The 62,544-nt window shown below is 51.1% G+C and overlaps 4 protein-coding genes across 9 annotated transcripts; 2 read left to right on the plus strand and 2 right to left on the minus strand.

Moving 5' to 3' along the window:
• The first annotated feature begins 3,664 nt into the window (after positions 1 to 3,664).
• Positions 3,665 to 16,704, plus strand: LOC122379910 (presequence protease, mitochondrial-like). Of its 4 annotated transcripts, XM_043362576.1 has the most exons (4): positions 3,715 to 3,740; positions 4,129 to 4,147; positions 5,224 to 5,225; positions 13,215 to 16,704. In XM_043362576.1, the coding sequence occupies exon 4, from the start codon at positions 13,302 to 13,304 to the stop codon at positions 16,278 to 16,280; it is 2,979 nt and encodes a 992-aa protein (XP_043218511.1). In that variant the 5' UTR covers positions 3,715 to 3,740; positions 4,129 to 4,147; positions 5,224 to 5,225; positions 13,215 to 13,301; the 3' UTR covers positions 16,281 to 16,704. The 4 variants fall into 4 exon arrangements, with proteins under 4 accessions (XP_043218492.1, XP_043218501.1, XP_043218511.1 ...); XM_043362566.1 differs by lacking the exon at positions 5,224 to 5,225 and having other exon boundaries at positions 3,678 to 3,740; XM_043362551.1 differs by lacking the exons at positions 3,715 to 3,740; positions 4,129 to 4,147 and adding an exon at positions 3,804 to 3,970.
• On the minus strand, positions 11,045 to 12,636 carry LOC122379929. 2 transcript variants are annotated; one of them, XM_043362599.1, is made up of 3 exons: positions 12,479 to 12,636; positions 12,071 to 12,175; positions 11,045 to 11,713 (listed from the first exon to the last, which is right to left on the minus strand). In XM_043362599.1, the coding sequence occupies exons 1-3, from the start codon at positions 12,488 to 12,490 to the stop codon at positions 11,264 to 11,266; spliced, it is 567 nt and encodes a 188-aa protein (XP_043218534.1). In that variant the 5' UTR covers positions 12,491 to 12,636; the 3' UTR covers positions 11,045 to 11,263. The 2 variants fall into 2 exon arrangements, with proteins under 2 accessions (XP_043218534.1, XP_043218524.1); XM_043362589.1 differs by having other exon boundaries at positions 11,045 to 11,824.
• A 1,405-nt stretch (positions 16,705 to 18,109) lies between the features above and the next one.
• On the plus strand, positions 18,110 to 26,252 carry LOC122379937 (uncharacterized protein C1orf112 homolog). Its single transcript, XM_043362613.1, has 13 exons — positions 18,110 to 18,120; positions 18,711 to 18,853; positions 19,157 to 19,320; positions 20,292 to 20,497; positions 20,749 to 20,900; positions 21,943 to 22,069; positions 22,273 to 22,450; positions 22,621 to 22,725; positions 23,102 to 23,216; positions 23,463 to 23,742; positions 24,831 to 25,043; positions 25,243 to 25,381; positions 25,585 to 26,252. Exons 2-13 carry the CDS (start codon positions 18,723 to 18,725, stop codon positions 26,154 to 26,156), a joined length of 2,382 nt encoding a protein of 793 aa, XP_043218548.1. The 5' UTR covers positions 18,110 to 18,120; positions 18,711 to 18,722; the 3' UTR covers positions 26,157 to 26,252.
• A 240-nt stretch (positions 26,253 to 26,492) lies between these two features.
• On the minus strand, positions 26,493 to 33,213 carry LOC122379943 (muscle-specific protein 20-like). Of its 2 annotated transcripts, XM_043362627.1 has the most exons (6): positions 33,084 to 33,196; positions 28,484 to 28,587; positions 28,050 to 28,154; positions 27,694 to 27,814; positions 27,076 to 27,278; positions 26,535 to 26,914 (listed from the first exon to the last, which is right to left on the minus strand). In XM_043362627.1, the coding sequence occupies exons 1-5, from the start codon at positions 33,096 to 33,098 to the stop codon at positions 27,087 to 27,089; spliced, it is 537 nt and encodes a 178-aa protein (XP_043218562.1). In that variant the 5' UTR covers positions 33,099 to 33,196; the 3' UTR covers positions 26,535 to 26,914; positions 27,076 to 27,086. The 2 variants fall into 2 exon arrangements, with proteins under 2 accessions (XP_043218571.1, XP_043218562.1); XM_043362636.1 differs by lacking the exon at positions 27,076 to 27,278 and having other exon boundaries at positions 26,493 to 26,914; positions 33,084 to 33,213.
• Between the last annotated feature and the right edge of the window lie 29,331 nt (positions 33,214 to 62,544).

Below are 62,544 nucleotides of genomic sequence, written 5' to 3' on the forward strand. Positions count from 1 at the left end.
TACCTGATAGGTAGGTATAGGCACTGGAATAGAGCGACAGGCCGAAGAGCCTTTGTCTATGATAACATGTTTATTTTCGAAGTTTATCTTTGGGCAACCAAACCCAAACCTACTCAGTACATATCATCTCATGGAAAACAGTGGTATAGTGGCATTGCTCTCGGTTGGGGGTAAGCTCGCCCACTCGCCCGGGGTTACCCCAATGTGCTAATTTTATTTTAGAACAGCGATGTTTGGAAAAAATGTCATACTTAAGCCAGCTTGCCTCGTCACCCCTCACTACAAACACTTAAACGATCCTTTCATAACATTCGTATAAATATTAGGGTCTAAGCATGGGTGGAGAATGTTTGAAAAAGTTACCCCGGCCGGCGACCGATAGTCGCGGGAAGACGATATACTCACGTTGTTCTCAACGGTCATCATCAAACCCCTATTCTGACGCATGGAATAGGATGCTGTGTTTGCTCAAGGATGAGCGTTGTATCCGACACCGTATTATTCATAACATTTTTGGAATGATCGAAAAGGCAATTTCCTTTTAAATTATTATTTCTTTTTACTTAAACTTCCAATTTCACACCGAACCCAAACCAAACCATATGCCATTTTGAGTACCTAAATGTTGCGTTTTCAGCTTTTTATTGTGTCTCAAAATAGCTACAAAAAGACAACTCACCATAGTAGAAGCTTTACAGAGAAATTGACAGATCGAACCAAGCAAAGCACTAAAATAGGTCACTGAAATCCACGGGCGTAGCCTTTTTCAATGTTGGACGGCTCTTATAATACAAACAGGGAGTCGATCCAGGAATATCGACCGGTCCCGGTCTCGTAGCTCAGTTGCTAGAGCGTTGGATTCCGCGTGGCGAGAGCACGCGGCCCGGTTACAACAGTCCGAGTTCGAAGCATGATGGCCGCTCGGTGTTTATGAGCACCCTGACGGGTACGCTCATAAACGGGTGTGGTTGCGGTTGGTGGCAGGTCAGTTGAAGGCAAGGAGGTCAAACAGTAGTTTTGAAAAAGTGCGCCGAAGGCGCGCCAAAATTTCGAAACTGAACAGGATGTGAGAGCAATCTTGGCATTGGCGACCACACGCGGGTCTTAGGGTTGGAGATTATGGCAAGTTAAGTAAATGGTAAATACCTACCTGATTTGCAATATTACGCCCATGAAAGTCAACATTCGAAGAGCGTGAGTTTTCTTTTCTCGTATGGAGACAGCTTTTAGGAGTTAAAAGAGTAGAAAAGTTACCCCGGCCGCGCCGGGGTAGGCTGAAAGTTACCCCGGCCACGGCCGGGGTGGCCGGGGCAGGTTCTCCACCCATGGGTCTAAGGGTTGTATGGTATAACATTAGTCATTAACCCTCGCCGGCACAGGCCATTTTGCGTCCTTCGACGGCACAAGGGGGGGGGGGGTTGGTTCGACCCACCTCGCGTTTGGCCCCTGATCGAGCTAGAGCTTCGCGGAAAGAACGAGCGTGTTGCTCGTCACTAGAGGAAGCCGATGATACTCAATTTTAAGGTCCTAGGTCATCGGGTGACCTTCCAGGTCAGGTCAATGGCCCGAAAACCGGGAAAATCGGGACCTGTTAGAAAGTCGTTAAGCGTGGCTGCTAGGTGGTTTTCCGGGGTGCTGATCACGAATATCGTGTTAGTTTTGATCAGAGATGATGTCTTTAAGCATTTAGACCAGGTTGGGTCAGGTCAGGTCAGGTCAACCGGTAGGGGTCGTGACGGGTATTCGTAATACGTGTCAACCGCCTCTGACAGCTTCGTAACATGTTATGAAGGCACCAAAACTACTCCGTAAATGTACAAATGGTTGCTAAATTCGAATTCAGCTAAAAAAACTAGCCTAGAAACATGTAAAACTCGAAAAAGTGAACCGAGGTCATCCGAGGTCACCAAAGGTCAATGACCTGACCTGACCTTCAGGTGACCTTGACACCCACCGTAATGCATGGGAGCAACATCAAATCACATGTTTGAACGTTTGAAACCACGAAAAGCTTGCAAACGCGCGGCTAATGCGAGCCGACATGCGCCGAATCGCGATTTCGGCCAAACATGGTCACGGAAAAGAGGTCACAGGTCAAAGGTCATTCGGGTCAGGGTCATGAAATTTTGAGGGTAGGTGTAAAATTTATCAATGCGAGGGTCCTGAAAGTTTCGTCGCGATCGGCCGCTTTTTACGCGAGAAATTCGCGAAAAACCTTAGGGGGGCTGCATCAACCCCCCTTGTGCCGGCGAGGATTAACAGTGCAACATATCTCAGTTTTTAGCTAGAAACCCTTAAAATATCATTTTTGCTTTATAGCTGCTACGCTGAAGGGACAAAGCACTTTATAATGAATAATTTAGCCGGAAACGGAGTGGCCGGGCTTCCCCGCGCCCGGGGTTACCCCGGCTTCCCCTGTATGTACAGCCTTATGTACCTATTCTCCTAGCCCAATGTACCCCCCCCCCCCCGCCCTGTCCCCTCAGGCAGTCACGTTATGAAGTCAGGAGCGGGTTTAACATGTGATGCAGCGATTTTGAAAAGAAAGCGGAGAGCAGTGTTTATGTTTTTTTATAGATTTCACCTCTGTCGATCGTCCCCCCCCCAGTCAAAAATCCGTGGCGACGCCCCTGCCTGCAGCCTCAACAAATAACTTCTAGTAAAGTTATCAATCAAACCAAATACCATCGACCTCCTAACCTTTCGGTAATGCCACCAGGCGCCAACAGCTAACAGCTCTGTCCGCAATTCATTGCTTTGTTAAGTGCATCTGTACCGGCCGAGCAACGAGTTGCCACGCGGCGCGCAGCCGGCGCCAAGTGCAGCTGCACCTAGCGAGCGAAGAGCTAGCACGCGGCGCGCCGATTTGGCGCGCTTTTGGTTCCCGCGCTTTCCTGCTATTTGGCGGGAGACAGAGTGGCGGCGGCGGCGGCGGCGGGAGCACAGAGCAGCCACCGGCAGTCGGCTCTGGTTGTTAATAGATATAATGGGGATCCACTGTAGAATACCTAGTGGCGTCATATTACCTAGTGACGTCACATCGTGAAGATGTGCCGCTAAGCACGACACATTCGCCACCTGTCAAGCAAGCCTAAAACTAATAGTTTATAACACATATGCCAGGTGGCGCTACTGAGTCTCTTGAGTGGCTCCATCTTTTCTGTATTGTTTTGGATGATACGATTCTGGATGTTGCATGCTTGGATGTTTCGCTCTTGGATGAACCGTCCCTGGATGATACGATTCTCAGATATTCTCGTGCTGCCATTTTGGATGATACGGTTTTGGATTCTGCATCCCTGGGTGTTTCGCTCTTGGATGCTCTGAATGCTCCCAAAAGGGCCGATTTTGGATGTTATTTGGAGGTTTTGATCGCTGGATGCTGCGGTTTTGGTTGTTGCGTATTTTGGATGCTGCGCTCTTGGATGCTTTAATAGTCCCCCACTGCCAGACTGACGGACATCTTAGCACTGCCCTTTTTGTTTTCTATCAGCTGCTGGCAGCCCGCTGTTGCTGTTACTTGGCTTATCATTGGTCAAGCTCAAGTGCTGTGCTTGGCTGACCAATGAGAGGCCAAGATTTGCCCATATGGATCTTCCTTATATGGTGAAACTGGCAGTGTGCTGATAAAAAGCGACAACCGAACAGCATCTTTTCTGCAAATGTTGTTACATTTCCGACGCGCACATTGCACTTGTCGGCTGCTTCTTCTCATTCTCGGGGAGGAGAGTTGTTGGAAGGTGGGTGCCAATTTATGCTAATTTAATGCCCAAGACAGGTGATTGTATTGTAACTTAAGTGGGGACAGGCTTGCGTGATGAAAAATTGTTGGACTATGATAGGATCGTGATAAAGCAATCCAAATCACTTGCGGTAGAATCTGAAAACCATGAAAAAAATCGCCTGGGGCGCTTTGATCAATGCTATTGAAATTGTCACTCGACATTCCTTATATTCAAGGCATTTAAAGGTAAAGAATTTCGGTATTTATTTACTTCAGGTCCGCAAAACAGACGGATCAGGATAAATAAAAGCCATGCACAAGATATTCTAAGACCTGATTTCATTTCTGATACTTATTCGGTATTTGTTGGTAATCAAGTATGCCCTTCGGCCCTCTGTTTTCAGATTCCACCAAAAGCTACAGGTGAAATCTGCTTTTGTACCCTGGGCTGTGTTTCACCAATGCTGCCAACGTGCTGCCAGCATAGTTACGTGGCAATTTGGGTTTCCATAGAAGCATCAACAAGCCCATAACTCCAAGCTCCAACATTACCACAAGTATGATGTCAGCTCGCAAAATGTGCTGGCAGTGGCTGGCAGTGTTGCCATAAAACACTGCTGTGGGCTCAAAATTGAATAAAAATCACACTTTAATAGCAACAGTTTGGTAATCAGCCTAGAAAATTTGGTGGCGGCGCGCTTTCGTTTTTGCAACCAAGGAGAGATGCTGCCGCTAGATAGGTATACTCAGATGTAGGTTGTAGGTTTGTTGGTTGCTACTAAAATTACTAAATATACTTAGTAAATATTTTAGGTTGTAGGTTATAGGATATAAGTTAGGTTATGATTGGTTAGTTAATGTTTTTTTGTTTGGTTAGAAAGAAGCATCTCTGGGTATGGCACCTCTCCTTGGCTGCCAAAACAAGTGGGACACCTGCTTTATGACATGTGAAAATTGTTGATATAGTCCATTTACCCTGAAAATGGACAGGGTAACTCAGGGTAGGGCAGGGTAGTGGGACTCAAAACCGTGATCTCAATCTTGACAGCTCAAAATCCGCAGTGTCCCAAAATTGTGTTTGGGCTTAGGTGTCAGAGGGGAAGTTCCTCTCCAAAAATGGGGATAAGAGTGGAAAATTGCCAGTCAGATTACAGATAAGGCCCAAAAAGAGTGAAAAGGGATCAATGGCATAAATTTATGTACAAGTGTGGTAAAATGTAAGATGTAAAAAGAGATTCCATGCAAAAGTTTTTGTTGGTAAAATTGGGAGTGGAGAAGTGTTCTTAGAAATTAGAGATGAGAGTGAAAAATGATTTTTATTTGGATGTAGTTTGAAGTTTCCCACCCAAATCACCACATTTTGGGACACTGAAAATCTGTACCTACGTATCAGTTATCACTTATGATCCTCCTGCTCCAGCCTCCACTAGGCAGGTTCCTCTCATTGAAATCACTGTGTTGATGATACCTTTGTGCTTTGTGACATCATAATCTGGCAGCTGTCTCATGGCCACAGCCTATCACACTGCCTTCAGCACTTTACGGGGAAGTATGACACCTGCCTTCCTACTTCAAAGAATGTTTTTCTGTTCGAGCCTCAGGGAGTCAAATTATACTTAGATGGGAAGGACTGGGACCGAACTATGGTGTCAGGTGTAAAGTCAAAGGCATTTTTTATTTATTCAGAACCAACACAGAAATATTTTTTTAAAATATGTGAATATGATAAGTGTTAGGTTTTTCAACCTCTTGGCCAATTTTTGACCCATTCTAATACACCTGATTCCTGGGCTGATACTTGAGGCAGCTTTGACAACTCAGTGGGCTGTTCACGGGCCCTGTGTGAGGTAGGACCATACAGGCTCCAAGCTCCACCCACTGCGTCCCTACGTCATCATTCCGTCACCGCACGCACACAGCGACTGCTGTGGTCGGTCGGGACCGGTCGGGATGAATTGTGCCGTCGTACCGACCATCCATCCCCTACCCCCACGCCTGTTGCACACACCGCACTCAGCACCCAGCAGTTTGCGGTGCCGTTGAGCAGCGCCCAGATTTCACACTCTGCCACCACTCCAGGTGACTCCAGTCTCCAACTTTGACTCAAACTCCAAAACTCTGCTTGCATGCAGCTATGACAGTCAACTCATTCCAAGTGCGTAGGTGCCATCATGGATGAAGTATTTACTGGATTGGCAACTCTCCCTCGATTCGCGACCAAATATCGCAGTGCGCATGCGCCAACTCCAGATAGGACGCCGGTGTTTGGCGGCTATGCGTTCCAATGATGGGACGAGGTGGTTGGGTGGTTTTTGAGCAGTTTATCTTCGAAGTTCAACTGATAAAGGATAACGGCACTGTTTTTCATACTCTTTATGAGTTGAGAAGGATTTAACTTTAACACGGGGAGGGGCCGACGGGGAGGGGGGCGGGTCACTCAGGCGTCGCCCCACCCTGACGGTTTTTTCGCGATTGATCGTATGGCGCTGGGGATAAAGAGCTGAAACTTGGAACACCAGGCCTTTGATTCAAGCCGGATCTTGTGAAATCAACCACATTTTCAGGTCGGGTCAGATCACTGACCTATGACGTCATACGTAAACCTCTGCCGTTCTGCACGGTCCTAAAATAGTTCAATGCTGCAACTTCGCAACGCCCTCAGTGCCAGACGATTTTCACTGGAAGATGAAACTTAGCAGGGCCGCAGAGTCGATGAATTTTCGATGACTCCGACTCCCACTTCTACTCCCACTCCGGGCAGATCTGTCGACTCCGACCGACTTCAACTTCGACTCCGACTCTGCAGCCTTGCCAGGTCTGCGGAGTCGATGGATTTTCGGCGGCTAGACTCCGGTTCGCAAAATCGACTCCGACTCCGGCCCCGGTCAGAACTGTCGACTCCGGACTCCGCAGCCCTGCTCCCAAGACCTCTTTACTTGTATATATTGGATTTTTCTTAAAGGGCACCTGAGGCCAGGTCGCTAACATGACCTCACCATTATAAGCCACTATTGTCATTGCGTGGAACTATGGCAACTGTTATTTTGGCGCCGGAAATGATCTCATCAAATCGAGTTAGCGAGTCGCAAAAGCCATCAATGGACTCAGGAAGACCATTGAATCGAATAATAGGTATGCAATACAACCTCCTTCAACCAACTTCGTGACCTTAGTGACTTTGAGCTGACTGGCCTTGACCTGAGGTCCACACTCGAGTTGACCTTAGGTATCCATCCACCAAGCAAAGAATATAGCATTTGACGTGCTGAAGTAAGAAGAGCCCGTTAGTGCCGAAATCGCGGCTCCGAGATTATTTTATAGCGAAGTGATTTGTTTCTTTGTTTGTTTTGTTGGGTTAGGCCCTTTCGGTCTGACGAGACCATTTCAGAGCCGGAACGATGATAGGCAGTGGCGGTGGGACAACTTCAATTAAGGGGAACTGCCGACTTTTGATCCCATTCTTTCCATGCAACGCCCATGGGGCTAATGTTAAAATGCCAAAATCAAAGGGGGTACGGTACTCCCCCCCCCCGTTCCACCGCCTATGATGATTAGAATTAGGGGAGACATTGGTCTTGGCAGGCACTCTTAGGACTTAGTGAGTCGCCGCCCGCCGGGGCTGAGCCCGTCCGAATGGACGGGCCGACCAGCCTCCCAAGTAGGTACGGGGACCCGCAGTTGCTACTGTACACGAACCCCAACTCTAGCCGTCTGTCCTGTCCAGTAACAACCGATAATATTGATATCGACTGCCGGTCCCTATACAAGAGCAGCTGAGGTTTTCTGTGCGTGCCCTCTGACAGCTTATCTTTGTTCACTGTGAGGGTGCTGAGACAATTTACTCAGGGTCGCTGTACACTGTACAGTAGCAACTGCGGGTCCCCGTACTCTGCACCCGGTTACGGGTGTGCTCTGGCGGAGCTGCCCGCATGGGATAAAGTTGCCCGTCCAGCCCGGATCAGGGGGTTGAGGCGTGGAGGAAAAGGATTTGACTATCCTGAGGATGGAAAAGATTGAACAGTGTGTTATCAAAAGATGGTGATGCGTGCATTTTACGCCGGCATAAGAGCTTGGCGACTGGGCATGCACGTCCTCTGCCGAGACAAAATGTCTTACCCCAATGGTCCGATTACTTCGTTGAGGACAAATATGGACTTACTGGACGTTCCCGACACCATAACTTCGTTTTAACGCACCGCACCCAGCCGTTCAATCCCTAAATTCGATTGATCTTGGCCCGCAGTTTACCACAGGGATTAGCGCCCAACCCTCCGCCGTCCTATCTCACCAAGCTTCACCACTCCGCCGCTAGGTGGCCAGCCGTGGTCGCTTACATCAAAGGCGCCGACGGAGAGTTGCCGATCCAGGAAATCTCTAATCCATGGGTGCCATTGTTAATGATGTACTTATTTTCACTCAATATTACAAAAGCTATAGGGGAGACCCGGGAGTTATGGGCCCCTGGGAGGTAAGGGCCATCGCAGTTTTGAAGAAGTGTATATTTTTACTCATTTGACCAGGTAAACTGGTAGCAGCCATTCCGTCATACAACCCACGTGATTTCCAAAGTCTTCCTCAGTCTTCTTTGGCAATGAGCGGTAATAAAGCGTTTTTGCCCTCTTCGGGTAAAATACAGTACATACGTAAAATTTGTGATGAATTGAACCAGGCTCGTTTTTGATGTCAGACCATCTCTAAGATAGAGTTGCAATTGCAAGCATGCAAATTAATCCGCGACCCGTTGGGGGGCCAAGGCCCCCCCGGCCCCCCTGTAATTTTTCGGAGCTAACTCAGAAACGGCTGCGAATTTCGACTTGAAACATTCAGTACCTCTCCGGACATTAATTTTACACAATCCCTGAAAAGAATTAGGTCCCAGGTCATCTCAGGTCACGAGCTATAGAGGTCAAACTGAGGTGATATTCGGCGATTTTTCGTCGAAAAAGTTGTTCACGGAGAAAAATCGCAGAAAATCATGGTTTTAACTTAGCGACTCAAAAATTGGACCGTAGGTATAAAAAGTATGGCAAACAAATTGGCTACCTATCTCGAAATTTCCAAAATATAAAAATATCTAGATCTAGGGATTTTCTAACTCAAAATTTAGATTTCTTGATATTTTTTGAAATTTGGAGAAATTTTCCAATACCGGAATATTTGTTAGAGAACCCCTTACTGGCCTCACACATGCCAAAAATTAACAAAATATCTTTAAAACTGCCTGAGATATAGCCATTTGAATGACTGAAAAAGTAGCGACTGTTCTTATGACGTCACAACATTTTCGGTATTTGTGCTTGAAATCAGTCAGGAGTAATATTTATGAATCTTATCAACCTCTTCCTGACTGAATGTGATCCTTTACGTGACTAAAGTCACTTTTACGTAAAAAATTGTTTTTCGTTGTAAACCGGTACAATTTGACCTTATTTGGCCTTCCTGTGACGTCATAGGTCCAAGAAAAATGGTCAAGGAGGTTTCTGTGGATGCATATATACATGACATGCCTTCATAAAGAGTCGAATATTCACAATTTAAAGGAAAAGGGCCACCTTTAACATGGGGATTGAAACTGAGATAGCCATCTTGTAGCCCGTGTCCGAAAACCTATCTGATTACCTCCTTACGGCCGATTTCGGCCTCCATTCGTAGTTATCGGCAATTTTAAAAGAAAATACGCCAGGAATGCGTCCTTATCCCAGGAATGCGTTCTTATCCGACAATACAGCCACCCGCGGCGAGGCTTTGGTTTTTTTACCAATCAGCTCCAACCAGCTCAGCTTTAACCAATCAGCTTATCTGACACAATCCGACGAGTCTGTCTTCTGAACGCTGATTGGCTTGAGTGTGACGTCATCGCTATGCCATCATACAGTAGGTGCCGTAGAGAGTATCAACATAGTACCAATATGTTAAATAGTTTTAAATACTTTTTAGCGAATTGTGCACTTCTGGCACCAGTTTTGAAAAGAAAATGAAAAATAATAATGTCAAAATGAAAAACAACGATATCTTCATATTTCACGAAGGTGACCCTTTTCCTTTAACATGTCTTTCCTTACGATTCACCAAAGTGTTTTCTGATTGGTCGAGGCTGACCCCTGTTGTGACGTCACGGGTCATCATCCACTCAGGTGACTATCCACATGCCAGATCAGATCTATCATATACATCATATTCAGACTCATTTTGAAAACTTAGATTTCATTTTTATGACCGACTTCTCGTCATTGCAAATTGGACTGATAATTGATTTGACTTTATTTGACCTCCCTGTGACGTCACAGGTCAAATATCAAGGTCATCGATATCCTATCTTGTGCATTTCGATGAGCTCTTTCGATTGCCGTTTGAATTTTTCCGATCCGGCTATTGGTTCCGGAGATACCACGGGGGCCCTTTGGAGGACGTGGAACCTGCCAGACCTCAACGGGGCGCGGGTTAAGACTTGATAGACAATTTGAAGCTTTCTTGCAAGATTATGAGCCTGACGTCCTAACGGGAGGTTCGGGCCACCTACCCCCGTTGATCCTAAATCAATAAAATGATGCGTTCATTGAATGTCCTCTTCAATAAGTTTTATTTTTATCGCGCAAGGTCGAAAATTTAACTATAAATTTCATTCGAAATAGAAAAATATTATTCATCTTATTTCATGGAGCATGATTGAGTTTACCAAAATACCTACATACTTGCCCAAGTGACCTCCATGAAGTAAGCTGTTGGCCGCTTATGCGGTTCCTGGGCTCAAGGAGAGATCAAGGTAGATCCCATCTCTACGAGTATTGTTTTCATTGTCGAGAAAAGAATATGAAACATGGCACCGGCCCATACCTCCCGGGCCACGGCCCATACCTCCCGGTGTATTTTGATGGGTCGGAAAAGTGCATGATTTATTGAAAGTTATCTCGAGACAAAACATTTGATCCCAGATGCCTAATATCAGGCACACTTTGCAGGCGAAAGGCAATTTCACGTACACAGAGTGAAAAACCGGGTCTAGCTACTGGCCACTGGAAGAAAATTACCTGTTCACAATACCGGCCCATACCTCCCGGGTCTCCCCTAGTTACCCATCTGGAATATTGGAGTAACAATGGAAGGAAGGTTCCGGATGCCCCACAACTCCCCTCCCCCTGGTAGATGGAGCCTCTGGTATGAAGTATCTATCTCTTTTGGTGATTGTAGTGCCCTGCTGCCAACTTCCCCCCCCCCCCCCCCAAGTCCTCTTGTGGTCGTGGTGTACGCCAGTAAGGTCAGTTCAGACGGCTTGACGTTCCAAAGTGCCTCATATTTATGTCTGACTTTTCACATTCGTTATTGCCAGATGTTTTTTATTTTTCTAAATGATCTTCAAATGCACAGTGCATGGTCAACTAGCATAGTTACATCATTGTGAACACTTGAAGGATACAGTTCGGGCATGATCTTGCTGAAAGCGCATATCTGTTGCTCAGCAGTCTTGGAATAGTGGATTGAAGGATGCCATATCTCAGCCTCTGGAAGACACTTCCTTGTTTGTGGCCAACATATGCTGCTTTACTTGCGGAAATAGAACGGGTAGTTTAGGCTGCTGTACCCTAGGGCAGAAATGGGCGAGTAGAAGAATGTGGCAGCGTCAGCCTGCTGGTCAACGTCACGCTTCTTGCGGAGGATGAGGGGGTAGTTGTACCCAAAGCTGCTGTAGCCCAGGCCGGCGTAGGGCGTGGTGTAGAGCAGGGTAGCCGCGTCAGCCTGCTGATCAACGTCGCGCTTCTTGCGGAGGATGAGGGGGTAGTTGTACCCAAAGCTGCTGTAGCCCAGGCCGGCGTAGGGCGTGGTGTAGAGCAGGGTAGCCGCGTCAGCCTGCTGATCAACGTCGCGCTTCTTGCGGAGGATGAGGGGGTAGTTGTACCCAAAGCTGCTGTATCCCAGGCCGGCGTAGGGCGTGGTGTAGAGCAGGGTAGCCGCGTCAGCCTGCTGGTCTACATCGCGCTTCTTGCGGAGGATGAGGGGGTAGTTGTACCCGAAGCTGCTGTATCCCAGGCCGGCGTAGGGCGTGGTGTAGAGCAGGGTAGCTGCATCAGCCTGCTGGTCTACATCGCGCTTCTTGCGGAGGAACTGTGAATGTAATGGTTTTGGTCAACAGGCTGGACTCAGGGATTCATCGAAATTTAAGTAGCGTCGTCTTAGTGTGCAATGGTAGCTATGACACGTTAAATACTGTTCGTATCGAAACACGGAGATTAGAGCCGACACATTTGCTCCATCAAGAGGGGGCTGTAGCTCATTCGGCTGTCACACTCACGACTACCTGCCGAGGCGTCACTGCTGGGAGGCACCAAGGGCACTTTGCCAGCCACTTACCGACATGGGCATCCCGGTGCGGAGGGAGACGGCCGTGCTGCGGAGGCCGTGTGTCATCGGCATCATGGTGAGACCGCGGGCGGCCGCAACGCACAGCAGGATGATCTGCGGGGACGGGAGGCCAGTGAGCAGTGACTGCACGGCGGGCGGCGGTTGGCAGACAGACACGGGCCATCTCAAAACTGACAACATGGCGCATAGAAATACTCGACATGTGCGAAATCGGTGATAGAGTAAAGAATGATCAATGAACAACAACCTAGTTTTTGTATGATTCATTAGGACCGTCATATCATTCAAATGTGATATGTTTAGTTCATTATCCACTATAGCGAATTTTGACAGATGACGACAGTTTTAAGAGTTGCCTGTTTGGTTGCTGTGAGGTGCCTATTTTTCGTTTCTTACCGCGCACTTCATGATGGCCTCGTACAGCTACCGCTGTGCTGCTGCTGCTCCTGTTGCTACCTCCGCTGCTGAATGTCCATTTGTGTCCGTTGCGCCGTTTTATACTGCCACAGTGCGTCTGGGTGTGGTCCGTTTGTCCCCCTCCTCCCCCGAAAACCGGCCTCCGCCAGTCGCCACACCTCGCCGTCCCCTCCCCCGCCCTCCCCCTCACCGGCTGTAGTCGGAATAGGGAGTATGGGGGACAAGGCCCCCCTTATTTTCGCTATCGGTCAGTCGGTCACCGCCCCGCCCGACAGATTCACAAAGCAAACCGGCTGGACTTGCAGCTCGTGTTCGACTGTGGAGATGCAACTTGTCACTAGCAAAAAAGGGAACCGGTTTCAGCCGCGGCCGATGAGCATTGATATTAGATCGGAGTAGCTAAATGTACCGAAATATCAACACAATACAGGGCTGGACTGAAGTCTGAAACTGGTTTTTGTTTGTGTTTGTTATTTTAAACGACCACTGTTTCTCCCCCTTTGCTCTCAACTGGCACGCAAGTGCATGAAAAATCACCGCACGCCATGAGTAAAACAGCCAGCTGGCAGCCTCAAATGCATAATGTTGTCGTTGACGAATAACGATGTCACTGAACATGCCCAAAATCAGCCAACGTCATCCTTATAATATTGTGTGCCGCTGACTAGACGAGCGATGAGTACCGACTGCGCTGATGGCTGTGTGTTTGTTACAGAGCTCGGGGTGACGTCTGGACCGGCCGCTGACTCCTGTCTCGGCCGCACGGTACCTCCGTCTGCGCTGGTCTGCTGTCGGCGCCGTGATGCTGTGGCGCGTGTGTCGGTCGGCGGCGGCCGCGTGGCGCCGACCGCTCAGCCGACCGCTCTCTCAGCTGCCGGCCGTGGACCAGGACGTGCACGGGTTCCGCGTGCGCCAGGTCCGCGAGCTGCCCGAACTGAGCGCCTCGGCCGCGCTGCTGGAGCACCAGACCAGCGGCGCCCAGTACCTACACGTGGCTCGCGATGACCCGGACAACGTGTTCAGTATCGGCTTCCCGACCACGCCACAGGACTCGAGCGGCGTGGCGCACATCCTGGAACACACGACTCTCTGCGGCAGCCGCCGGTTCCCCGCGCGAGACCCCTTCTTCAAGATGCTGAACCGGTCTCTAGCCACGTTCATGAACGCGTTCACGGCCAGCGACTGGACCATGTACCCGTTCAGCACGTGCAACGAGGCCGATTATATGAACCTGCTGGCGATCTACATGGACGCCGTGTTCGAGCCGCGCCTGGAACGGCTCGATTTTCTGCAGGAGGGCTGGCGACTCGAGCACGAGAACCCAGAGGACCCGAGCTCGCCCATCGTGTTCAAGGGAGTGGTGTTCAATGAGATGAAGGGCGCCCTCTCGGACCGTCACCGGGTGTTTGCCGAGCGCGTGCAGAATGCCCTGCTGCCGTCTCACACGTACCGCCATTGCTCGGGCGGCGACCCGCTGCACATCCCCGAGCTGACCTGGGAGCAGCTGAAGCAGTTCCACGCCACCCACTACCACCCGCGCAACTGCCGCATCTTCTCCTACGGAAACCTGCCGCTCGAGCCGCGGCTCAAGTTTCTCCACGAGCAGTACCTGTCGCGTGCGCCGGCGGTGGCCGCGAGCGACACGCGCGTGCCGCTGGAACCGCGCTGGGACGCGCCGCGCCGCGAGCAGCTGAAGTGCCGCTACGACCCTCTGTCCCCGCGGACTGACCGGCAGGCCAGCGTGGCCGTCAGCCTACTGGTGGGCGACGTCACCGACAGCTACGAGTCGCTGCTGATGACTGTGCTGTCGGAGCTGCTGGTGGACGGCCCGGCGTCGCCCTTCTACCAGGCGCTGGTCGAGTCCGGTCTCGGCGATGACTACACGCCGCATGTGACCGGGTTCGACAACTCGTGTCGTGAGACGGTGTTCTCGGTGGGTCTGCAGGGCGTAGCCGACGCCGATACAGATAAGGTGGTGGAGATCATCGACAAAACGCTGGCCGAAGTTGCCGAGAAGGGCTTCGAGCAGGAGCGGGTGGACGCCGTGCTGCACCGGCTGGAGCTCGGCCGCAAACACCAGAGTAACCACTTCGGCCTGGGCCTGGTGATGCAGGTGGTGGCGCCCTGGTTCCACGGCGGTGACCCGCTGGACGCGCTCAGTCTGGACACACACCTGGCCCGGCTGCGGCGGGAGATGGCCGACAACCCGCGCCTGCTGCAGGAGCGGCTGACGCGTCTGCTGCGCGACAACCGCCACCGGCTGGTGACCGTCATGACTCCGGACTTGGCGCTGGAGGCGGAGCTGCAGAAGAAGGAGGCGGACATGCTGGCCGGCCGGGTGGCGGCGCTGTCAGACGCTGACCGGCAGAGGGTGCTCGAGGACGGCCGACTGCTGCAGGAGAAACAGGCGGCCGGGGACGATGCCTCCAGTCTGCCCATGCTGGATGTGCGGCGGGACATCGCGCCGCACGCGCCCCGCGCCAAGGTGCGCCGCGAGACGGTGTCGGCGACACCGGTGCAGGTCTCCGAGCAGCCGACCAACGGGATCACCTACTTCCGCGCGGTGGTGGACACCTCGGGTGTGCCGGCCTACTTCCGGCCGCTGCTGCCGCTCTTCTGTCGGCTGGTGACCAGCATGGGCGCCGGCCAGCTGGACTACCGGCAGCAGGACCAGCAGCAGCAGCTGTGGACGGGCGGCCTGTCCGCCGCCGTCACCGTCACCGACCACCCCAGCGAGCCGGGCCGCTACGAGGAGGGCATGCTCCTCACCTCCTACTGCCTCGAACAGAACGCCGAGCGCATGTTCGGCCTCTGGGAGGACATCTTCACGGGCGTGACGTTTGAGAACCGCGAGCGACTGAGCAGCCAGCTGCAGATGAGCGCCGCCGAGCTGGCCAACAGCGTGCCGCACGCCGGCCACCAGTACGCAATGAGCTCGGCGGCGGCCGGCCTGACGGGCTCGGCCCAGCTGCGCCAGCTCTACTCGGGCCTGGACCAGGTGCGCTACGTCCGGCAGCTGGTCACCGACGGCGAGCTCGACATGACCGTCACCAAGCTGAAGATGCTGGCCGAGATGCTGCTGATGAAGGACGGCATGCGGTGCGCGCTGAATGGAACGGCTGCCGGCCTGCCGCCGGCGCTGGCTGGCCTCGAGTCGCTGCTGGCGCGCGCGCTGGGCGAGGGCCGTGCCGAGAGCTGGGTGCAGCCCGAGTTTGCGCCCGCCGGCTGCCAGACGTACGTCGAGCTGCCGATGCCGGTGCACTACGCGGCGCGCTGTGTGCCCACCGTGCCGTACGCGCACCCGGACTTTGCGGCGCTGCGCGTGCTGGCGCGTCTGCTATCACTGGGCCACCTGCACCGCGAGATCCGCGAGAAGGGCGGCGCGTACGGCGGCGGGGCGGTCGCCTCGCCGGCCGGCCTGTGGTCCTACTACAGCTACCGCGACCCCTCCTCACTGGCTACCCTGCGCGTGTTCGACGGCGCCGTGCAGGTGGCGCGCGAGCGCGACTTCTCGCCAGAGGAGGTGGACGGCGCCAAGCTGGGCGTGTTCCAGGCAGTGGACGCGCCAGTGGTGCCCGCCCAGCGCGGCATGCGCCACTTCCTGCACGGCATCACGGACGATCAGTTTGACGAGCACCGGGCTCGCCTGCAGGCGGTCACCAGGGACGATCTGCGGCGCGTGGCTGAGACCTACCTGGCTCGGCCGGCTGTCACCGGCACGTGCATCCTGGGCAAACAGTGCCCGGACCTGGACAGCTCGTGGCAGGTGCAGCAGAGCTAGCGGGGTGTGTGGGGGATGTGATAGGTGACCTGCGTGCTGCAGTGAGATGTCTGAATGTGATACAAGCGGTATTATGTATGGACGATGTCCATAGATTCAGGTAACTGCAGATGGGCCTCTCGTCCGTAGGCTCCAGCGATTGTTTGCTATGCAATTTCTGAGGAGATGGGATGAGAACTGCTCATTGTCTGATGTTCTGTGCGATGAATTATGCTTGCATGTCCTTGGATGTTGTGCAGCCTGGGCTCCATTAATGTCACTGTTGAGGGGCTTCTGGCTGCTATGTCATACCAAACGTCACGATCTCTTCAGGTCGTTCTAGCAGCACTATGTGCTGCAGGCTTTTATGCATCGTTTGTAGCGAATGTAAACGTGCAATTCGGGTGTCTGCCATCGATCCTGCAATAAAATGTGTCATTGCCTTGCTTGTTGCTGCCTTTGTCGGGCGTTTCCCTTGACTCCGCACCTCAACTCTGTAACTGACAGGTTGGGTCCGCAAGCAAATGAAGGGCGTTCGGCCATCTGGGTGCTATTGGCAACTGGCAAACCATAGAAATTGAATGGCAAACGATCTTGTTTATAGGTGAAGCTTTTTGTAGCCCTGACGGCTATAGACTCAATCTCCTACCCTTCCTCACATTTGAAAGTCGGGATAAACCAATTTTTTCAAAGAAATCAGGCAATGGCCCATATTTTTCGTTATGAGGCCACACCGCACCATTTCGCAAAATTCGTGGTAAAATATTATGGGCAAGGGTTACTTTTGCATTTGGCAGCACTACAGAATTTGGCGGCCGATTCAAGAGTGAGCGAATAATGACGCAGATGCGCCCTTTGTGAACTTCAATTGTTTATTACAGAAGTTCACACACAGGGAGCAGCTCAAACTGAATTCTTTTTCAGACTTTTTGAAAATGGTCATTTGGTTTTCATAAGTCGTTACATCATAAGTCTCCATTGCCCAGCATGGCTGAAAATTTCGTCAAAAAGTTGGAGCTTCTGCATGGGAATGAGGCTGAAGAAAAGTGTGAGAAATTTCTGGAAGAAATTAAAGATATATTGAAGTTATCAGAGCCACCTACCCAAGCTACAGTCCTCAGTACCTTCCTAAAGAAAGCTCTAATTTTTGTGGCTGAGTCAAAGATAATGTCTGTGTGCAGAGCACTGCTTCCAGCTGCAGAAGCGGCATGCAAGAACATATTACTGAGGCTGAAAGCATGGGAAAATGCAAGTCAAGTTTCAAAGCTTCTCCAGGTATATATAGTTTTAAAATGTGTATTTTTGGCATGTTTAAAGAAGGTTTTTGGAGGAATGAAAGTGCAATTCTTGATTTTATGCTTAGCAAAAATCAGTTGGGCAAACTAGACCTTTGGAATCAAAATATGGAGGCATCAAAAGATTGATTCCTTTTGGGCATAAATGCAGACCATTTCTAACTTACCAATCACATAAAAATAAGAGAGTGTTTCAAGAAGGAGCATGCCTGATCTTGAACAGAAATGCTTGATCTATCTCCTAAGCAAAATGATATTGCTCCTATCATAACAATTTGAATTATATAGGTAGTGAAAGGCAATCAAGGAATTGATTCACTTTTAACAGATAATCATAATATTGATTCCCCATCAGCTGGCTAATCATTATTTTGATTCACAGGTAATGTTAACAGATAGGCAACAATGACTTGCAAGAATACAGCATTTATCTTGCTATTATTCTCATTTTGTGGTATCCTCAGCACCACAACTGATACCTATAGCATTGTTGTACTTTACCTTCACTACATTTGATAACAATTCACAATTTTTAAGTGTCAAGAATACAAAAACTGAAGCAACAGGTAAAAACCATATAAATAATATAAAAGCACTACAACAATGATAATTAGGGGTTTAAAAATTTCATTTTGCCATTTTACACAAATACTGATTGGTTAGTATGTGATTCATGATACAAAAATAGCATACAGTGTGATTTCATCAAAACAGCTTTTACGTGATGGACAGTGGCTCTGTCTTTTTCCCATTCACAAGGCCAAAGGGACAATTTCTTAGCTTTGAGGTAACACTTTTTGCAAACCTACCACATTTTTCTACCTTTTAAAAGAAAAATCTCACCGTCATGGGCCTTTTTTCAACCGTAACGATTCATTTCAAGTCAAAAGTGTACCCAAATGAATCAAAAAATTGATTCCATGCCCATATTTGGTCATGGCTCCTCCCACCAGAATCAAATTATTGATGCCTCCATATTTTGATTCCAAAAGTCTAGTTTGCCCAACTGAAATCATAAGTTAAACCATGATGCTTATTTTGTGATATTGATGTAGAAATACACTACATTGATAACATATTTGTATTGCATTTGTTTCTGCAGGTTTATACATAAGTATCTGCAAGACTCTGATGTCAAGCTGGCATTTGTTTCCAGGTTTCAACAGAGATGCTAGATACCATGTCAGCATGCTGCCAGTGTGCCGAGGAGAGGAGTCTGCAGCAGGTGCAGTTTTTGGATGGCCTGATGTCACCAGCATTTCAATGTATCAAGGCCACCTACAACCACTGCCAGGAGAGGTCAGTTGGTGACAACTGCTAATGAAAGAATAAGAAGGGACAAACACTTTCACATCTGGGGTCCTTACTCCTTGGTAAACTGTTGCCAAGAATCTGCTAATTTTTATCACCTATGGATAATTGTGTGATGGAGTTTATGAACTTCCCTGAGTCCCCTCCCCTGAGTCTTGACTGTTTCTGAGCTTATATCTGTGTGACTGAACTCCAAAGTCTGATGAACTCCCATTCTCCCCTGTCTCAGTCTCCATTGGCTTTACTTGTCATGTCTGTGTCTCCTCACCAACCTGACCATTTGTTTGGCAGCTCACAGCTGTATGGCTCCATGCTGGAGTCTGTCAATGGCCCCCTGACCAGGCTGTTCCGGGCTGCCACGAGTCTGCAGAATGCTCTTCACCGACTGGCTGATGTCATTGTCTCAGCTGATAGCAGTCATCAGGACCAACAGGCTGTCACCTTGCTGACAACAGGTGGGTGGGACAGGGAAAGGGGGATGCTGAGATGTGTAATTACTGCACACTGGTGCAACTTGTACCTGCTCGACCTTGCTTTCTCCATGTATGCACTGTAGATTGTCAATGTGTGGCAAAGATGAGTCAGCAGTGAGCAGGTCACCTGATGTGTCCTACCCTGCCTTCCCCCATCAGTATCTCACAATATGTTTGAGAGAGGCCAGTAGACTGTCTGAAATCTTACCCTGCCTCCCCCATTCGGTTTGTGATTATAAAACAGAGACAGCTTCCCATATGACCTGAATCCTGACCTTTTGTGCTCCTCCCTCATCACTGTGTGGAGGTTGTGGTGGAGATGATTCACCTTCTGACCTGACCTACCCCTTCCCCCCAGTGTGTGACGATGTGGCGGAGACGGGTCGTCAGCTGACCTGACCTGCTCTCCTTCCCTCCAGTGTGTGATGATGTAGCGGAGACGGGTCGACGTGGCGGAGACGGGTCACCTTCTGACCTGACCTGCTCCCCCTCCCCCCCCCCCCCAGTGTGTGACGATGTGGCGGAGACGGGTCGCCAGCTGAACTGACCTGCTCCCCCTCTCCCCCAGTATGTGACGATGTGGCGGAGACTGGTCGCCAGCTGACCTGACCTGCTCCCTGCCCCCCCCCCCCCCAGTATGTGACGATGTGGCGGAGACTGGTCGCCAGCTGACCTGACCTGCTCCCTGCCCTCTCCCCCCAGTATGTGACGACGTAGCGGAGACGGGTCGTCAGCTGACCTGACCTACCCTTCCCCCCAGTGTGTGACGATGTGGCGGAGACGGGTCGCCAGCTGACCTGACCTGCTCCCCCTCCCCCCCCCCCCCCAGTGTGTGACGATGTGGCGGAGACTGGTCGCCAGCTGACCTGACCTGCTCCCTGCCCTCTCCCCCCAGTATGTGACGACGTAGCGGAGACGGGTCGTCAGCTGACCTGACCTACCCCTCCCCCCAGTGTGTGACGATGTTGCGGAGACGGGTCGCCAGCTGACCCAGCTGGACACCCGCGCCATGGCCGAGGCCTGGAAGTGCTACCTGCGCCTGCTGCAGCGGCTGCCGGACCTCCTGCCGCCCGCCGTCCGGCTGGGGGACGCGCTGACCTACATGGCCGCGGAGGTGGCCTCGCAACTGGCCACGGTCAGGGAGCGTGGTCGGGATAAGGTGCGTGCGGGGCTCGGAGCAGCGCCAACCTACGGTGGCGATGACCGATACGTCACAAATATTTATAGTATGGATGATAATTGCGTGCTATGTAGTTTACAGGCTGAGGAAATATTTTCTGGCACCTCACTTACGATAAAATTGACGCGAAATAATTGATTTGTTTCGAGAGTGCCGTGTTTTTCACTCTCCTTGATACGATGTTACTCGTTGACCTTGCTGACCGTTACTATGGATCTTTGTGACTCCAGACCTTCGCCCCGAGCTCTGACAAGCGTCTGGCGCGCGCCGTGAAAATGTGCAGCTTCTACCTGAAGCTGGTGGTCGGCCTGTCGGAGAGCTACGTCAGCTCCGTCGGCGGCGCGCTCACCAGCCTCGTCCGACTCGTGCTCACTCTGATCAGGTGGGCGCGCCGCAGGCGGGAAGGACGTAGGGTGATCTCGTGTGGGGGGGGGGGGGCTGAATATGCGGGGGGCTGTTCAGTTTTTTTTTTGTGGTGACTAGTGATGGTCTCGAGAGATACGACTCTACTCCAGGTAGGTATGTGTTGTTTACGGAGCGAGCGGAGTCTTTCCTTAGATTAACGGAAATTTCTGAGTATGAGCGGCCGTCACGATTTTGCGACGCTTATATCTCAGCAACCACTTGAACGATTTACATACGGTAATTTTTGTAGGGTAGCTTCGTTCCTTCTACCAAGTATTGGACTATTCCCGATGCATGTGGGTGACCCCTTATGCACGTGCCACGTGCAAAACGAAGAGGTGTCACTTTTGTAATAGTTGCAATATCTCGGTAACTACTGGGCCGATTGCGCTGAAAGTTGGCATGTAGGTAGGCACCCACTAGGCAATGCATATCCTTGTGCCAGAGTTGGGGTGCTGCTGCACGTGCGCACGTGCAGGGGTCGATTCCAGATCTCGAAAACGGCTTGACCGATTGCGCTCAAATTTGGTACACGGTTAGGGGCCGGTTAGTAGGGTGCCGTGTAAAAGTCAGTCAGGACCCATTTTGCACGTGCGCACGTGCAGGGTGCCGCTTCCAGATCTCGAGAACGGCTGGGCCGATTGTGCTCAAATTTGGCACATCACTAGAGACCGGTTAGTAGGGTGTCGTGCACAAGTCAGTTGGAGGTACCCCCTCGCAATTTCGCACGTGCAAGGCCCACCCTCTCGCTCGCTCCGTTAGTCGCCCCAAAAGGCGTTATACTGGTTTATGTACTTTCGTTCTTAGGGGAATGAGTGGTGTTTTTCACATTTTACCGTACTGTCTTTTGGGCAGGTCCATCATACTCCATGACGCCCGACTGGAACGTCTTTATGCCTATGTGAACTGCATTTTCACCGTACTCCATCTAACCTTTTGGTAGAGATCAGTTGCAATTTCCTGCCGTCAGTCGACTGAGGCTCGTTACCGTTTCCCTGACCTCTCCCTCTGACTGGCAGGTTCTCTGCACCGGACAGTCACGTGGCCGACGTGGACCCGTCCGTTCTCGGTCAGCTGAGCAGTCAGCTGACGGTGGCCGCCGAACCGCTGCTCGACTGTCTGATGGAACATCAGGGCTTCCCGCAGGTAATGCGGTCAGTTGACATCCAACGGCTTTTTAGCCTTCGAGACCGCAAATAGTGCTAGAAGCAGTTTTGTGTTTTCACCCGCTTCGCTTGGTGTGCGTGTGCTTGTATCTAGCTATTATACGAGGCTGTTGAAGCTTTTGTAATGACACGTCTGAAGTCAATGGTGTATTTACCCTGACCTGACCTGTGTTCCGCCGCCAGTCGTTCTGGTCGGCTCTATCTGACTCTGAGGACCTTGGAGGCCTGTGTCGGCTGCGCTGCTGCCTGATCCTGATCCGCCGCACCTGCCACCTGGCGGCGCCGGCGCGAGCTAGCTGGACCTCTGAGGGGGTGGGCGAGCGCCATCTGATAGCGGCGGTGCTCCGGCTCATGCCTCTGTGTGAGTAGTGTATTCATGTATTGTCTGGCGCGCTTAATCGGAGCCGTTTGTTTTATTCTTCGCTTGATGTGTTCCGTGTAGATATGCTCTTTTTTCCCAGGGTAATGGGAAACCGCGCTATGTCAACGGGTGTTAGTCGTCATTTTGATCTGACCGTGCCGTTTGTCCAGGTGACCGGGAGCTGACGTGCTGCCTCCAGCTGGACTGCGACGGCCAGGGCCGGCCACAGGTCAGCCTGTACCAACTCACACTCTCCACCGTCTGCGCCCTGGCCGGTAAGGGACCATGAGAGTGCTGCAGTCATTGCAGAGTGCAATTACCGAATATGTGATCAGACTTACCAATGGGACTGCTGTATAATAGTTATATGGCTTTGGTAGGTGCATGTAGCCAACTTGTGTAATCAAATTGGTAGGTAGTTAATTGTAAATTTATTGAGAAGTATGTGACTGAGCTGAAGCGTTAACACAGCTCGGTTTTCGATCAGACCCACGTTTAATATGACTGACTTACTATGTTATGACTAATACGAGTGTTATTATGACTTACTATGTTATGACTCGTATGTTATGAGCTGTCGATATTTTTCCGCTATTCTGCATGTCAGTTGTCAGTCAATTACTCTGCTCACTGGTCCCCTCCGCCCCTCAGGCAGCCTGTCGGCGGCGGAGCTGCGCGCCGCGGAGCTGCATCTGTGGCGCCACCTGTGTCGCGGAGACGGCTGGGCGTCACTGCTCGCCGCCGATACGCTCTGCTTCATCGCCAGGTGAGTGCAGTCTGAGCATCCACAGTAGCAACGGTTTATCGTCAGACTCACGTCGCATTCACGTCTTTCAGACTGCTTGGCTTTTGTGCGTGTGTGCATATTTCAAAGACTTAAGAATGTTGTGATAAATGACAGAATAGGTTTAATGTTCGATGCGCTCTTTCCGTGACCAAACTTTCCCACACAGTCTGGGACCCTAGAGTGACTGTGGCTAGCTACATATATCAGTTAATTCTTTTGGCTCAGGTACGGCCCGGCGGCGCTGTGCCGCTCCTACTGTGACGCGGCGGCCGGAGCGCTCTCCCGGCGCCGCTGTCCGCCGCTGCGCCGCCTCCTGTGCCGGCTGGTACCTCTGCTCGCCGCCGAGGACCGGGATCAGCTGCTGCGCCGGCCGGCGGCCGCCTCCCTCCTGCACCCGGCCTGTCCGCCAGCGCTGCTCGAGTCGGCCCTGACCGCCGCTGAGGAGGGGACCGAACAGCTGACTGGGAGACCGGGACGGCGGACCGCCGCACAGGTCACTGCGCTGGTACGTGCCGGAGACGGACGGCGTAACTGTGGGATGGGACTGAGGGTGTGTGCAGTGTGCACTTTGCCGCATTATCCCAGCCTGAGCCTTGTGGTGACCGGTGACCATTGCGTTTTATCGTGCTAGGAAGGGTTCGGCGGCGGGTAGGGAGCTGGGTGAGGACTAGGAGCTTCATGTCTTGTAGGGTTATGTAGGGAGTCAGGCTACCGAATAAACGCGGGTGGAACGTACGAACGTACGGGGGGTGGCTATTGGCTGTCGGTTATCGGCTACCGAACATTCACAGGCAGTATGGATTGTTTAGGAGTCAGCTCATGAGCTCAGTATCTTCCCTGGTGCGAACTGTGAGCAGGCAGGTGTGAGCTACATAATATGTGAGCGAATTCCCTTATTATAATAAGGTGACTTGACAAAGCATACAGGAGCGATGGGTAAAGTAGCAAGCGATCTCGGATAGTCTCTAGTTTTCTTTAGAATAGAAACATTTTCGAATAGGTAATGTGGACCTTCCTCCCTGGTATGCATGTTAAAATTACCCACTATTGACACAGGAGTGCCGTGTTTGCCGTCTGTCTGCGCCGTCCCTAATAAGTCCGAGTTGTGTCTTCCCAAACTGCGCCGTACTGTAGCCAGAGAGGTCGGAGCGTTTACCTGTTGCTCTGTGAAGTGCCAGATCTGAGGTGTGTTTATACGCTGGAGAAACTTCACAGGGTGGGGCCGCTGACGCCGCTGTTAGCACGGCGATGCGGGGGCGGGATGGAAGCATAGCTCAGGGCTCAGCTGGCTCAGAGCTCACCTGTGGCCTGCCAACACTATTGGTATAAGTTGGATTCGATTTAGTTGTGACTACGCAGCGCTCCAAGTAGGCTGACGAGTTGTGTAAACACCCACGTGACTTTTCACTTCCGTGAGCTAAATTTACGCAGCTAATGGAACGGCTTCGATTAATGGTGCTGCGCGCAGTAAATATTTATATGAATGAATGCATCGGAGTTTCACGGTAGTTAGCCGTATCATTAATTCTTGCCTTTCGAAATCTCCCTTCGCCCAGCCGTGACCTCAGCTCCCCCGCCCGCCGTGTTCTCCAGTCGGACTCGCTGTTCGCCTGCGGCACCGCCCTGTCCGCCCCGCCGACGGCCGCCGGTCTGCCATCCCGCCTACTGACGCTGCTGGAGCGGCTGTGGGCGGCGGTGCCGACCCGTCTGACCGGTCCAGCAGGCTCCCGACTGGCCTGTGGCCTGCTGCGGGCCTCAGCCGCCCTGCCGGCCGACTCTCCGCTCAGCGACCAGCAGCTGACGCAGGTCAGTTCAGACGGAGGTCAGGCAGGGAGTCGGGTCACCGAATAAACATGGCTGGTGTTTAAGGGTGGGGTCTGTTTGACGGCTCATGTGCAGTCGGTTTGCCCGCCTACTTTGGTAGTAATTGGTTCCACTGTTGCCGTGTGGTGCATGGATGCATAACGAATACGATGTTAGTGTAATTCGACCTGACGTTTTTCAGGTCCTCTCCATCTGCTCCGGCTGGCTGCCCGAGTGCAGTGTGCCGGTGAAACTGGGCGTCATCGGCCTCTTGGGCGGCATCAAAGCTCGACAGTTTCCGTCTGTGAAAGGCGACGATGGTCCAAAACACTACATTCCAAGTGAGAATACCAGCTATTCTATAAATGGCGCCTATGTTACATGATAACAAATGCCGCAATACAATTTCACATGATTTTATGATCCACAAGGCTTAGCTCGTATTGCAAATTATAATGTATATTTTATGCTTATCATGTTTTCTAGTTATGTATGACTCATGTAATTTGTGTGCTCTTAACTAATTGCTGGTGTTTGCCGGCAGCTCTGTACCGGAGTCTACTGACCGACCCCAGTCAGCTGGTCCGGCAGTGCGCCATGGACGCGTTCGCCGCCTTCGCGTCACGTACGCCGCACGCCGCTCTGATCTCGGCGGCGGTGGCGGCGCCGGCCGGCCTCCAGGGGACGGCCAGTGGCCACCTGCAGCGGCTGGCGGCCCGGCGGCGCGGCCCGGCCGCCCTGTCAGCCGCCCTGGCCCGGGCCGGGGTCAGCTCGGCCGCGGCGGCCGCTGTGCCGGAGATGCTCCCGCGGGTGGGGCCGCTGACGGACTCTGAGGGTGCCGGGAGCGGCGGTGAGGGACCGATGGATTCAGAGGACGGTCTGCCGGTGACGGACGGCCCGGCGGCCCGTCTGACGAACGGTACCGGCGGGGACGGCTCGGGTCGGTCGCCGCCGGGGGAGGGCTCGCTCCCCCCGCGGGAGGCGCAGCTACTGGACGGTATCCAGCGGCGACTGGCCGCGCTGAGACGCGACTGGCGGCAGGGCGGCGCGGCGGCTGACAGCGGCCGGCTCCTCCGACTGCTGACAGACATACAGACCCGCCTGGACGCCGGGTGACCGCCGGGCGGGACGGCAGGCGCAGGATGGTCCTGACTGGCGAGAGCCGGTGAATCGGGACCCCGGATTGCCAACACCGGTCAGTGAAGAGGGTGGGACAGGTTGACAAGGGGGGGGGGGGGGGGGTCTGACGGGGACCGATCGCCTTTGTTGATTTTAGTGCTCGGAAGATGGTGTGAAGTTTTCTTGCAATATGATTTGTGTCTGTGTGTACCACAATGTGACCATTATACCGTCATTATACCGTGATTGGTATTGATCGAAATTAAGGTTTATACTTAGCCTCGTTTCATCCACCTGTCTCGTTCATGTGCATGGTCTGTTTTGTAGAACATGTGCATCACATCAGCTGTATTCCATATCCCAACCATCTCCGAACAGTAATAATACAGTGTATATAAATGCGCTGAGACATTTCATATCTCATCGCTTCTGAACTAAAAATAATATAATACAATGTGAGTGACATATTGTGGGCACACTTTCCGCCACGATTCCTCCTCGCAGTAAGCATTGTACACGACACAGATGTGTGGTTATGAAGATGACAGTCTCGCCGTCTCCCCCTACTTTCCGATGATGATCTTCCGTCCGGCACCAATGTTTTGGCCGGCCTGCGTGGCTCCCTTGTTGGTGCCAGCCTGCAGTCCAATCACCGCCTTGCCGGCGGCCAGGGTCTCCTCGTCGAATTCGCGGACGTTGGACTCAGCGGGCTTGGGGCCCAGCCAGGGACCCGGCCACTCCGGGTGCATGTAGGTCTGCGGCAGAAGGCACAGTGTCAGCCGGGAGGGGTGGAAATGCGGCCCCACGCGCTCAGCCAGGCACCGCCAACACATTCTCAGCCATCTCCACATCCGACCTAACTTCACATACGCATTTGGGGAACTGGGGGAAGGGACGGAGAAGAGCCGATGACTACCTGAAAGCCGTCTACTTTCCAAGGATGATCTTCCTGCCGGCGCCCATATTCTGTCCGGCCTGTGTCGCTCCCTTGTTGGTGCCAGCCTGCAGTCCAATCACCGCCTTGCCTGCAGCCAACGTCTCCTCATCGAATGTCCGCACGTTGGACTCTGCGGGCTTGGGGCCCAGCCAAGGGCCCGGCCACTCCGGGTGCATGTGGGTCTGTGGAGTGGGCCAGCGCCAATGGAGAGGTTATAATCGGCGCGTATAGGCCGTCCATGGGCCAGTGAAAGCGATTCGAGTCGCCAGACTCGAATAAAAAAGCAGTTTCAAAAAATTGGCAGACGACGAAACAAAACAGAAAAAAGTGGCGAAATCGGCAAAGAAAATAACACGGACGTAACAAAACACAGACACATGAATGATAAAAAATGATGGCATTGATATAATAAAAAATGGGACAGAACGAAATGCAAACGCTCGTATGACACAAAAATAGCATTGATATAATGAAAAAACGAACCTCACCAAGACACTTCCAGAACAATATGGCGTACGAGAAATTTGCGTATTTCTCGTGAAACGAAAAGCCTCTAGTGTGCTACATCAATTGGCGACAGTGGCGCCGGATCATCACCTGGCGGCCGAGGGCGAAGATGGAGTTGGTGACGGCGGCGATGTCCTTGCCCTCGTACAGGTCAGCAGTCTGGAACAGGTCGACGTCCGAGCAGCCGTACTTGACCATCGCCTTCTGGAAGCTGAGGGGAGAGGGCCGTGGTCAGCGGCCGACCGAGAATGCTCAAGTACCACTATGAGAAGCTGTCTGCTCCTCGAGCAAAACAGTCACACTCATGGCTGTAACTGTACTGCCTCGTGAATGAAGGACCTTGCAGTTATGTGACATGACGTTTGCAAGCTTGAAGAGTATCAAACTATCGCATTCATTTTTCGAATTATCCGCTCTGCTGCCTGGACTGTCTGTAAGCCACTCACTTGTTGATGTTCTCCATCATCTTGAAGGAGGCACCTGTGGTGTTGATCTTGCTGATGGATCCCGGCATCAGCTTGTTCATCAGCTTGCAGAGCACCTGACCGTCCCTGGAACGACGACCGGGCCTCGTCAAACATATGAACTAGGATGTTTGATCGACAATGATCTACAATGCCTTTGGCACCGGGTCTCGGTTATATTATCCCGTATTTGAGATAATTATCACCATAGATAAATTGTTTGGTAGGTAGCGTACTGTCATTTGATGGATCTGTGAAGAGACGTAAATTAAGCAAGCGTTATAACAAATAGCAAAGCTCCCCTTGTCTGCCGCGCCTATCACGGTCTTTCGAAATCCCGTGTCTATATTATATCAGGTGACCGCGACCAACGACAGCGAGGAACGTCTGTCTCTCTCTGTCTCTCAGTCTCTTACTTGAGGACGTGGGCATAGTCGCCAGCGGGCCACTTCTCGCCGGTGACGGCCTCGATCCACTCCTTGACATCAGCCTCCAGCTGCGGATCGCGCTTTCCAGCGGCCTGCGGAAGAAGAACGAGACCGCGTCAGACGTGAGACGCGCTACCGGGATGGTGTAGACTTTTTAGTCGCTTATCTTCATGATACCATGGTCTGTGATGTCTGGAACTGGGTTGGGAAGGGCTCATGATAGCTGTTTGGAGGTGCTGGTGAGTTCCGTTGTTGATTTTCTAGACACTGTTTGTTAACCCTCGCCCGCACATGGGGGGGGGGGGGGTTGCCACCCCCCCCCCAGGCAGTCTTTCTGCTCTGCACTCAACATTTTTAGAGCTAGAAGGCTGATTTTTCGTATAGCTGCTCGTCTATCCTTTCTTGATGTCCACTGAAAATTTCAAGTTTCTGTGATTTTTGGTTTCGGAGATATGACCTTGTTTTTCAGGTCATGTCATGACCCAAATGGCCAATTCTCAACATCTTGCGTTTGCCATGGGCCTTGTGAGCTTTTGACACCCTGATTTCGGCCTTTTTTGCCAGTCTCACCTCCCACCTATCATGGAACATGTTGTTCGACGATGTACAGGGGTCAAGGTCAGGGTCAAGGTCAACCTAGGTCATCTAAGATAATTGCGTTTTAGGCAAGCTGAATTTACTTTTTGTGAAGTTTTTTGACTGCATTTTTGGTAAAAGCTTCTCAGATCATGATTTCATGTGATATGGACCCAAAAACAATCGGTGCACACATCAGTATACACACAGACACACACAGACATACAAACACATATAATTGACCTTGACCTAACTTGACCTGAAATGACCTCAGCAGCAAAATTCTGGTCGGATAGTGTGACAAAGAGGTTCTAGCTGGCTTGGCACCAGAAAACAGCATCGTCATCGGTATTTGATAAGCAGCGCACTTGATATCCAACGGTGACCCAAAACAGCAACATTTTTTAGTTTGACCTGACCTGGAAGGTCAATGACTGACCTGAGAAGGTAAAACTGGGTATCATTGGATTCGTCTCTTCCCAAAGAATCTTTTTGGTCTTTACTGCTAAGCTCTATCTCCAACAGGAACGAAATGGCGCGGGGGGGTGGCAACCCCCCCCCCCATGTGCGTTCTAGGATGGGAAAATGGCATGTGCGGGCGAGGGTTAAACATCCCTTTTCAAACACCCTGTGACCTTGGCCTGACCCGCTCGAAGGTCTGTGTCACTCCATCTGTCGGTCATGTCACTCGAGTCCTCGAGGGGGGTCGTTTTTTCAGAGGGTGACGCAGCGCCCGTCCTGGCTCTGTGACCTGGATCGCTCGGATGGTGACTCACCGTCGTCGCCAATTGCCAGCAGGCCAGTGAGAGCCGGCCGTCGGCGGCGTGACGGTATTTTTAGTGGCCCCTGGCCGACACGCAGTCGCCAGAGCGCTACTCCGACCTGCCCCCGTTTTCCGCCGTCCATGGTTCCCCGGTGGTGTCTCGTTGGAGACAGTTATGTCCGGTGTCGACCTTAATCCATCAGTTCAAAGGAGGTCGGGACTTTCCGTGCTAGACGCTCCTTGGAAACGGTTAAATGCAATGGCTACCGGCGTTCCGATTTAGGCGTTTGGATTTAATGGTCTAATGCTTATTTTTATAACGTATCGGCTTCCCAGAAAACGATATTAGATGCTGTATTGAAGTTATAATAAAGGAAGCATTGTCCCACAAATGATGTGCATGCCCAACACATTTCACAGCATATGTCCGCCACCCGGGATTATTAGCATGGTTCTGACACGAGGATCTCGAAACTCAGGAAACTATCCTTGAATCTCCTTGAGGTCTTTTCGGTATGAGATGAGAGACAAATGACCAGTGATAGCCTCTCTAATTCCCTCTCCTGTCAAGACAGCCAGTTGGTGTATTTTCTGTGTCATTTCGGTGGCATTTGGTCCCCTGCGGCCCAGCTGATGGCTTTCCGGTCCCAGAGAAACGTCGAGCTCTGAAGCCGGTCGCATTAGCTCACGCCGGAAACTGTGGTCAAGTGAGGCTGCCAAACGAAACAGGGACACCTCTGGCTGCATGAGTGGTGTGTGGAGTCATCGGTCAGAATAACTTGATGAATGGACTGACGAATTTCGAAAGTGTCCTTGATTACGTTAGTTATTGGGGAAAGCAGTAATTTGTGTTACTGTAAAAACTGGAAGGTATTTTGAATGTTTGGCATTTAGATTTATGTACTGCGAGCAACGAGTAGGCTCGCTCGAAATTGTTCTAAACGTTTCACTTTCAGATAAAATATATTCGCTTTTAACAACTGGCTTTCCATTACTTAGCTGATCATTCGTGTCCTTCCATCAAAGCCTGGGTCGGAATTTCGAAACAATGTGAAACTTTCATGTTATCTTGTTTGATGAATGGCTGACGTGCTACACAAACTGGTAACCCGTCTGGGTTTGTCGCTAGGCTATGCAGCGTTCCGAACTACAAGGCTTCAACGAACAACCGCTCACCTTGTTCAGATAGATACCTATCTGATCTTCACCTCTAAATTATCTACACCATAATGCTAGAGTACGCAACATCAACTGTGTCTGCCCTTGGGCCTTCACCCCATCACGATGTTCGCTTTGATCTCGCTCTGCCGTCTGCTGTGGGCAGGCGTCTGACACGCCGACGGGCGGGCCGGGGCGGGTGATGGGGCACGCCAGGGCGGCGGCGAGGGTACGGCGCGCCGGGGCGGTCGAGCGGCTCGTATCGGGGCGGCTGGAGCGATCCAAACACACGGTTCGCTGCGCCGTCGGACACGTCGAGGTCAGCTATTCATAGCTGCCGGGGCGGCGCGCCGCACACTCGCGCAACCCGGCCAAATCGGGCGACGCGCGCGCTAACCTGTGCGAAAACCTAGACGCCCCCGCGTCTGGACCGGTAACTAGCGGTGGGGAGGGGGACGGGTGGGGATGTGGGCCCCGCCCGGACCCGGAAACATCCGGAATATCGGCAGTACCGGCGGAAGTGAGGGGTAGGTAAAAGCTGATGCTAAGATACGGGTCCGAGCGTAGACATGTGATGGAGCGATTTGACGTTAGTTAATGGTTACATATATGGTTGATGGCTGTGATGAGCATTGTTAGTATTATAGTTGTAAATAGCCTTTGCTCATACTTAATCGAAAAATGACGAAAAAACAAAATATAGGTATATAAAGAGACTGATATTTCGCCCTTGTGGCCTCTTCAGAGTGAAGCATTTAAAACATTCATATTTGAGACAGAGGGACAGTTAGTTAATGGTTTGCAATGCGATGCGAAGCTATGATACCTACATTTAAACTGATAGCTCTACCTATATGTATATCTTACCAGGTTGTTCAGTGTTTGGTAAAAATTGGCAAATGCTTGGATCGCTGCACATCAAAGGAGAAACAAGGATCTACGTTGTCATTATATCACTGCAAATCAAGGGCAATGTAAGATGTTTCGACCTCACAGCACACGGCCTTTGCAAATGTGAACCCTGCGATTATAAGTTATATATAGTTATGCTATATGCAACTATAATCGCAGATATTGTATGCGATTATATAGTTATAGTTATATAGTTACATAGCTATATAGTTATAGTAAGGCTATCAACGCTAAACGGGTAGCACACTACCGGTGAAATACGAACTGCAATTACATTAGATATCTGGAAAGTGCCAGATCTATCATAATTTTACGTTATGTTCTACAAACACCATGGGTAAGGATGCATCAGGGGCGCGGGAACCACTGTCAGACTGGGGGGGGGGGGGGGCACACTATAATAGAGATCAACCTAGGGTACCCCCAAATCTAGTTTTCTCACTGGTTTTAGGCCACTCATTTTTCATCCCTTGGCTTTTTCAACAAAACTAGAAAATATTTACAAAAAAAGTGTGGTATTCCATCTCAAAGGTGTGGGGGCACCGCCCCCACGGCCCCAGAATTGGGGGGGAGGGGCAAGCTGATCCCAAAGGCCCCCCCCCCCGGTTCCCGCGCCCCTGGGATGCATGATTGCATGATTGCACAAACAAAATCATGCGAAGGGTCCCCTTGGTTTCATTAACACCAACAAAAGTCATTATTAGGTCTATGATCACGATGCATCTCTGGACACAATGGTAGAGCCAAATCTATGATCCTGTAGATAAAAGTTAACGGGATCAGATCCCGAATCAACTTCATCAGGTCCATGCACATAACACATCTCTGCTGGGCGCCTAGTCGTACTTATAAGTACGACTTCTGTATACAGAAGACTTTCACAACAAGCCTCGCATAGCCAAATTAACCACCACTCAGTCGTACTGGATTCAGTTCCATCTGGAGTTACATTTACTTTCAGCGAGTTGACACGTTAGTCGATTTACGTTCACGAATGCATAGAAAGTACAGAAAACAGTAGCCCTGCTTTTACGAAGTAAGAACAGTTTTTTAGAGTTACAGTCGATCGAATAAGGCAATCTAATGTGAGCAGGGAATCGACTAATGATCTTTGGCACAAAACGATAAAAACAATGTCGATCAGTGCCATCCCCACAATCATTGGACCTGTCGACTTACCCCTACGCGCGGCATGGTGTGTGTCTGTGTGTGACTGTCGGGTGACCTCGGTGACCTCGGGGGCAGAGCTGCTGCTGCCGGCGGACTCTCACGACTCCGTGACTCGAGTGCACCTCCCCCGGCCGACAACACCTTTATAGACGGCGGTGGCCCGCCCAGCCGGCGCGTGCCAAGTGTATCCGCCCGGGCCCATCACGTCATCAGTGACTCAACGAGGGGACCAGGTGGAGCAGCCGGCTCCGGCCGACTCCGGGGCCCTCCAGCTGCCCCGCTTCAGCAGACTGCACAGCTGAGGCGGCTCTCAGCAATCAGCGCCTCCAGAAGCTCTCAGTGAATAGCGGCTGTGAGGCTCCAGCAGCTCCAGCAAACAGCGGCTGTCCGGCTCCAGCAGCTCTTAGCGGTGGCGCCCCCACGCGCATAGCTAGCTCAGCTGCTGGTAGTCAGCGGCTCCAGCTCTCGACAGTGTTTCCAGAAGCCAGTCATCATCCGGTGCTTCCAGCTCTTAGCAGTCAGAGTCTCTAGCAGCTCTCAGCAACAAGCGAGTCCAACCGTCCAGCTGCTCCCAACATTATGCGGCTCTACCAGCTCTCGACTCCAGAAGCCCTCGGCCGCCAGTGTCTTCAGTAGCTATCAGAAGCCAGCGGCTCTTACAGTGCCCAGCGATTGGTGCTTCACGACCCATTAGGTTTAAACGGTCAGCGACTGCAGCACTTTATTGTTCAGCGACTGAATATCCACGCCCCCATCCGTGCAAAGACCGGGGGGGCGAGGCAGTTTTTTCAAATTTTGGTCTTGCTGTTGGGATCGTGGTCAGGGTCTTCACTCGTCCGCCCCAGGAATCTTGTCATTGTCACTGCTGTTCTCTCAAGGAATCTTGAGAGAGCACGGTGCCCCGGTGCCCTCTCCATTCCGCCGCCTATGATAAAGTCTGTCAAAACTGTGCACAACCCTTCCTATTAGTGATACACGAGTGTCAGATCCATATAGGGGTCAGTCAAGCAAAGGTCAGGGTCAAGGTCAGGTCAATCAGGTAAGCTAATATCCCTGAAAATCAAAACTGGTATTCGCAGCATAAAACACATGGTTTCATACATCAAGATCGTGGAGCAGTCACGGGATATTGCCAGGGTTCAGCCCGTTCAGCTAAGATTTTTTGAAAAGGTGGAACGATAATAAGAAATTCAAGATAGCCATTTGATTATTCATGATATTAGCAGTCTAATGGCATTTAGTGCATGTCTGTACGTCTTATCAGTGATTTTATATGTTTTTTTTAACATATGCCGTTTCCGGTCGGAAACTCAGAAATCATGGCGTCACTAAAACATCGATATCTAAAAAATTTGGAACCGATTTTTTGAAACTTTGTCACAATAAACTCAATCAATCCCTACAGCTACCCAAAATTTGCCGCGCCTGCGGCGCGCCGTTTTTTTTTTTTTTTTTAGCTATGTACATACAGCACGGCGAAAAAGTGGGGGCATTTAACACCCCCCTCCCCCCCCAGCAACTTGCGGGGTAAGTTGACCTCACCCAAACAAAAAGTATACCATTCGACGTATCATGAACATGGCGAACAAGATGGTGCCAAATCATGGCTCTGCTACCATTTTTGGCGAAGTGATTAACCAAAAATCGAGCCCATACTTTGGGGTACTTCACTTGACCTCAGAGGTCACACCGGTTGATCTGATACGTTAAAGTCGTGTACTAATCACTGCGTCTCATAACGACGTGGACGCTCGTTAAATACCAAGTGTTTGTTTGGGTCGAGGTCAGGTCAAAAAGGAAGCGACCAACGGCGCCTCACGCGTGTTGCTACGATCCCTAGCTTCGGAGATAATCTTGGGGGGGGCTTTAACCTCACCCCTCAGTCAATGGCGTTTGGCCGAATGCTCAGTCAAGTGGGGGAGAAGTATGATTGACATTGGCAGAATCTGCACTCATCCTAATCGGCCGCGTTTGCCGGAACACCTTGCGGGACGCATTCAATAAAAGTATTATTGGTCCTCTCATCAGCGAGATACTTTTGGCTAGACTTCAGTGAGGTGCATGTTGAATTATCTGTCTGCTTATATTAACCCATCTTAGCGAAGCTAATTTTGTATACTGTCCGTCGCGACTGGTTCCTTTTATCCTACAAACTTCAATAGATTACTTAAGGCAGCCATTCTGACAAAGGACGGGCTGTCAGGATCTGGCGGCGGCAGTCGTCAGCTCCTCACTCGCCTCCGTCTGCGCTCCGCTCGGCGTGACGTGTTTGTGTGGGAGGCAGACGGCTCGACCTGCGTCTGCCGAGGGCAGCAGGGACGCGCTGCCAGCCGGACCGCTTGGCAGGCCCGCGCCGCCCGACACGACCTGGAAAGTTCCAGGGAGCTACTGGAAGGCAGCCAAACGCTCCGGCTCCCCACATCTGACAGCCGGCGCCGATAGTAACCAAGGGAACTTGCAAAGCGGCGTGATTTTCGGGAAAGCGGCTAAAGGTGTACCTCGGATCGCGTACAATTTTCCCCGCTCCTTTCATCCTATTGTCTTTTGAGTTTCATACCTGCGACTGCACCGCAAGCCGTCTATTTAATGAAACCTGTCATTTTATTCTCAGACGCAATGTCTTTTGTTGATGCTTTCGCACACACACGCATTTAAGCTTTCTACTGGCTGTTTATCCGTAATAAGCTATTGTTCCAGTAATGATGAACTTCACTCTTGACTTCTTGAGTCTTGGATCATTGGGGTTTCTTGGGAACAAAATAAAGTATGTAGACGCATAACCGCAGATACCTAATGCAAAGTTGGCGCGACGAAGTGAGGTTTAATGGCTGAAAAATGGAGAAAACGAAAGCAGCTAACGGCAAAGATTTGCCCAGTTGCCACATAGCTGAAATTTGTTAGAAAGATACGAAATATTTCAAAAACTTTTCAAATATCCATGACCATTAACTGTTCTGGCATCTCACTTTCGTCATCTAATGGCTCCGACAGTTGGCTTTCTAGCAGCTCCGACCTCCAATCGAACCCGCTGAGTCATGGTTCACGTTGGCAGCCCGTGCTCCTCTGCCGACGCGTCTCGCCCCCGTGGCTGTCTCCCCGACAGTGACCGGCGCCCACCGGGGGTCGGGTGATCCAGCCTCGGAGGTATTCCAACCCGACGTGACTCACAGCATACCGCCCGAGCCACGACGGGGGAGGCTGAGTCACGGAGTCAGACACGCTCTGATGAACATGCAGACTCAAAATATGCCTGGTGATAAACGATGCATGTGCAGAAATAGAACTAGAACTAGAACGACATGACATAGCGCGATGACACTATGATAGTCGGACATGTCAGTTGCATGTGCTGATTGTTCTGTGTACGATAGCTCTGATCATACATTTTAGAAATATGTGTTCATAAAACATGAGATTGTTCCTGGATCGTGCATCCCATGCCGCAGCCCTGTCTTCAGCTGTGATCCGCTTGTGCTGCGGCTTACGCCTACGCTCAATTCGAGCCCATCCCAGACGCAGGCAGTCCTGTGGCCTGCGATGGTATACTGTGCCGCCGCACCGCAGTGCGCGGCGGCGCAGTATCGCAGGCCGAGTCGGCCGAAACGGCGCGGCGTGGCGGGGCTCTGAGACGGGCAGGAGTCAGCTGGGCAGCGGTCTTGTGAGGAAAGAAGGCGAAACCATAGGCGGCGGAACGGGGAGGGCACCGGGGTACCGTGCCCCCCTTTGATTTTGGCATTTTAACATTAGCCCTATGGGCGTTGCATGGAAAGAATGGGACCAAAAGTCGGCAGTGCCCCCCCCCCCCCTTCAATTAATTGAAGGTGTTCCGCCGCTACTGGGCGAAACCAGTCCTTATCGGAACCTTAGGCGGAAACCTCTTGACCAGACCCCAAGGCCAATAAGGAATCATTTGACACCATCATTGAGCCACATGATGCATCTAACGTAGTAGGTAGGTACACCATGACTAATATAAATAATCAATCCGTTTTGTTCCACAAACTGTATTCGTGCGTCGTCAGAGGCGGAGAATTGTCATAATCCCTGGGGGTACTTTTCAGCACCTGGCGAATGGAAGCGTCGAATTTTTTAATAGAAAGGCACATGTAAGTACATACGCTTTCCCAACAGCATCATCTGACATCTTCTCGCGACTTATGCAAAGCAGTTTAGTTTGTGTCTCAGACGTAATTTAAGCAGCCCTATTATATGGTGACCTTTGAATTTACGGAGGTGCTCGAGCACCCCCAAAACCCCTTATTCTCCACCCGTGTGCGTCGTGCCCACTCCCCAACGGCATCCCATTCACTCGTTTTGATCAACAACTTACACGTGATATTAGTGAAGGTATGTCTATTCTAATATACATACTCATTACACACAATGATACATACTCATTATGTTTTTGTTTGGTATGCAAAATTACTTTCCTTTATTATTTTGTGTCGTTATAATCTCAAGTGATTGAAACAAAATATCATTATATTCGATATACGTATATTCCTTCGCCGTCGGCGTCAGTTTCCAGTTCGCGAAACAACAGCTGCGGGAGCTGTTAATAATGTGACGCTCCCTAGCTGAGATGAAGTGGGCTGAAACTTATCCTGGGAACGGAGACGACTAACTTGTGATTTTCCTGCCTTCTGTGTTTGCCCAGGTCTAACTAGATCCGCCGTCTGTATGCAAATCAACTAATCAAGATGGGTGGAAAACATAGGGATTAACACGCGATCTTCTCCCCGCTGAATAATTCAAGGAGAAATGTTAAATTAACTGTGAAAAGACGGTTTTAAACGACAGAAAAATTAGGCGCGGCTCGGCGCTGGGCAAACGAAACTCAGAGATGGGATTGTCTTTTGATGGTAAGCTGGTGCTCGGCCTTTTATCTTACATCTCTTCCAAGTGCTTGTGCTTAAAAGCTTGAATTGTGCAAATGAATTGCGTCGCCATTTAGTGTCTAGAGTAGCATGTAAGAGCATTTAGCAGCATGCAAGAGCTAAAGGAAACAAGTGTTTCCTCCACTTTCTCTATTTCTTGATAATTGTTGCCTCTACGTTCCATATAATATTTTGTTTATTTGGCCAGAATTGCGCATTACACTAATTCTTGTGTAACAAAAAAGAAACTGTTTGATCCTGAGCGCTGACTCAATAGCCATGCATCCTTCTCCCGTGGTCATGTCCCCTACGTCACGCTTCATTCTGGTTCACACTTCTTGTCTCTTCAGGTGACACCTCAACCTGCTTTTGTATTGCACCAGTCCCGCTTATTTCCCATTTTCACTTTCGATTTGTTCATTTTGCCGAAAATAAATAAGTTGATCTCTCGGGTCACACCTCTGTCCCCGGGGTCACCCCCTCCATCTCACACGGTGGCGGCGGCGGTGCGCCCTCTCGCTCCCTCTGAGGAGACTAATCCGCGCGGCGGCGGCCGTCCATTTCATTTGAGCGGCGGCCGGCGGCCGGCGCGCGCGGCACAAAGCGCCCGCCGGGGGAGTCGGCCGGCGGCGACAATGGCGCCGGCGCGGCCGTGATGAGCGGCCCCTGACTGCGGCCGCCAGCTGCCGGCGCTCCCACACGCCGCGCCGGCTCTATCTCGCCGCAGATGACAAGTTGGGGCTTTGTTCATTCACCATCTGACAAATGATAATAACTTCATCTCGACCTAATGCGGGAATCATAGAGAGCGAGCGCAGCGCGGGAATGCTCGCTGCGGCGGGAAGGCAGCGGACGGCGGCGCCGGCGGCACGCGATCTTTGGCGACCCTCCCCACCCCCGGCCCCGGCGGTCAGAGGGCGGGCCGGGGCGGGGCGGGATGGACCGCAGAGAGGCTGATCAGGGTCTGTGAGAGCCGATCACCGCTCACCGGCCGCAGGGGCTCGAAAGCGTCCGATCGGACAGGTGGAACTGACACAGCACTATGGGTAGCTTTGTAGTAAAACACTGCAACAGATGTTGATGGGTGTTTTTTTAAGCCTTATAATTACGCATTAATATGTTTAAAGTTTACGTTAATTCAAGCTTAATAAAGGAAATAAGGCACCCATATAATGCCAAAATGGGGAAAATTTGAGACATGATGGCCTTCATTGACCTCAGTATTGAGCTTAGGTAAGTTTTACCTGGCAACAGAGTTTTCTTATGCCTCGCAGATGCTTGTGAATCTCACTCAGGCTTTTCTTTTTCATATTCTTCGTGCCATTGTTCATTGCGTACCAGTCGTCTGTCATCCAGCCTGAGATACTGCACCGCGGAGCGCCGTCTCCGCCCCCTTCCCGTCCCCCGTCCCCCCCCCCCCCCCCCGGCAGCGCGGCCGACACCGACACTCGGCACCGGTGATGACGGCCGGCCTCGCTTCCCAGGTCGTCCTGCATTTGTCATCGTAATAGCATTGTCACCACCTGGCCGGCAGTGGCATTAGCTCCGACAGAGACAAACCGACACCGTCCGAGAGCGGGTCCTCGCCTCGGCCTGCTCTCCGTGCCCTTTGAGGGCCGCGCCGGCCGCCTCCCAGCCCGCCCCGCCCCACCCCGCCAGATGAGCCAAGAGGCTTCAGCGCCGGCCACTATGGATGAGGGCGCTTTGTTTTATTGTCACCGCCCAATGGCGCTTTGCCACCGAGCGTGTGACAGCTGTAAGGAAATGGGTGGTTTCCTGATGGTGAAATGAAATGTTTCCATGTGAAAGCTGGTATTTGGCGCGATACAATAGCCGTTTTTACGACGGTCTCTCCAGCGAGTGCACCTAGTTTGACCAGATCTGCACCTAATCTCTTTTACAATAAATATTTTCATTTTATGAATTTATTTCAGTGTTTTAATCGATGATGCTCTCTGATAATACGACAAAGCAGGCATATAAGCAATAAGTGTAACCCTAGCTGATAGCTACTAAGAGACACACTGAACCTGATTTGACCAAATCTGCACCTGATCTGCACCAGATGTGCACCAAATGTGTACCAGATGGCCGTCGTGAAAACGGCTATTGTCGACTGTGAGTGCTGTTGTCAACCTTCAATTTGTACGGTTTCATTTTATGCATTAAGTGGAGGGGCGAGAGACATGTATTGTAAGTAGGTACATGTAGTAGGGGAAGTTGGGGGAACGCCGAATACTTTTTTTCTGACGCCCGTAGCCCGCAAGGGTGACAACATAAGCTATTCTTGTTGGCGTCATTCGAGAGGCCAGTGTTTTGCCTTTCAAACATACCAGGCGCATTTGATGAATTCGCATACCGTTAAGCGCACAAACTAAAAATATCAAAGAAGTGACTTTTTCGGCGTTGCCCCGGACTGCGGGGAAAGCCGAAAATGGGAGAAATGATCTACGGGGAATGCCGAAATTGATGTTTTGCCATTTTATCTCAAACTTTATCCAGAATTCATCGAAGCTGACACGCGTTTTAAGAGCTTGAGGACGCTTGGTGCACACTGGAAGTTATAGTTGTGTGATATAATAAGAAAAGGCCAGGTAAATCATTCCTTATAGGTATCAGGCCGTTGTGTCGGTTGAAAGTGTAATTTGTGTGACTTAAAATACGCGTTGCTCTTCTACAGCAGTAAAGTCCACGTAGCGTGCTTTAACGTGCGTAATTGCACGTTTTCGGCATTACCCCAGCCAGCCATACTTTCATTTGCAGGCCCATAACTTTTCAACGTGCTGTATAAATTTCAAATAGGCAGCACACTTATGCAAAGACATACTGAAGATTACTTGACGGAATTGGCCAGACAGACGGTAGCATAATGAGTAAGAAATGCAGCTTCAAAGGCGCATGTAGTACAAAGGAAACGTACCTTGAAAACGCTCTTGGCGCCCTCACAGCCGAAGAATTCCGAATGACGACTCGTAACAAACATCCGATAATTAATAGTCACTTAAGCTTCAGAGCATCACTGACAGGTGGCATCCATGTCGTACGGTTTTCGAAATATCTCGAATTTCGGCTTTGCCCCAACCCCGGCATTGCCCCAACTTCCCCTAAGATAATTGCAAGAGACATGTTGCAGATTGTCAAAAAAAAAAAAATCGATTCGATATTCATTGGGCCACAATTTCTTAGCATCTTCTCGCCTCTCGGCATCGTTGTCTTATTATCATCCTAGACGCTCTCCAAGTAGCACGCCGAATGGCAGCTTGGGATAGTTTGAAAGCAGGTCTTAACCAGGAGTCTGCTTCTTATGGGGTTAAAGGGACTATCCCACCTTCAAAAAGTCCCGTTTAGGATTCGGAAATGTTACTCATGATATTGTGACGAATTCTGCAAGTTTTTACGCGTTTTCATCGTATACTTTTTGAGATATTGCGACTTTTATATTTCATCGTGACGTCATTTAGATCGGATCTGTGACGTAATGAAGGATTTACTTCATGTCAGTGTGGGGGAAATTTGGCAGCAAATATAGGTATTTGCTCTCAAATATGACTCGGCTCATACAATAAGAAAAGTGTCTCTGATTGGCTTATTCATAGGCGCGGGAGCCGGGGGGGGCAGTGGGGCAGCTTGCCCCCCCCCCCCCAACTCTGGGGCCGTGGGGGCGGTGCCCCCACAGCTTTGAGACGGAATACCACACTTTTTTTGCAAATGTTTTCTTTTTTTGTTGAAAAAGCCGAGGGGTGAAAAAAACTAAAACCGGTGAGAAAGCTAGATTTGGGGGTACCCTAGGTTAATCTCTATTATGGTGTGCCCCCCCAGTCGGAAAGTAGTTCCCGCGCCCCTGGGCTTATTCGTAAATCAAGTGATACTTCACTTGAACAGGCGTTCAAAAGGCAAATGACGTCATCAGATTACCGTTAATGGTTAAGAGATTGGGCCTTGCGCAGGGCTCATTTTCAAATGAAGGGAACGAATTTCTTCAACACCACGAGGCCGCGGGGGTTGCAACCAAGATAGATAGTGGTTTCTGGACCTCGCCGCAAACTTGGCTATCTCAACTCAAACCTAATGTAAAGGTGGGATAGTCCCTTTAAAACACCAGTCTCTGCACATGACAGGTCAGCGGTTCCAGCGGTAGTCGTTGGCAGCAGCACCAAAGTCCAAAGGTCGTTCATGGTCTAACGCTCGGTGATATCGGTGCTGTATTAGGAAGAAGCGAAGTGCGAACAAGAAAAACTGGAGACTCCCGGTTCAGCTTCCGTTCCGTTCAGCTCCCCGTGGCGATCGGAGCCAGTAGCTCCCTGACTACCGGCCAAAGATATCACCGTCACTTGGAGCTCAGCCAGCAGATGGCAGCACCAGACGGCCTATTGACGTGCCTGTTTTATGACCTATTGGCAGCTCTTTATCGGTGGTGGTTACAGAAATAGCCGGGCCGTGAGCTTGATGTTGCGGCCGTCACATTAATGTCAACGGGTGGAGATTATAGCTGTTTGTGCTTTGATCATCAGCTAATTATTAGATGCCAGTTGTCCCCGATTTAGGTAACTGGTTATTTCTTATACCTACCTGGGTACCTATACCTACCTACCTTTGTTGTTCCGCTGGCAAATGCTGAAAACATAAGAATTTTGACCTTGGTATCACCCTTTCTTGAACAGTTAGGACCTCGCCGCACAGTTTCTTTTTCACATTTCAGTTTCTTTCACATTTCATTTCTTTCAGTTTCTTTCACATTTCTTGAACAGCAAATGTGTTATCACATGCAATGAGTAGCAGTTCTTAGCACAATCTTATAATCAAAATTCGTCGCTCATATTTGTTTTTACTCTGCCACTTCCCTTTTAAACTTGTTACCCTCGCCCGTATTGGTGTTTTTGCCTGCCGCGAACGTATAAGGGGGGGGGGTCCGTTGGACCCCCTTGCCGTTTCGCCGCTGATCGAGCTAGAGTTTCACAGAAAAATGAGCGTGCTGCCCGTGAGGAGAGAAAGCCGATGATGCGCAGTTTTAACCCTCGCCGGCCGAGGGGGGGGGGGGGGCGGGTGCCGCCCCCCCATAGGATTTTTTCGCGATAGCTCCAAACAGGCTGGCGATAGAGAGCTGAAACTTGGCATACCTGACCTTTGATCCAAGCCGCATCTTTTGACACCAACCGCATTTTTGGGTCAGGTCAGGTCACTGACCTATGACGTCATAAGTGAACCTCTGCACGGTCTTCAGATGTCGCAACTTCGCAACGCCCTCACTGCCAGAGGAGATGTCACAGGGAAATGAAACTTGCAGGATCTAGTATCCATTATGAGTCCCACAACTTGTATATCTCGGATTTTTCCTAAAGGTCATATGAGGTCAGGTCATTTTGGTGACCTCACCATTATAAGTCAATGGGGAAAAATTCAAATTGCTATTCTGGCGCCGGGAACGATCTCCAACTATCTCAAGCACACAGAATCGTGATTTGATGCACTCCTTGCAAGGTTAGATGCGTCACTTTTACAATGTTGACCTTGCGTGACGTCATTTATGACGTCATCAAGGTCATATTAGTTTTTCGTCAATAACTTTTGATCAAATTGAGCTAGCGAGTCGGGAAAGCCACCAATGGACTCAGGAAGACCTGCCGAATCGAATGATATGCGACATGACCTCTTTCGACCAACGTCGTGACCTGGGGGTGCTGACCTCACCTTGACCTGAGGTCAACACCCCAAGTTGACCTGACCCGGACAAAAAGTATATCATTCGACGCGCCTGAGCAAGACGAACACGATGCTGCCAAAATCGGCGCTCTGCGGCCGTTTTTTGCGAAGTTATTCACCAAAAACTGAACCGTACCTTGGGGCACTTGACCTGACCTCAGAGGTCACCGGTTGACCTAGGACCTTAAAATCGGGTACCAATCTCTGCGTCTCGTAACGGCGCACACGCTCGTTTTTTCCGCGACGCGCTAGCTCCACCAGGGGCGAAACGGCGAGGGGGGGGGTCGTACCCGCCCCCCCCCCCCCTCGGCCGGCGCGTATGTAGAAAACCAATAGGTCCGGCGAGGGTTAAGGTTCTAGGTCATTTTTTGACTTTCCAGGTCAGGTCAATGACCCAAAGGTCGGGAACACGGGGGCCTGTTAGAATGTCGTAAAGTGTGGCTGCTATTGGGTCTTCGGGGTGATGATCACGAATATCATGTTAGTAGTGATCACAGATGATGTTTTCATGCATTTTGACCAGGTCGGGTCAGGTCAGGTCAGGTTAACCAGTAGGAGTCCTGCCGGGTACCAAACACAAAGGTCCTTTGGGTCAGGGTCATGAACTTTTCAGGGAAGGTGTAAAATTGATTAACTCGAGGGTACAGAAAGTTTCGTCGCCATCGGCCGTTTTTCGCGAGCTATTCGCGAAAAACCGAGGGGCCCCTTCGACCCTCCCCATTCCGTATACGGGCGAGGGTTAAAATCACTGCCATCACTTTGGGCACTATAAAAATTAGTGCTAAATTTGTCACTTTTCATGTTGGCTAACACTGGACATGACTACCATTTCAAACATTTGCTCCAGCGCTGCACTCCGAAGCCGACCAGACCATCCGGCCTATACAGCCGGTCCACCCGCTCCCGCTCCTCCCCGCGTCCGTGTCGTCGCCTGCCGGTCGGCCGGCGCGGCGGCTGCAGTTGTGTTGACTCGCCGGCTGGGGTGTCCATCGGCGCTAAGCCGGCGCTCTCCGGCCGACCAGGGCGGCGTGCTCACCTCGGTCCGTAACGGCGGACGAACAAACACGGCCGCCGGCCGATACGTGATCAAGAGGCGACGAAGTTATCCCGTCACCAAACAGCGGCCACCGGGTCCTAATGGAGGCCCGGATTATCGGCTTGGCCCGGCACGCGGCGGGACCGAGCCGGCCCTGGAGGCGGGCCGAGCTGTGAGAGGTGGGCCCGCCCGGAGACGGTTGGTGGATTGGTGGTGCAGAGTGCCGGATATGACGACGAATGACGGATTTAACGGTGCTATTTTGGGTTTGTCTACGGTACATAGGTATGCGATTGTAGTGCCAGTAACACACCCAGATGACTATCAAAGCGATTTCCTAGCTTTAGTGATTGGCACCAGGACACAACAGGAAGGGCCTGCTCCGCGATCGCCACTGAAACGGCTTTTTCTGCCTAGGCTGCGCGTACACGACCAACGCTCTGTCCACAAGTCCACAGCCTCACTGCGCTGCACAACACATCATAATGAGCGAGCGAGCGAAGCGAAGTCTTTTTACGAGCGAGCGCGAGCGAAGCGAGTTTTTGGTTTCAATACACTTCTCAGTATATTGAGAAGGGCCGGGAGGGCCGCTCATATATGAGCGGCCTGAAACGCTTTTGAGGGGTTTATATCTCAGCAACGGCTGGGCTGATTGACCTGTGTTCTTTTTTGTTGGGTAGCGTCATCTTTTCTTCCCCGTAATTGACTTCTTTTGATGCATCTATGTAATCGTCGTGGCACGTGGCACGTGAAAAAGTCAAGGGTGTTCACGTTGTTCTGCTGAAATAGCGATTTTGAGCGACCTATAAGTCAGCAACCGCTTGGGCAATTGAATCGCGGTAGTTTTTGTAGGGTAGTTGCACCTCTTCTAAAAAACATCGAAAATTATCGATGCATGTGGGTCCAGGGTCGGCGGCGCAGTGCCCAGGGGTGGATTTTTATATTAAGTTGGGGTTGCACGTGCAACCCCAACTTTGAATTGTGCAACCCCAACCTCGGTTTGTGCAACCCCAACTTCACAACTGAAATAAATCGGCGGGCGACTCGAATGGTGCCGCCCCCATAACCCTGAGCCATCCCAAAACTCTATGCTACCCGTTGACTTGGCACCATCTTTCAAAAGAGCCCTACCCATCATGTAGGCAATAGTCACCCCTCAACTATCTAGTGTAGTTGCCGCCTCCTCAGACCTCAAATGTAGGTGCCGCTCCCTCGAATGTAGGTGCCGCCCCCTCGAATGTAAGTACCGCCCCTCGAATGTAAATGCCGCCCCCTCGAATGTAGATGCCGCCCCCTCAAATGTAAGTGCCGCCCCCTCGAATGTAGGTGCCGCCCCTCGAATGTAGGCGCCGCCCATTAAATGTAGGCGCCATCCCCTCGAATGTTGGTGTCGCCCCTCAAATGTACCTAAATGCCGCCCCTCGAATGTAGGTGCCGCCCCCTGCGCCATCCCCTCGAATGTTGGTGCCGCCCCTCAAATGTACCTAAATGCCGCCCCTCGAATGTAGGTGCCGCCCCCTCGAATGTAAGTGCCGCCCCTCAAATGTTAGTGCCACCCCCTCCCTCGAATGTAGATGCCGGCCCTCCTCGAATGTAGGTGCAGCCCCCTCGAATGCTGGTGTCGCCCCCTCAAATGTAGGTGCCGCCCCCTCAAATGTAGGTGTCGCCCCCTCAAATGTAAATGTCGCCCCTCGAATGTAGGCTCTGTCTCCTCGAATGTAGGTGCCGCCCTCTCAAATGTTAGTGCCGCCCCCTCGAATGTAGGTGCCGGCCCTCCTCGAATGCAGGTGCCGCCCCCTCAAATGTTAGTGCCGCCCCCTCGAATGTAGATGCCGGCCCTCCTCGAATGTTGGTGCCGCCCCCTCAAATGTACTTAAACGCCGCCCCTCGAATGTAGATGCCGGCCCTCCTCGAATGTAGGTGCCGCCCCCTCAAATGTTAGTGCCGCCCCCTCGAATGTAGATGCCGGCCCTCTTCGAATGTAGGTGCCGCCCCCTCAAATGTTAGTGCCGCCCCCTCGAATGTAGGTGCCGGCCCTCCTTGAATGCAGGTGCCGCCCCCTCAAATGTTAGTGCTGCCCTCTCGAATGTAGGTGCCGGCCCTCCTCGAATGCAGGTGCCGCCCCCTCGAATGAAGGTGCCGCGCCGCCCCCTCAAATGTTGGCCCCGGCCACTTATGCATAGGTGTCATCGGTCATCCCATAAAATGTAGGTGCCGTCCCTTCGAATGTATATGGCACCCCTAGGTTGCCGCCCCCTAAGGCCTAGTTGCAGTGCAGCCCCCTCAAATGTAGGTGCCACCCCCTAAGTGTAGGTGCCACCCCTTGAAATGAAGGTGCCTTTCCCTCACATGTAGATAGATGCCGCCCCCACCCCCACCCCCATGCGTGGGTGCCGCCCCTCAAGTTAGGGTGCTGCCCATTAAATGTAGGTGCCGCCCCCTCTAAGTGTAGGCGCTGCCGCCTCAAGTGCAAATGCCATCGCCGCCCCCTCTAATGTAGGTACTACCCTCCTCTCAAGAGCTTGAGCTGTCACAAGGCCGTAAGAGCTGTCGGACATGCAAAAATGACCAGGTAAAAAAATCGTGGATTTCGATTCCCGGTGCGCCGCTAACCGCTCAGTGGGCGGTGGGGGTGGTGCCCAGTGGAGGTCGCAGGGGGGCATCAGGGCCATGGCCCCCCAAAGACAAATCAGGGGCCATCCTATAATTTGCTCCCTTAAACAACCGATGGGCCCCGAAGGGCGTAGGGGCCCTGGCTCTTACCCGATTGTCACGAGGCTCAAGAAACCAACGCCAGGTATTATGTAACAGCCCCCATACCGGTCTCTGAGTAACATGACTTCTGAGGGCGCTTCAGTGGCCTTCAAGGGCCAACCCTGACCGATGAGGGCCCACATCGACCGATGAGGGCCCACATCGACCTCTCAGGGCCCTCCAGGCCCTAAAGCGGCATCATGAGTCCCCAACCGGCCTTTGAGGGCCCCACACTGATCTCTTGATGGCCTCATTTCTGTCTCTGGGTTTCAGGACTGACCTTTGGGTGCCGGTCACTAAGAGCCCGCATCGACCTCTGAGGGCCCCAAACTGGCCTTTGAGGGCCCTGTACTGATTTCGAGGGCTCCCAAACTGGTATCTGGGGGTCCACGCCTCTAATGGCCTCATTTCTTTTTCTGGGGGCCCAAGACTGGCCTTTGGGTGTCCCCGAGGGCCCGTACTGACTTCTAAAGGCCCGATGCCGGTCTCTAAGGGTCCACATCGGCCTCTGAGGGCCCTATGCTGACCTCTGGGGTCCAACACCGACCCATGCTGGTCTTTTAGGGCCCCACATTGACCTCTGAGGGCTCCACGCTGGCCTGTAAGATACCACACCGGCATGTGAGGGCCCACGTCGGCCTCTGATGGTTCCAAACTGCCCTTTGAAGGCTCTGTACTGGTCTCTGAGGGCCTCACACTGCCGGTACGGACCCACGCTGGTCTTTTGAGGGTCCAAACTGGTCTCTGACGGCCCAAACTGGCCTCCTAGGGCCCAACACCGTGGCTTCGGATGGCCCAATTTCTGTCTCTGGCGGACAAAGACTAACCCTTGGGCACTTCTGAGGGCCCGTACTGGCTTCTGAAGGCCCGATGTCGGTTCTCTTAGGACCAACATTGGCCTCTGAGGGCCCATCCTGGCTTTTGAGGACGCTCTGTCCGGTCTTTTAGGGGCCCATACTGACCTCTGAGGGCTCCACGTTGGCCTGTAGAAATCACACTGGCATCTGAAGACCCACGTCGGCCTCTAATGGTTCCAAACTGACCTTTGAAGGCCCTGTACTGGTCTCAGAGCCCAGAGGGCCCTAAACTGGCTTCTTAGGGTCCAAACTGGCCTCTGAGGGTCCCAAACCGGCCTCTAAATGTCTCACACCGGCTGCTGATAACCCCATTTCTGTCACTGACACCCTAGGCTGGCCCTTGTCCCTTGGGTGCCTCTGAGGGCCCCGTACTGGCTTCTGAAGGCTCTATGCCGGCCTCTGAGGACCCATGACGGTCTTTAGGGGCCCTGTGGTAGTGTGCTCCTCGATTGTCTCCCTGGAGCCGCCTCTGCGATGACTTGCCCGCCGGCGCATGGGCCGACGGCTGGGGTCAGCGGGCGCGGTTGGAGTGTGGACCAGTCTTGTTCGAGACACAATGCAAGCGGGAGCCCTACTGTCGCTTATAACAGGCCCCACACTGGACGCTGAGGGCCCCACACTGGACGCTGAGGGCCCCAGACTGGCCTCAATGGGCCCCAGCCGGTCTATGGGGTCTCTACACCGCCACTGATGGCCCTATTATAGTCTCTGGGGTGCCAGGTTAGTCTGGTCCCTTAGGGCCCACATCGGCCTCTGAGCCTGGGGGCCCCATACAGGCCTTTGAGGGCCAATACTGGCCTTTGAAGTCCCTACACCGACCTCTGTGGGCCCCGAATCGGGCTCCTCTGAGGGACCCACATTAGCCTCTAATGAACCCACTCCGGTCGCTGGGGGCTCAAGATTGAACTTTGGGTGCCTCGCACTGGGCTCTGAGGGCCCACATTGACCTCCGAGAGCTCCACATTGGCCTGTAAGGGATCATATTGGGCTGGCCTGTGATGACCAACTGGTTTTGGAGGGCCAGTACTGGCCAGTGGCCACTCAGGGTCCCAAACCGGCTTTTGAGGGCCATAACCGGCATCTGATGGACCGAACCGGACCCTGGTGGCCCAAAACAGGCCTCAGAGGGCCCCGCACAAGACTCTGAGAGTCCCATCTTTAGTCTCTGGGGTCCAAGGAAGAACTTTTGACGTTTTATGCCGTCCTCCAAGGTTCCCTGTCAGTCTCTGTTGGTCCCCATGTCGGAATTTTGGAATTTGAGGGCCGTTATCTCGTCGCAGCGGGCCGGCATTAAGGTCTATTACCATATCGGTGTCACATCGGTTTCTGAGGGCCCATGTCTGCTGCCAAGGGTCCCTGGTCTCTGATAGTTCCATTTAGGTCTTTGAGAGCCCGGGCCTGCCCATCATAGGCGCCTCACGCTATCTTCTTATTCTCTGCCGATCTCGGAGGGCCCCTGTCGATCTGTTTGGCCTGTGCAGGTTTTTAAGGGCCGCTGCTAGTCTCTGAGAGCCCCATGTCGTTAGTTGTGTCTATTTTGGGTCGCATTGGCACCACACATATCTCTTAGGGCCCATACCAGTCAAGGGGTCCCACATTGACCTCTCAAGGACCAAAGCTGGCCTCAAGGGCTCACACCACCTCAGGGGCTCCGAACTGGCCTTTGACGACCCCGCACTGGCCTTTGATGACCCCGGGCCCGCACTGGCCTCTGATGGCTCAGGAAGGTCTCGTAAGACCCACGTTGGAGTTCAATGACCCATACTGCTGTGCGAGGTCTCACCCGGTTTGTGAGGGTCAATCTCAATACTGACCTTAAATGATCTTACGCCGGGCTTATATAAGGGTCTCATACTGGTTTCAGAAGTTTTCCGCTACTTACGAAAAACTTCAGGGGGAGGGGGTGGATATTCGCCCCCCCCCCCCTCCGCGGTACGCGGGTTAACCCGCGCGGGGCTGGGGGGGTAAATTTTACCCCCCCTCGCGAATTTTTGCGATATCTAAAAAACGGCGGCGCGCAGCGCCGCCAAACTTTCAGTACCTTTTCTTACATCAATTTGACACGTTCCCTGAAAATTTGGGCGAAATCCGTCGGAAATTTTTTGAGAAATTGACGTTTTAGTGACGTCATGTTCGCCATTTTCGCCTAAAAAACGGCAAAAGTTCAAACGCCGCTAACATCTTCATTTTTAAAGGAATCAAGACGTAACAAAAAAGGTTATACGTAATTTTACTTTGTCTATCAAATGGCTATCTCGGTTTTTTGAAAATTTTGGATTTTGGCCTAAATTTTTTCAAAAAACTGATTTTTTTGGGAAAATCATTATAAAATCCAAAATTTTGAGTCTATCGAAAAAACCGGAATATATGTGAGAGAAGTGGTCTATGTGCACCTACATACCAAATGTTAGAAGAATCGGTTCAAAAATGTGGGAGTTATTCAAAATTTTATGACGTCACGACACACAAATTTTTTGAAAAAAATGACTTTTTTTGAAGTTCTAGACCTCGTACGGAAACAAAAATAGCACCATTCGATTCGCCGTGAAAAACTGCATCAGATAGACACCTTTTTAGGCCTTAATAACCAACTTCAAAATTTGACCTCACTTGACCTGACCTTGACCTGACCTCGACCTGAAATTCATCCAGAGGTGGTCCATATCACTTATTGAGTGTGCCTATTGAATTCTATGAGTAAAATGACCCATAAAACATGTGTCGCACATGCCCTTTTCTATATTTTGTTTTTTGGTGACCTGACCTGACCTGACCTGACCTTGACCTTGACCTCTGAATGATATTGTATGCAACGAGTATTGTCTTGGTAGCCTAAGAACACGTTTTGGGCGATCAGTCTCAGTCCATGACTCCATTCTTCGGCAACTACGATGCAAGGCCGATACTGTAGAAACTTGCAATTTGTACCCTTGACCTGACCTTGACCTTGACCTCAAACTTTAAATTAAGTACATGTTTCTAGTAGTTCGTGATGAGAGCTTTCGATTGGCGTTTGAATTTTCCAAATCGGACCATTAGTTCGGGAGATAACAGGGGGGTAAAATTTACCCCTCCCCCAGCCCCGCGCGTTCGGCTGGAGACCCCAGCCCCGCGCGGGTTAAGCTAACACACCGCCCCCCAGCGAGGGTCTACAGGGGCCCCTTTGCCAATTCGTCCCCCCCCCCCCCAAAGCCAAGTTTACGACCGTACCTGGTGGCGCCCACTTCCGGACTATTGCGCCCCTCGGAACCGCTTTGGGCGCCCTTTCAGGGTTGTGCAACCCCAATAAAAAACAAATAAATCCACCCCTGGCAGTGCCCCGTGAAACAGTACCCACTACCCAGGTCCTGCCGCAGCGCTCCGTTTGTAGTCAGCGGACCTGGTGGGTATGCTGTGCCGCAGTACAGCAGTGCGCTGCGGCACAGCATACCCGACAGGAAGGAGCCAGCCGCCGCCAGCGCTGCGCCAAATGCTCAGTGCTTGTTGGAATATTTTTGGTGGTTGACTTCTTTTTCGCATCAGGCCTGCTTGGATATAGGTACAGTCACCAGCACTTGCTACTAATCACCTCGTTTTTGCTCAGTAGTTTGAAGACCGATCAATTCTCAGTCGAGCAAGATACGTCAAACGATCGGTTTGGTCCTCCGATTTTCGAATATCTAACTTGTTTTTGTATGTTCGAAGCATTTTGGGATGAGGAGCCAAAAAAGGTCTTTTCTGCCCTAAAGTTGCCCCAAGAAGTCGTAGAACCTAGCCCCGCCTCTGATCCACAGACCACTAGTGCCATCTCTTGTCAGCCGAACAAACCGCTGAAGTAAATAATGTCACGTGACCTTTGCACACGCTACAATTACTACGCAGTTGTAGTGGGGGAAGCGGGGCGGAGGCGTGGAGAGGGACGCGATCGGTCGGCTGGGGTCAGGTCGCCGAGGTCAGAGGTCATCCGCCGGAGGGTTTTGGGCGGTTGGGCCGTGTGGGCTGGGGCCTGCGGAGTGGGGAGCGCCTGGACCTGTCTGGAAACAAGTTCTACAGCGCTGTGGCAGTCGAGAATATTGTGAGAAAAGAGAGAGATAAAGAGAGAGAGAGGAGAGAGAGGGAGAGGGAGAGGGAGAGAGGGAGAGGGAGAGAGGGAGGGAGAGAGAGGGAGAGAGAAGGAGAAAGGGAGAGAGATAGAGGGAGAGAGAGAGAGAGAGAGAGAGAGAGAGAGAGAGAGAGAGAGAGAGAGAGAGAGAGAGAGAGAGAGAGAGAGAGAGAGAGAGAGAGAGAGAGAGAAAGAAAGAGAAAGAAGAAAGACTGGAGGGAAGGGATAAGGACGGGAGGAGAGAAAACAGAGACAGAAAAGGAAAACCAGGGAGGGTAAAATGAGAGAGAGGGTAATGGGTAAATCAGTGAGGGGAGCGAGAGAGAAAATATTTAAAGGGACCCTCCCACCTTAACATTAGATTTGAGGTGAGATAGCCAAAATGGGGTCCCTGGCTCACAATTACCGGTTTCGGCACTCACAACATCGAAAAATGCCTTAAATCGGAAATATTGAATTTCAAAATTGCAGCATTTTGATTCAGAGGGGCTAATGCATAGGAATACCCCTCTGAATGTGTGACGTCAGCGCAGATATCTAACGATTTTTAAATGTTTGACTAAAACGTTTTGTAGCACGCGGTGGTATATGCTGCGTTGCGCGCAACAAATGCCGCACTTTTAAATAAAGTCGCTAGGAACAGCGGAGATCCCAAAAAGTAAACAAAAGTAAAAGTCTAATATCTTGAAAACCGGTGAATATTTTTCGATGAAATTTGGTAGATATTGGTTTTCGCTCTTTCTGAACCGAGCGACATCACTTTCTTGCCAATTCATTAACCCGCGCCGGGCCGGTGCTCTGAGATTCCGCGCCGGGCCGCGGGGGGGTGTTTGAACACCCCCCCCTTCTAACTCGGCTCCTGGGCCACGTAGCGACACGCGGTAAGCGGCAATCGAAAGAACGTCTAAAATAAGGACGAAAACACTTCGGTCATTTTTTGGGTCAGGTCAAAGGTCAGGTCACCAGAGGTCACCAAAGGTAAAATGTTGACTATTTCAACATTTTGGAAACTGCCAACGGCTATCTCGGGAACCGATAGAGCTACAGCGCCGCAAAAAAGCGCATTCGATAGCCCTTTTACAGACCTTTCTGAATAATGTTCTCAGATTTGACCTCAGGTAAACGGTTTAGCCTCCAGAGGGCAAAAACTCCCAAAATAGCCGTTTTTACGAAAAACGTTTTTTCGGCAATAACTTTTTACTCAAAAGAGCTATGACATTACTTTTGCCAGCATCGTGTTCCTCTTGTCGAGACGCGTCGAATGAACTATAATTTGACCTTGAAAGGTCAACTTGAAAATTTGACCTCAGGTCAAGGTCATGACCTGACCGGAAAAGGTCATGTTGCATATCAGTCGATCTGCAACGTCGAGCCGAACACATCTAAGGCGTTTTCAGCGCTCTAGCACGCCTCTATCAGAAGTTATCATCGAAAAACTGTTAGATTCTGTTCGTGACCTGAGATGACCTCGGGGACATAACGAGGGGTCACAGTTACCATTTTCTGGTTCAGTGTGTCTATTTTACCTACATCTCGATGTTTGAGCGTGTCTAGAATAGCGTTCGTGCAAAACAGACGCTTTTCAATTTTCTCCCATTGACTCATAATGGAGAGGCCGCAAAATTGATCTGACCTTAGGTCACCGATATCAAAATTCCGAGATATACATTTTATAGATAGTGTTGCTCTAACCAATCGCTGAAAGTTTCAAGGCAATCGTTCAGTCGGTGTAGCTATGACGAGCATTCTTATTTTTTCTGAGGTGAGGTCACTTGGCGTGACCTGGTGACCTGACCTAAGGTGACCTGGGTCTGAAATTTTCACAACATGTGCGGAAAAGATGCACGAACAGGTGTGCCAAAAACGGCGGCGCTTCGCGCCGCCGTTTTTTAGATATCTGCGAAAAACCGCAAGGGGGGTGTTCAAACACCCCCCGGCCCGGCGCGGGTTAACTTTTTTGAAGGTGGGAGGGTCCCTTTAAATGTGTCAGCTTATTTCGTATGTAAAATGTAAATTTGCTTTCCATCATTTCAGCTTCGGATTGGAAATTAAATCTTAGCATCCTTATGATAAACAAACGCTGACGGGATGGTGACGTTTTTATGGTCGTCGTTGGCAGCTCGGCACTAATGGGGATGATGTTGAGGGTTTCGCAAGTATTTCATAAAAGAGATGCTATTTTTTGCATCACCTATTAAACATTTTTTTACGTTTGCTATGAAAATGTTAGGCCCAGTTCCTTCAAGATCAGCTCCACGACTCCACAGCTTACAACAGGAGCTAGCTAACATAACAATTCACCCGAGCCGTGTTGATGGCATGAACTTTCCGTCGAGTGCTGAGGGGGGGGGGGGGGCACTGAAAAAACAAAATGAGAATGGTTACGGATTGGGTTTCATGTGAAACCACGAGGTGGTCTATATAGTGAAATGGTGCTTGCTTGACCTCATTTATTAGGGCTGTCCGAGTCTCCTGTTTGACAAGCCTGATAGTTGGTCTCGTTTTGAACAGCGTTTGAAGCATCATGGGTGCGACTCTTTTTAGGACTAACCGTGAGAATGTTTGCCGGTCTCATCTCATATCCTGCGTCGGTGTGAGGCAGCGTGGTGGTTTCAGATAAGTGCAGTCTGTGGACTTGTTTACATACAGCGCATTGTCAGGCGCCATTTGCAAATTGTGTGCGTTGGTGTGCGCTGCGCTTGGAGTTATATTGTTATAAGTAGAGACATTCTTTAGCCATATATAAAATATTGTGCATGATAACAGAGGAAACAACACACTTGCTCATCAGTCATGGTCAGAAATCTTTTAATCTTTCGCTACAGTAAGATTTCGTTGAAATCAAGATTGGAAGGGCAGATGTCATAGTGACTTCGGCTTCTGAAGAAGGTAACGATCTTCCCGACCTCTACAAATTGAAGAACCAAGAGACAGTGGCGGCCGAGGAATTTCGCTCTCTAGGAGAAGACGTTTCGCACAACCGCGCGTTCACCACGGTGTAGCGGCGGCCGGGGTGAGTGACGAGTGTTCTTTGGTTGGGGACTGCAGCGCGGCACGACGCGACTGCTTTCGCCGCGCCCATTGCTACTGCATTAACTAGCTTTGTGTTTGAGAGGGCTTGGGCCTTTTGTGACCGGGTCGGCAGCGCGTGGCACGACGGGACTGCGGACTGCCAATTGTCTCCGCATATATGCTACTGCACTGAAATTTGTGTTTGAGAGGGCCTGGGCCTGTGTCGACCGGGCCGGCAGCGCGCGGCACGACGCGACTAATACGAGACTAATACATTTTGAGAAGAAAACATGGTTGTATTTTGGGCGGCAATATGGCCGCGCGGCAGGGCGGGGCTGCGCGGCTACATTCGAGGGTCCAGAAAGAAGGCTCGTAACGAGAATGGCTTGAGTTCTTCTATGAGACCATTTTCTGGTCTAATCCAATGGTGGCTGATGTTGAGACAGTCCAGCGGTATTATCGTAAACCAGAACGTGGTTTCATCCAGCTCAGAGTTTCAAAAGAGAACACACTTTGAGCATTTTGGAGACCAGTTTTGTTTCTCCGTGAGACCACTGAATGGTTTCGCGAGACCGGTTTCTAAGCTCTCTAAAAGGGTTTCAGAAAGACCGCGCAGAATGGCTCAAAAAGTGTGGTCTGATTTGAATAGGGGAAAAAAGACCGCTTTCTGGTCTCTGAGACCAAAATTTGGCTGACTTTTTTTTCAGTGGGGGTGTTTCACGCCACTCCGTCTAACTCAGCTCCTGGGCCACGTTGAGACACGCGGTAAGCGGCAATCGAAAGAGCGTCAAAAATAAGAAGGAAAACACTCGGTCATTTTAAGGTCAGGGCAAAGGTCAGGTCACCAGAGCTCATCAAAGGTCAGATTTTGTCGATTTCAACGATTTTAAACACCCGACGACTAACTCTGGAACTAATAGAGCTACAGCGCCGTGGAAAAGCGCATTCGATAGCTCTTTTAACGCTCTTTCGCCAACATATCCTCAAATTTGACCTCAGATCAACGGTTTAGCCCCCAGAGGGCACCGCTCTGATTGACTTCAAATTTGACCTCAGATCAACGGTTTAGTTTTCACTAAACCGTGTCTTCACCGCTCTAGCACGTCTCTGTCAAATCAAAAGTTATAGTAAAAAAAAACTGCTGAAGACCTTTCATGACCTAAGATGACAGGGGCACACAAAGGGGGCACAGGTGCAATTTCCCGATTCAGAGTGTCATGTTTACATATGAACCGATGTTTGAGAGGGTGTAGAACGACATTCGGCCAAAAGAGGCTCATTTCAATTTTCTCCCATTGATTTATATGGAGCAGTCGTAAAATTGAACTGACCTTAGGTCACAACTCACAGATAAAGAAAAAAATCCGAGATATCCATTTTATACATACTGTTACCCTAAGCAAGTACTGAAAGTTTAAAAGTGATCGCTAAGTCGGTGTAGCCACAGCGAGCTTTCTAACTTTTTCTGAGGTAAGGTCACTTAACGTTACCTGGTGACCTGACCTTGAATGACCGGGATCTGAAATTTTCATAGCATGTGCGAAAAAGATGTCGGAGTGGGTGTATATATTCTAAAACAGCGGCGCTACGCGTCGCCGTTTTTTAGATATTCGCGAAAAACCTAGGGGCGGGGGCGTAAAAACTCCCCCCAGGACGGCGCGGATCAAACGGCCCCTGAGACCTCGGGATGGTGCCCCTGAGACCTCGGGATGGTGCCCCTGAGACCTTGGGATGGTGCCCCTGAAACTTCGAGATGGTGCCCCCTCAGACCCGGGGAGAGTGCTCCTTCAGACCTCGGATTTCAGAAAAGTGCCGCCAGTGGCGGCGGAAGGTAATTTTGGATGGGGGTGCAAAGTTTTCTCAAGGGGCCCCTCTGGAAGTTTTGGGCCCCCTTCAGTTTTTTTTAGTGATTTTTATTGATTTATGAAAAACGAAGAGTTTGGAAAACTCTCCCCATACACACAAGTTCTGTAAAAGGTTTGAAATTGCAGTGTACCTACCTGTCTCAAATAACGAAAGCAAAAAGAAGCAAATGCAGCTAGTTTTTATCGGCTAATCTTTTAGTCTAGCCACCACCCGCAGCGTCTCAAACCACTTTTTCTGGATCCGCAGTGGACCATTGAGGGCCCTACGAGACCGTTCCAAGAAGACCGTGTTTAGAAGCCCCTTGGAAACCGACCACATAGAGACTCCTCCAGAGAACTACATGACTCCCCAGACTGAATGAGCCCTCCGATCAGGGTCGGTCCCTTGAAAGTTGCTGAAAGGTTTCAGAAGGCAGTATAGGCTCGAAAGTCTTTTGAGGGCTCTCAGAAACCGGCATCGGACCCCAAAAAAGCCTGTATATGGAGGCCCTCCAAAGCCGGGATGGAGGCCACAGGAGCCGATGTTTAGCCTAAAGAGCTGGTATGGAGGACTGAATAGAGGAAAGGGGTCTCAGTGGGGCCTTCAGGGGCAAGCGTTTGAGCCCCAAAAGTATGTGTGGGGTCTTAGAGGCAGGTAGACCCCTGGGGTATGCACGGGGTCCCAGGAGCTCGCGTGTGAGCCCTAACCTAATATTCGGCTGGCGGCTACAAGAACCAGCATGGGGATTCTTAGAAGCCGCTTAGACCCACATTTCATGGGTCATGAGTCCCAAGAGTCGATGTAGGGGCCATAAAAGCCGGTGTAGGGCCCATGGCCCAATAAGTTCTGACATTGAGACTCTCAGAGGTCGGCGACGGGGCACCAAGAGCAGATAAAGTGCCTCAACAAGCCGACATGGGGCCTGAGAATCAGTGTGGAATTCCAGGAGCCTGCGTGAGCTCTCGGAGACCTTCGTATTTCGTAAGGTCCACAAAGGTCGTTGGATCATCTGAATCTGAACTCTGCGGGGCCCTCAGAGGCCAGCATGTCTCCTGGCACCTGCCTGCGTTGAGTTGAGACCCTCCGAGGCCGTCGTAGGGTTCTTCAGATGCCAGCGTTGGCCCTTGAAACCTTCGTTAGACCCTAGAAGCCGTCAAGAGGGCCCTCAGAGGTCAGCATGGCCCCTGGAGCCTGCCTGCGTCGAGGCCCTCAGAGGCCGTCGTGGGGCCCTCAGACGCCAGGCAGTGTGGGCCTTTGGAGCTTGCGTTGGGTCTTAGAGACCATCGTGAGGGCCCAGAGGTCGTCGTCAGGGCCCTCAGCCCCTCAGGGACCGTCCTGGGGTTCTCAGAAGTTGTTGTGAGGGCCTTTAGATGCCTTCGAGAGGATCACCAGAGGTCGTCATGAGGGTCCTTGGCCATATTGAGGGTCTTTATGGGTCGTCTGAAGCCAAATGGGCCGTCAGACTTGATTTGGGTCTAGGGCCGTCACAAGGGCCCTCAGAGACCGTCGTAGAGGCCCTCAGAGGCCAGTGGAGCCCCTGGAGTCCTTAGGACCCTCAGCGGTCGTCCTGAGGGCCCTTAGTGGTCGTTATAGTGCCCCAGGGGACAGAGTTCGTCGTGAGAGCCCTCAGAGATCATCGTAAGGGCCCTCAGAGGCCGTCATAAGGGCCCTCAGAGGCCAGCGTGGCCCCTGGAGTCTCCTTGGGGCCCTGGAGTCTCTGTGGGACCCTCAGCGGTCGTCATGAGGGCCCTTAGTGACCGTTATAGGGCCCCAGGGGACAAAGCCCTCAAGTGGGAGCCCTCAGAGATCGTCATAAAAGGGCCCTCTGAGGCCATCGTGGGGCCCTCAGATGCCGCGTGGAGCACCAAACACGGCTCGGGACACTTCTAGCCGGTGTGGGGGCCCCAAAGACTAGCATGGGGCGTTCCTGACCATAATTGGACATCCCGGATGATTCCACATCAGTGTTCGTTTCCCGATCACTGGTTTTCAGGAGAAATGTATTGGATGGTGCGACGGGCCCCTTGTACGGATTTTGGGGGTGCAAGAAGATATGTTTGCACCCCCATGTTTTTCGATGGGGGTGCAGCTGCACCCCCTGCACCCCCTATTCCGCCGCCACTGAGTGCCGCTGGAAACTTGGAATGGTGCCCCCGGAGACTTCGAGATGATGCCCCCAGATCTCGCGATGGTGCCGCCGGAGACCTCGGGATGGTGCCCCGGACCCTCAAGATGGTGCCCTCTCCTACCTTGGGATGGAAATAAATGGACAATACTAAACTAAAAACTAAAAAACTAGAATTAACTAAAAAACCCGAGGCGAGGGACAGAAATGGGCCTCCGGGAGACCCCGAAAACGGTACCCTATTCCGATAGACCTGGATGGTGACTCCTTAGGAGACCTCTGGGTTAAAGCTCCCGTCGGTGACCTCCGTGATGAATTAAAAACCAGTATAAGGCCTTTTGGGGCGACTAACGGAGCGAGCGAGAGGGTGGGCCTTGCACGTGCGAAATTGCGAGGGGGTACCTCCAACTGACTTGTGCACGGCACCCTACTAACTGGTCTCTAGCGATGTGCCAAATTTGGGCACAATCGGCCCAGCCGTTCTCGAGATCTGGAAGCGGCACCCTGCACGTGCGCACGTGCAAAATGGGTCCCAACTGACTAGTGCACGGCACCCTACTAACCGGTCCCTAACCGTGTACCAAATTTGAGCGCAATCGGTCCAGCCGTTCTTGAGATCTGGAATCGACCCCTGCACGTGCGCACGTGCAGCAGCACCCCAACTCTGGCACATGGATATGCATTGCCTAGTGGGTGCCTACCTACATGCCAACTTTCAGCGCAATCGGCCGAGTAGTTACCGAGATATTGCAACAATTACAAAAGTGACACGTCTTCTTTTTTCACGTGGCACGTGCATAAGGGGTCACCCACATGCATCGGGAATAGTCCAATACTTGGTAGAAGGAATGAAGCTACCCTACAAAAATTACCGCGTGTAAATCGGTCAAGTGGTTGCTGAGATATAAGCCTCGCAAAAGCGTGACCACGGCCGGCCGGCCGGCCGCTCATACTCAGAAATTTCCGTTAATCTCAGGAAAGACTACGCTCGCTTCGCTCGCTCCGTAAAAACTCCGTGATGGGCCCGGGAGACCCAAGGGGGGAGAATGGCCCCCATGCCCACCCCCCTGGATCCGCCACTGAAATGATCTGACCCAAGACCTTACCTAAAAACGACCAAAAGCCTTCCTTCATTGTCCGAAAACCGCTGACAGTTGATAGCTCAATGACACTAGAGCCGTGCATAAGGAGGTGTGAATACACTCTCCTCATCTCGATCTATTACGAGAGGACCATGTCAGGGCGTGAGAAAGGTGCTCTCAAAATACTAGGGTTGACTATTAAGTAATGGAAGTGCCTTCAGCAATTTAACGTTATTGCACGTGCACATACTTTTTTGGTGTCATTTCATGCCCTGATGTTTTTTCTATCCAATGGTGAAGACCAGATGTCCTTTGTTACTTCTCGCTCCAAGCTATCGTCGTTTTCCCAAGAGACCACCCGAACCTGTGGCGCACCACCTGGCAATCAATGGCCAAAACCGCGCGCCAGCGCAGAGTGCAAGGTCATTAGAGCTCAGTTTGTCGTAGGGAAAAGGTCTACCAAGATCAGAATTCAGAAAACTTCTTTTTTAAGTGTATGGAGCGACGCAGCCTCCCCACAGACGGTATGCCGGTGGTTTCATCGGTTTGAGAAAGAAAGCGCCAATCTGTCTTCTGGCGGCGCCGTTCCAGGAGTGGGTCAAGCCGAGGCTGGAACGGTGTGTGATGCTTGAAGGCGAATATGTGGAGTAGTGTTTGCTGTCATTTATCGTGCCTATGTGTATCTTTTTGATGAAAATATAGCAATTGTCCATTGTGTAGCCATAACAATAAGCCAATAAGCTCTGATGACCTCGCGCTGGCGCTTGGCGCGCGATTTTGGCCATTGCCAGACTCCTTTTTCATGGTGCGCCGCAGGTTCGGGTGGTCTCTTGGGAAAACGACGATAGCTTGGAGCGAGAAGTAACAAAGGACATCTGGTCTTCACCATTGGATAGAAAAAACATCAGGGCATGAAATGACACCAAAAACGTATGTGCACGTGCAATAACGTTAAATTGCTGAAGGCACTTCCATTACTTAATAGTCAACCCTAGTAGATGACACTGTATGAATGAGTAAATAATCGCGCCCCGTTGTGTTATTGGCGGACCCTACCACCTGATGGGGTGGTGCAGCCGTTTCGTCCTCCACCTGAGATCTCGGAAAGTTACCGACCGATTTTGAAAATTCGAAGAACGTTCGATAGTCCCACCAGGGAACTATACCTTGTTACCAGGTTTCGTTGACCTAGGTGCAACCAATGATGTCACAGGTTAGGTCAAATGTTGCATTTTTTCACCGATTTAGTCTAAGGAATGCGTTACAGTCAGTTAACACATCAAATAAAAGGCATGTTATCGAAAAAATCGATGGAGCGTGGTTGCCCAATACATATGTTGCCTAAAGAGGTCACTGATGCCAGGTCAGGTCGCAGAGGTCAGGTCACTAAGGGTCACAATATGAACCCAACTATGCTAATTGCTAGGGTCACGTGATACATGTTTTATGGTCAATTTTACATTTAAAATTCAATGGTGTGGGCTAGACGGCCATTGGGGCCGGTTTAGATTGCGTTCTGGTGGAGGTCAGGTCAAGGTCAGGTCAAAAAAGGTTAAATTTCAGAGTTTATATTTTGCATAAAGTGGGTATCTATTCGATGCAGCTCATCACGGGAAATCCAATGGTGGTCTTTGGCTTGCTCTGTGTGTTCTGTGACGGCTAAAAATTGAGTTTGAAAATTTTACGTAATACATTTTGAGTAGTATTTTTTTGCCATAACTTTGCTAAAAATGGAGCTATCGAGTTTAAGTTTGGCATATCTAGAGCAGATAGTTCTACAACATACAGCTTTATATATATTATATATATTATATATATTATATATATTATATACAGCAGTATATTCCAGCTTTAATTTTGAATGTTATTGGTATTTTCGGGGTGTTATACATACTTCTATAGTTTTGATGGTCGAACTAAATTTTTGTTTAGAAATCAGATTTAGCAGTTTTGTGGTGCTGTTTATTTTACATCTTTTTTATCACAAATGACGTCACTCTGACGTCATTTGTGACTAACCTTTTATAAGAGCTCTGGAAAAATTTGGTCACAAGGTGTAAAAATGATGCCCGGAGGGGTCTTGAAAGTTTGGTAACGACCT

Source organism: Amphibalanus amphitrite, unplaced genomic scaffold (assembly GCF_019059575.1).
Source record: "Amphibalanus amphitrite isolate SeventyFive unplaced genomic scaffold, NRLGWU_Aamphi_draft 000009F_arrow, whole genome shotgun sequence".
NCBI classification, from domain to species: Eukaryota; Metazoa; Arthropoda; class Thecostraca; order Balanomorpha; family Balanidae; genus Amphibalanus; species Amphibalanus amphitrite.

Excerpts from the sequence above, each read along its gene's own strand:
- LOC122379937 (XM_043362613.1), top strand. The coding sequence starts at position 18,723 with ATGCTAGATACCATGTCAGCATGCTGCCAGTGTGCCGAGGAGAGGAGT. Across the intron at positions 18,854-19,156 it reads TACAACCACTGCCAGGAGAG|CTCACAGCTGTATGGCTCCA; the intron begins GTCAGTTGGTGA and ends TTTGTTTGGCAG. Across the intron at positions 25,382-25,584 it reads TCCAAAACACTACATTCCAA|CTCTGTACCGGAGTCTACTG; the intron begins GTGAGAATACCA and ends GTTTGCCGGCAG.
- LOC122379929 (XM_043362589.1), bottom strand. Across the intron at positions 11,825-12,070 it reads GCACCGGGATGCCCATGTCG|TTCCTCCGCAAGAAGCGCGA; the intron begins GTAAGTGGCTGG and ends TTACATTCACAG.
- LOC122379943 (XM_043362636.1), bottom strand. Across the intron at positions 28,155-28,483 it reads GACTATGCCCACGTCCTCAA|GGACGGTCAGGTGCTCTGCA; the intron begins GTAAGAGACTGA and ends TCGTCGTTCCAG. Across the intron at positions 27,815-28,049 it reads ATGATGGAGAACATCAACAA|CTTCCAGAAGGCGATGGTCA; the intron begins GTGAGTGGCTTA and ends CTCTCCCCTCAG.
- LOC122379910 (XM_043362557.1), top strand. The coding sequence starts at position 13,302 with ATGCTGTGGCGCGTGTGTCGGTCGGCGGCGGCCGCGTGGCGCCGACCG.